Below are 72,089 nucleotides of genomic sequence, written 5' to 3'. Positions count from 1 at the left end.
AAAGTGGAGCCGTGGTGAAGTACAAAGCACGTCTTGTGGTGAAAGGCTACGCGTAGTGCCAGGGGATCGACTACGACGAGGTGTTCGCACCTGTGGCACGGCTCGACACGGCGCCTTCTCGCTCGCTCTCGCGGCGCCACGAGGTGGGAGGTGCATCACATGGACGTGAAGTCGGCATTCTTGAATGGCGATCTCCAAGAAGAGGTGTACGTGGAGCAACCTGCTGGTTTCATTATTGCCGGCAACAAACACAAGGTGCTCAAGCTGAAGAAGGCGCTCTACGGCTTGCATCAAGCGCCAAGGGCCTGGAACGCGAAGTTGGACAATATGCTAACGTCGTTCGATTCAGGAGGAGTCCCTTGGAGCATGCTATCTACACCAGCGGAGAGCAAATGCGCGATTGGTGGTGGGAGTATATGTTGACGACCTAGTCATCACCGACGCCAATTGCGGCGACATCAAGAAGTTCAAGAAGGAGATGGCTGGCGATTTCGATGAGCGACCTCGGCCTGCTTCGCTACTACCTCGGCATTGAAGTGAAGCAGAACACGAGGCATCTCGATCAGCCAAAGAGCCTCGCCGCCAAGATTTTGGAGAGGAGCGGCATGACAGGTTGTAATCCTTGTCAAGTACCAATGGCTACACGTCTGAAGCTAAGCAAGAGAAGCGAGGAACCACTAGTTGATGCTACAACGTACAGAAGCATCGTGGGAGTCTCAGGTATCTGGTCAATACTCATCCAGATCTTGCTTTTGCAGTTGGCTATGTTAGTCGGTTTTTGGAGGAGCCACGAAAGGATCACATGGCAGCTGTGAAGCAAATTCTCCGCTATGTAGCTGGAACCAAGAGCTGGGGTCTCATGTTCGAAAGAAAGAAGAAGAAGGAGGTCCAGCTGACAGGGTTCAGTGATAGTGACTTCGCCGGTGATGTTGATGCTCGAAAGAGCACAACTGGAGTCATTTTCTTCTTAGCCAGCAGCCCCATTACTTGGCAATCGATGAAGCAAAAGGTGGTGGCTCAGTCTAGTTGTGAGGCGGAGTACATTGCGGCTGCCAATGCTGTCTGTCAAGGCTTGTGGCTCGCGCGGATGCTAGCAGAAATGCAGGGCTCAACCCCAAGCGTACCAACACTGAGGGTGGACAACACATCTGCCATCGCACTGATCAAGAATCCAGTTCTCCATGGGCGCAGCAAACACATTGAAGTAAAGTATCATCTTGTCCGGGAATCAGCAGAGAAGGGACAGATTAGCGTGGATTTTATCAGAAGTGAAGAACAGTTAAGCGACATTTTGACGAAGCCGCTTGGAAAAGGCAAGTTCCATGAGTTTCGCATCATGATTGGCCTCGTCGATGTCCAACATGAGCACAGCAAAGCTCAGGAGGAGATTGTCAAGGTGACCTTTGCACGTGGAAACGTGGACGCATAACTCCACGGTTATGCGGGAATTTCTCCACGTCAACCCATGCGAGCAGAACGTGGGAAAGGAAGTTATTTTAACTTCCGCTTCTGCTCCTCTATTTAAGACGATGTAGTCAGTTCTTTTTACGATGTGTTTTCTGAGTTCCAAGAGCCTTTCTTCTTCTTGTGTCATTGGTGCTTGAAGGTGATATCGCCGGCGACGTCCAACCACGTCGTTTCTCCGACAAGTATCTAACATCTTCCCCCTCTCTCTTTCTCCTTCTCCCTCTCTCTCTCGCTCCCTCTCTCCTTCTCTCTTTCTCGTTCTCCCTCTCTCTCTCTCGCTCCCTCTCTCCCTCGCTCCCTCTCTTCCCCCTCTCTCTTTCTCCTTCTCCCTCTCTCTCTCGCTCCCTCTCTCCTTCTCTCTTTCTCGTTCTCCCTCTCTCTCTCTCGCTCCCTCTCTCCCTCGCTCCCTCTCTCCCTCGCTCCCTCTCTTCCCCTCTCTCTTTCTCCTTCTCTCTCTCGCTCCCTCTCTCCTTCTCTCTCTCTCGCTCCCTCTCTCCCTCTTTCTTTCTCGTTCTCCCTCTCTCTTTCACTCCCTCTCTTCCCCCTCTCTTTCTCCTTCTCCCTCTCTCTCTCGCTCCCTCTCTCCCCCCTCTCTCTTTCTCGCTCTCTCCCCCCCCCCCCCTCTCTCCCGTAGTTGGTCTCACTCTCCCTCTACCTCCATCCCCCTCCCTCTTTTCCTCTCTCCCTCTTTCTTTCTCGTTCTCCCTCTCTCTCTCCCTCCCCCTCTCTCTCTCTCTCTCCCCCTCTCTCTCTCTCTCTCTCTCTCTCTCTCTCTCTCTCTCTCTCTCTCTCTCTCTCTCTCTCTCTCTCTCTCTCTCTCTCTCTCTCTCTATCTCTCTCTCTCTCTCTCTCTCTCTCTCTCTCTCTCTCTCTCTCTCTCACTCTCTCTCTCTCTCTCTCTCTCTCTCTCTCTCTCTCTCTCTCTCTCTCTCTCTCTCTCTCTCGCTCTCTCTCTCTCTCTCTCTCTCTCTCTCTCTCTCTCTCTCTCTCTCTCTCTCTCTCTCTCTCTCTCTCTCTCTCTCTCTCTCTCTCTCTCTCTCTCTCTCTCTCTCTTTATCTCTCTCTCTTTCTCTCTCTCTCTCTCTGTCTCTCTCTCGCTATCTCTCTCCCTCGTTCCTGTTTGCTCTCCCGCCCTCCTTCCCTCTCGCCCTCCCTCCTTCTCGTTTTTTTTTCCTCTATCTCTCTCCCGCTCTCCCATTCCTCTTTCCCTCTCTCTCTCGCGGGCTCTCCCACTCCTTTCTCAAGGCCCTCTCTCTGACGCCCTCTCTCTAACCCTCTCTCACCCTCACGTTCTCTCTCCCTCTCTCTGTCAACCTCTCTCCCGCTTTCACTCTCCTCTCTTCCTCTCGTTCTATGTTTGCTCGCCCTCTCTTTCCCTCTCCTTCTCTCCCTCTGTCATTCTCTCTCTCATAGTCTGCCCCACTTGCCTGCTCCCTCTTCCTCTCGCACTCTCTCCCTACTGAACTCTCTCCCTCTCGGCAGTTCTCTCTCCCTCTCTCATTCTCACTTCCCCTCTCCCGCTCTCCTTATATCCCTCTCTCACTGTCTTCCTCTCTCCCTCTTGTACTATAAGTAACCACTCCCTCTCTCCCTCCATAACTCTCACACTCTCTCTTTCACTCTTGCCCTCGTACTCTCTCACTATCTTACTCTCTCCCTCTGGTATTCTCTCTCACTCTCTCCCTCTCACATTCTCACACTCTTTCACTCTCAAATTATATTCCTCTCTTTCTCTCTCCCTCTCTCTATCTCTCATTATCCAACTCTGCTTCCGCTCAAGAGGTGACATTAGATGCAGCAAGATGGCCAAGTCAACTTAAAATGTAATTGCACATTGACTAGACAACTTGACCGACCGAAAACTGGACCGGACGAGACCGAACCGAGACCGAGACCGGACCGAACTTCAGGTCTAGGTTTAGGTTTTCGGTAAAACCAGACCGAGACCGGACCGTGTCCTTCCCTACATTTACCCATGTTATGAAATTTCTTGTGTAGCTCCATAATTCATGACTTGTTCCTGCTTGCAAATGTGTTTTCCAATTTGTCTCACACTTGTCTTCAGGATTTTGCCTTGGTGACACATGGAATGATTAATTATGAATAATTGAGTGTAGAAACCAGAGAACTTGCTACTTGATTTCCCACCAGCTTTGAAATCAGGTATCTCCATTGTGTTTCCTTGTGGATCAAAAATAGATACAAGTGGTGGTGCTCCATCTATAAATTTATTTAAATCACACCCATTTATTAGAGGTAGGATGATTCTTTTCCATATTTGATAGTTCTGGGAATGTAGCTTTAAGGAGATAGATATTCCAGGCAGAATCACGCCTACCATTTGACCGAAGGTAGTCACGCTTATCATTCTTGAAGGAAGGGTTGCGACCTTCTCTTCAGTCATGCGCTAAGGAATAACTGGGTCGGATACCATGTAAACGCTTCTCCAAGTGATGGTCTTTCGTGAGAATGAGGATGGGGGTAGAAGAGAATGACAAAAGAGAGACAAAGAGAGAGAGAGACCTAGAGAGGTGGTTAAGAAGATCATTTTCTCAAAAATTTCCTGATACTATCACGTATTTTTTCATATTTATGTCACTATATCATGGTGTATAAAAATGCGTTTTAATCATTTTAATATATTTTTCAATTTAACAGTTGTAACAGATTATAACGGCTATATTGGATTAAATCTCAACTCTTGATGTGTTTTATATCTGAAGATCAATCCTGCCTTTATCTGTATACCTTGATTCAATATTATTTGTTATTACTCTTTACGAGTGGAGGCTATGTGGAGGATACATAGTTTTTACTCATTCATATTTTATTCACATGCCTATTGGTTGTTGTTGTTATTTTCATGGTTGGTGAGTTGTGATGGAGGCAAACTGCAACATAAATTTTATGTCGTTCTAAAGTTTATTTGGCTAAATCAAATACAATGTAGAATTATAGAAAACTCACTCAAATATGTATGGAAGTGAGGTTTTCTCCACAGGTACTGGCCTTTAGAGAGGATCTATAGTTGAGTTAAGGTAATCTAGAATATAGGATTATATCTAACCATAAGAAATAATATGTAGTGATAGTGAAATAAATTTACAATAAAGATCAATATTAAAATAGGTAATAGAAGAATTATTTTGGGAATTTTAATTAAGACGTAGAAGAAATAAGGTGAAGAGAGGTTAATAAGAGTACTATGATTAGGAAATCATATTCTTATAATGATTATATATTTTAATTAATAGTAGGATATACATAAGAAAGGAGATAGCTATAGTAATGATGGATTCTACGATTAAGCTAGATAAATAATAGTATTTTATTTTTTTAGATTTAATAAGAAGGGCAATTAGTGATATTAATTATAATGTATTATTTAATTCTATATATCATTGTGAAGTCAAGAAATATATATACAATAACAGTTTCAGACTAAAGGATATAGGGAGAAATATCAATTATTTTTTAAAAAACCATTTTTTAAATCAGATTGAGAAAGAGAGAGAAAGCAATAGAAGGTCATAGGAGGGATTGAGAGGTAAATAGTCATATTATTATATGGTTAATTTTTAATTTATAACTATAGAATGTGGTCTATATATTTATATACTTACTAAGTATTTTTATATATTTGTTAAAAGAGAAAATCTAGGTATATTTGTCGGTGGCCTCTAGGTGTTAATAAAATGCCTCAAAGCGGCCGAACTAGAAAAATGAGATTCAGCACCAGACTGCAGCATAGATTTCTACTAAATATTAGGAGTCCTTCTTATAAATGACATATCTACCCAATAAGTTTCAGGAGATCACTAGTAGTGCCCTGATTCAAGCGGCTGAGGATGGGGGCAATGTATGTCGCCTTTGACTTCAGCTTGCATCTCAACCGCCCTCCTCTATGCTGGCATGCTTCTGGTGTGTCTTGGACCTTCCTAGGTGCCTTCTTGAGTGAGCTCCAGCCCTTCCGGACGTGTCACACCCTCCACCTTGGCTGGAAAAGCTCAAGATGGACCTCGCGCCGCCGCTAAGAAAGTGGATCTGGTGTCCTTTAATTAGGGGGCCATCAAGCCCCTTTAAAGGCTTGTGAAGGATCTCCCATGGACATTGATGGAATTGGATGGGTTTGGGATCATCTCAGGACATCCATTTCCACATCAATCCCCCCTTGGCTAGAAACCAATGTCCGGTCAGAGGACTATGGCCAGGGTCAGGGATAGATGAAACTACTCATGGCCATGTGATCTTCTTTCACAAAGGGTTAACGCCTGCGATTAAATCACAGTCGTGGATCCTTGTTAAATTCCACTACACCTCTGCCACATCACTTCTATGTCAATGGCTTTGTCAGCCATTTTATCCATTCTGATTTGCATGTCGAGGGGCCCCCCATCTTTGTCTTCCACCACGGCCAATCACAGGCCTACTAGTCATCCTTTTTTTATTTTCTAAGGATGGTGGCATGTTGGGCCATGATACATGTTCTCCTTTGTCAGCTCAACCAGCATGAGCTGAAACTAAAGAAAAATATTGTTATGATGTGGGTTTCAGGCCGGGTTGGTTGGAAGCCCACTCATCCCTGTTTTTTTATTTTCTTAGGATACTTGCTTGTTGGGCCGTAATCCATGTTGTCCTCTATCATCCCAGCCCATGCAAGCTGAAACAAAGGGTGAAGACAATTAATCCCATGTTGAAGATTTTTAAATAAACTTTCATTATATAAATTATGCATCATCTTCAACAATGAATAGAAACTCCCTTCTCCCAATGGCACAAGCCCGCCCACTGCTCTGCTGCCTGCTAAAGTAGCAGGTATGCCTCACCTAGTTTGGCCCTTGTGTGCCATGTGGCAACGCTACTTGTGCACCTGTGCTCGCCGGTTGAGGGCGGCTCGAGTGCTATGTGCTCTCTGGCTTGAGTGTTCATGTGCCTTTGTGGCTCGTTATTGCTTTTAACCATTCTTTTTATTTACATCTTCTCGTTTCTCCTTATTTTTTATTTAATAATTTAAATCTCAATTTAGCCTTGCACATTATAAACTAACGTATTTAAGGCTAGACTTAAACTCATTAGACTTAATGTTTTTAAAACACATTTTGCATGAAAATAATTGTTGTTGTAAATTATGTAAACTTTAAGAATTTAAAAAGTGTTGTTTTAACCAAATGTTTCATTTAATACATGAAATGAGAATCCATAAAATAATGAAGATAATATCACTAAAGTAATCCAAAAACAGAGATTACTTATCTTGTAAGTTTTGATGACTCACTTTGGGTTTATCAAGTTTCTTACTCTGTTTTCTTGACTCTTCTTCCTCAATAGAGATACGACAGAGAGATATATATAGAAAAGAGAGAAGATGCATAGAGTGAAAAGAGGGAAGGAGATAAGAGAGATGAGGGAGAGAGAGAGAATGCAGAGATTAGATACAGATAGACACACAGAAGAGAGAAAAGAGAGTGACAGATAAAGATAGAGAGAAAAGAGAGAAGAGGCATAGAGTGAAAAGAGGGAAGGAGATAAGAGAGATGAGGGAGAGAGAGAGAATGCAGAGATTAGATAAAGATAGACACAGAGAAGAGAGAAAAGAGAGTGACATATAAAGATAGAGTGAAAAGAGAGAAGAGGCATAGAGTGAAAAGAGGGAAGGAGATAAGAGAGATGAGGGAGAGAGAGATAATGCAGAGATTAGTTACAGATAGACAAAGAGAAGAGAGAAAAGAGAGTGACAGATAAAGATAGAGTGAAAAGAGAGAAGATGCATAGAGTGAAAAGAGGGAAGGAGATAAGAGAGATGAGGGAGAGAGAGAGAATGCAGAGATTAGATAAAGATAGACACAGAGAAGAGAGAAAAGAGAGTGACAGATAAAGATAGAGTGAAAAGAGAGAAGATGCATAGAGTGAAAAGAGGGAAGGAGATAAGAGAGATGAGGGAGAGAGAGAGAATGCAGAGATTAGATAAAGATAGACACAGAGAAGAGAGAAAAGAGAGTGACATATAAAGATAGAGTGAAAAGAGAGAAGAGGCATAGAGTGAAAAGAGGGAAGGAGATAAGAGAGATGAGGGAGAGAGAGATAATGCAGAGATTAGTTACAGATATACAAAGAGAAGAGAGAAAAGAGAGTGACAGATAAAGATAGAGTGAAAAGAGAGAAGAGGGAGAGAGAGACGAGAAAGAAGAGAGGGAGAAAGAGAGAGAAGAGATAGAAAACGAAAGAGCAAGAAGAGATAAAAGAGTGAAGATGGAGAGACAGAAAGGAGGGATAGAGAGAGAAGAGAGAGAAAATAGGAGAAAAGAGAGAGAGAAGAAACAGAAGAGAGAGAAAGAGATAGAGCAAGAAGACAAAAGAGGGAGAGAGAAAAGACCAAAGATGGAGAGATATAAAAGAGGGATAGAGAGAGAAAAGAGAAAAAGAACACAGATGAGAGAAACAACAGATAACAGAGAGAATAGAGAAGAGGGAGAGAAGAAAAAGGATAGAGATAGAAAAGGGGAATAGAGAGAGAAAGAAGAGAGAAAAAGAACACAGATGAGAGAAACAACAGATAACAGAGAGAATGGAGAAGAGGGAGAGAAGAAAAAGGATAGAGATAGAAAAGGGGAATAGAGAGAGAAAGAAGAGAGAAAAAGAACACAGATGAGAGAAACAACAGATAACAGAGAGAATAGAGAAGAGGGAGAGAAGAAAAAGGATAGAGAGAAGAGAGAGAGAGAGAGAGATAAAGAAGAGATAGAAGAAAGAAAAACGAGGAGGGCAAAAGAGAGAAGTTGGGGAGAAAGAAGAGGGCGAGAGAGAATGAAAGAATAAAGAGAAGAGAGAAGAGAGAGAGAGAAAAGAAGAGACATAGAGATGAGAGAGAAAAGGGAGATAAGAGAGACAGAAAAGAGATAATAAGGAGAAAGAATGATCTCTAATCAATGGTGGACATACAAGAGATAGAGGGAGAGAGGGAGAAGAGAAAGACATTGTACTGATTGTGGTGAATGACATAGGAGAGAGAGAGAGAGAGAGCATTGTAGACTTTTATGGATAGATGGATGGTTGAGGTTTGAGAGGAGGAGAATTGCAGTCAACATAAGGACCAGTTTAAAAAATATGCACATTAGGTGGCGTCACACGTGCATCATTAGATGAGTAAAAGTTCAATTTTACGGTTACTTTTTGAGTTTTTACTTAAAATAAGATATCCCAAATATGTTGAGGATTTGTAAGAACACTCAGTAAAGATGAAAAAACTTGGGAAGGGCATGCATGAGGTCAGATGGTTCAGCAAGCAGGAATTGTTGACCTTAATTGACGGTAATAAATTAAAATGACAGGTGGTTGATTGTGACAGACACCATGGATCTTTGACTTATTTTGACGGGTAGGAATGGGCAGATGACCAATCATCATCTGTTTAGTCTTGATCCGTCATCTGTCATCTGCCTAAGGCAGCATGTGGCAGTCATCATCTTGACCATCTCAGCATTCTGGAACTTTAAATGCATCACACCCTTGTTCCCAAAAAACTGTGTGGAGTGAGAGAGGCATGTTTAAGTGCTAACATGCGTAGTCATTGTCTACAGTGCAGAGCTCCTACCACAATACTCGACAATGGCAATAATAGCATCCGCTTCACCTTCAACCACCAACTCTCACAAGGATGTGGATAATCTTCTAACATCTCAGCCATAGTAAGAGAATCGTAGAGGTATCATTGTTGTATGTGATAGAGGACCATCAAGAATCTCCTATTCAAGCCCGCCAGCAACCGCGAAGTGATGCCCGAGCCAACACGAAGAACCCGACCTTCAAGTACACGGCTTGATGATGGATCAGGTAACTTATGCAGTTTATTTTATGCATTTCTTTATGGTATGGACATTTACTGGGCCACCTGTTTAGGCCTAGTTTTATTTTATGTTGTAATTTGTTTAAGTTGTCCCATTAGGGGAAGGTCTCTCACTTTGACCATTCCCCTAATGATCCATTAAGACATCCACCTATATATAACAGGGGGGTATGCCTTAATGGAGAAAAAAAGAATTGCATTTGTGATTTACCGTCGACAGGAAGAAGGAAGATCGTTGATGTAGCAGAAGCTGGTTGAACTATTCCTGCCTTGATTATCCTCTTCGTGAATCTCCATTGGAACGCCAGCAGTGTTTGTCCATTTTTATCTCGATACCAGCAGTGTTTGTGCATAAATTTAGTTCGTTGGTGGACCTTCACCGCCGTTTCTTTTTTCTGCCATCTGATACTTTGATCGAGAAGGGAACTGGGAAATCTTTATTCCAGAGAGCTTCTTCTTCATTGTTTGGATTTCCCTTGGACTCATTCCACGAGACGACCTGATCCACGATATTGTTTTGGCGCTTGAATTTCATCACAAAAAAAGGCTTCTTCTCATCCAAGTAGACTCCTTTAACTTCCTGCAACGGGAGACATTTATCTCATACACATTGGTCTGCCTGCTGGACAGCGACAACTTGGTGAATTGCCATCAGAGAATTTTTGGAAAGCACGACATGACCTCACCAGGCTCAACACGGAGCAACGTTTCTTGTTTGGATCGTCTACAGTTCCACTCGTCGGTCTTCTCAAGCGATCCTTCTCATCCAGGAATTTACTTACAGGTCACTCGTCTTCCTCGGTTCCTCCTTATTTTTCTACCTTAATTATCTTTTCCAGTGCCAATTCTCATCGCCTTGCCAGAGAGTTATTTTATAGGATTAGCCACCATCATTTGTGAGAATAATAGCTTTTGTTCTTGGTGTCGGACTAGACTCGCCATGGACGAAGGTTAGAACACTTTCGGGCAGTAATTGCCTTCCTTGCTTTGTCGGTGTTTGAACCGAACTATCGGGTCATCAGGAGCTTTGTTCGGATCCAGACTTCTCGTGTCACTCTTCTAACCAACTTCCTAATCAGCATCAATTGAACTACTTCTCGTTATCTTAAAGTTGCATCGTTCAATCCGGCATCGCATACTTCTATTTACTGTGGTGTAAACCAATTCGACAACACCTTCCCGTTGTTTTACATCAGTATGTGTTTCATTTAAGTAGTGGGCGTGGACCAGTAAATTTGTGTGTAAATTATGATCTTTACTCACATTTCACACATGCAAACTTTATCAAACACAACTTTTACATGTATAAAATATTACGAGTTGGTGTCGGGTGCACGAGTGAATCAGTCTAAGAGCACAACCTTTGGGTCACTTCTACATGGCATCATCTTTCTTGCCAATAAAAAAGTAATGGATGGATGACTTGACAAAGCCATTTGTACCATTAGATCAGTCGTCCGTTCGAGATGAGACATGAGTAATGATGGAAAATGATAAACAAACTGATGGATAGAAAGTATTTATAGACCTTCCCAAGATTATTTGTTATCTTTTATTCTATGATGATTCAGCTTCAAAACCAGCAAGCTTCTAGGCTGAAAACGAAAATGATGAACATAGAGGGAGAGAGAGAGAGAGAGAGAGAGAGAGAATTCGGAGAGGGATAGACAAGGAGAGAAAGAGAGCAAGGTGGATGGAGGTAGAGGGTGAGAGAGAAAGAGAACAAGATCAAGAGAGATATAGGGTGAGCAATAGATTTAGAGAGGAGATAATAGTGAAAAAGAAGAGAGAGAGAGAGAGAGAGAGAGAGAGAGATGGAGAGAGGTGGTCAGTTGAGGTGGTAGCAACAACTGATGGGTGCCTGGATAGATGGGGAAGAAATTGAGAGGGAAAGATAGCAAGAGAGCTCCAGAGAGATTATCTTTCATTCATATGTTCTATTCATCTTTATGTATCAGTGTCTAAATAAGACATGATGGAATGATGGCAATGAAGAAACCCTTGACAGATAACTGATGAACCAAAATTGGGGCTCATGCTGTGGTTTAAGGTTTCTGATTTTTACCACAGTATTTATAATATTACTTCCAAGAACAAAGCGTGTATGGGTCGAATTCATAGGAGCAAGTATAGAATAACCAAATTTTAAATTTAATTTATATTTTTTAGAATTTTTAGATAGCTTTAACAATATAATATAATTTACCAAAATAGACTACTGAAAATGAATTCTAAATAATTACAAAATGATGAGGCAATCATTTTCATAATTAATTCAAAATTTATAATGGATCTTACTTTAAGAAAATTACTAATTAATTATAATTGAATACCTTCATTGGCACTAAAATTGAGCTTGGTGACAGCAAATGGTGGTTGTGTGATATTGGTTGCAATGGAGATGGATGTGCATATGCACCATCGCAGAGGCGGAGTAACATGCATCATGAAAATTTTATAATTAGTGGTGGCAGAGGAGTATTGGGTTCTTATGGTTTGATTGAATGCTTGAAGATACTTTTTTGTGCAGCAGAAGATGTAATTATCTTATGTTGCAGTAAATTTAATTTTCTTCAACTAAATAAAATGTAATTATTTGAACTCACTCAGGTATGTATAGTGGTGAATGAGGTGATCTCCATAGGAACATTACTTAGAGATATATCTACATTATGAGTTAAGAATAGGGGCAATATGGTGATAATATGGATAATAAGAGGATTTAGTCAAACAATATAATAGGATAATCAAAAATTAATAACAAAAGGTGAGAAGAAACAAGTACTGTGTATTGTAATTGGGAAATTTTGGGATTAAGATGATGTAATTATGAGGAATAATAGGTAGAGTAAAGGAGGGGAGAATAATGGGAATACTATTTATAGCATATAAGATATTTTTATGCTATTATCATGGTTTATATTTGAAAGAGATTAGAGGAAGTGAATAAATATGAAGATAAAGTCTTTTTATTTTGGTGTAATACAGATAGACATTTAGAGAGATAGTACAAAAGGGATATATAGTTTTTAAAATATATAATATTTAAAATAAATAAAGAGGGAGGGGTCATAGATATAATACTCTTAGTAGAGTGTATATTTTTGTATTATTTATTTTAATTCACTGATATGTTATATGTGTGAGTAGAGAGCTAATTGTATTAGTTAAAGGAAGGTAAAGATTTAGTAAGATAGTGAAAATTCTATTTTTAAATAAAATATAAGAGAAATTATATATATAGAGAGAGAGAGAGAGGAATGTATGATAAGAGAGAATAATATTTAATTATATATATTAGAATCAGTTGACGGAGGTATATTAGTTAGAGAAATGAGCTGCAGATAGTAGTATTAGGTAATAAGTCATTCATGGTATTTTTATAATATAAAAGAGAAGGAAAAATAAGCAAAAATTGACGGAAATTCATATGAGCAGAAGTTGTTCAAAGAAATGCCTCAATGAGATTTTTCAAAGAAATTATTTTTTAAAATCTGATTTCAGACTTGATTCGATTCAAATCTATGCTTCAATGTTAGATGAAAATGTAGAGATCTATCCAAACGAGTACAGGAAGAGACCAGATTTTCCCTGATTTAGACGAGTAAATGTTGGGGGTGACAATCTCCACCCCCTAACTTTAACGTGCATTATTGCTCATCTTCTTGAATGATGTTGGGATTTGGGTCCACTTGGGGCTTCTTTGGCACCTCCCCAAGCTTGTCGAGGCACCTTGGAGTTGTCCCTACTCCTGAACAGCTGGGAAAAATGCAGGAACGGTCTCTCACCATTCTACTTGTTCTCAATTGGAAGATAGCAACAACAGGGCAAGAAAAACCTTTTTAAGGAATGATGAGAGGCATCGGTCCATCATTGATAACATGATCCACCTGATGATGATCTTTTGAGAGCTATAGGACTGGGACTGGTAATCCCCTCTATCAAAAACCATCGTCTAGTGGGAGGAGTATTGGGTTTTGTGCCTTGATTCAACCATGGAAAACATGACTCCATGGATGCGGAAGCGTGTTAATCAATTCATAATCGATCTTTAAAAATATATATCAAATGTACCTTGTGGGGAACTTGTTCCACCTTTTGCTGCTCTGAGATCGTTCTGAAACCGTTCACGTGTCTACCCTCTAGAAGTATACATGCGATCTCTTGGCACTTAGATGTCCTCCTCTTCTTATTCAGCTCTCCTAGAAAATAATGAAGATCTTCTCACCATGAAGACACTATCCTTGGTTGAGTGGACAAGAGAGTAAAATGAAGAAAGGGGGTGGCTCTCAAATCCGACTGGCCTGGGTGCTTGAAATGAGTGGCCCTTCAATATTTATATTTTACTTCAAATTTTCTCAAAAACTCTACAAAGTAAAATATATCCACCAATGCCCTTATGACCTTATGCGTGTGACCCTCTAGGCCCATGTATCATTCTAGTTTATAGCTTTAGTATCACAATAACAATTATTGGCCAACCTCATTAACTAACTATATCAACATATAGATTAATTAACTAAGGATCGATTTAACCCAATCAATAGGTTAAGTTTCCAGCCCGTGGGTTGCCAAGCTGTATCTCGTGCTCTAGAAGATATCCAATAGTGTTTGAACCCTCATGTAACCTTTATCGTTGATAATATGCATTTTTAGTACCTTATATGATCATATGTACCTGTTTATTTGCATTAAGTTACTCATATTTGCATGTTATCAAGCTTAAATGATTAAATCTATTTTTAGAATGTATTTTTGAATTTTATAAATTTTCTGAATTTTTGGGTTTTTTCTAACAATAGATTCTAAAAGAATATAACTTTTGAGACAGAATATGATTCTTCTGGAATTTTCTGACATTAACTTTGGAAAGATATGATTTTCTTAAGTCAAAATATATATTTATATGTATTTTTTGAGATTTTATTTTAATTAATATGGATTTTTTAATATTTTAAGCCCTTTTATTTTGCGACGCCACGTGTCGTCGTTCAATTTGTCAAACGGCGATGAATTAGAAGTGATTGTGATGATTGGCGACAGCCAATTGTTAACGGATTTAATGATTGGTTTCACCCAATCATTCCATCACTTAATCATGGCTTCGCGATTCGTGAAGCCATGATTGCAATCATAACTCACAAATCATTTTTGAATTTCTTATGCAGGGGGCGACATGGATGAATGAAAAAAGAAGCCCTTTTTTGTAATAAATGCTACGAAGACCAAGGCGCAAAAGACAAAAAAGACTTTTCTCTCTCTCTCTTGATTTTGGCGCAAGGTGACGTGGTGCAATCTCGTCCAAGTATTTAAAACAGGAAAAAAAGAATATAGAGAAGAGGCTGGCGTGGCGCACGCTGATGCGCCGCCACGTCAGCCTAATGAAAAGCATGTTTTTAAGCATTTTTCTTCTTTCTTTTTTCTCTATTTTGTCTTTTTATTCTCTCTAAGTGCACGTAGCGCGGAATACGATGAGCGTCACTTGGAATACAAAAAGTGCGGAATGCGGAGCACTTTGCCTTCTCAACGAGCACAGAAAATGATGACGATGATGAGGAGAGAGAAACTTTCAAGGGCTAGGATTTCTTCAACTTCGTAAGTCCTGTATTGCCTATGCTTGCGCCCCAGTTGCTGACTTTGTACAACTCAGTGGGGAGCGCTACGGCAACACGACCTACGCTTGCTGCTTGCTGGTTTTTCCATCATCCAATTCACAACAAATCGAATGAAACTGGAACACAATTTTTCAATTCAAACTCCAATCCGCTCTCGCTCGCCGCTACTAACGAGGTCTTAGTTGATTTCCTTTCCTTTAACTACTCAGATATTTCAGTTCACTAAGTTTTGAAAGTCCAAAGAGCGTAGACTAACCACGGATCTTTTTGATATACAACTCTGATTGAGCAGAAATTTTCAGCACTATTTCATTCCTCCTCTTTCCATCCATACTCTTTGATCTATAAATAGAGGTCTGGATCATTGTGAAATTCATCTTGAACTTTCTTCCTACTTGTGTAGGCTGATTGAAAGATAGTGAGTTTTGAGATCCATCAAGAGTGTTCTTGGTGTCCTGGGTGTGTGGGAAGAAGCATGGGAGAAGAGGGGGAGCTTACTAGCACTCATAAATCATCGTGATCCTGGACGAACGTAAGGATCCAAGTTGACGTAATTAGCGTTTATCATCGCATCTTCACTCACATTGTACTCTTTTCTCTCACCTCTTTATCATCGCCATCGTACCACTCCACATCCAACCACTATCCTCTTTCATACCGTCGTTCATCATCATGTCAGTCACATTCATTTACTCTTTTCTTTAAGTTAAATTAACATATAACTTACATATTTTTTATCAATATCACTAGCTCATATCCTCGAATCTTTTCTTCATCTATCCTCTCGTTGATCGTCACTAGCATAAGAAATCGATTCCTTAATCATCGTTTCTTGTGGAGACAATCTGTACTCATCACTAACGAAGTATTCTTAAGTACGATTAAAAATATTTTTATTGAATAATCTCAATTACCAACGACTTAGTGGATTGTCCATCATCCGTCATCGGTTACTGTATATGTATAATCCATCATCTTTGCGAGACTCTCGAATGACTTAGTGGATGGTCAAACCTTAATCCACCATTTGATTAGTACAGATATGTAATGGGAATCATTGGAGAACTCCGTCTCTAATATCCTTCCTACCCTGGCAAGAGATTTTTTGCATCATCTTCCTTGAGTCAATCTCCTCATATACTGAGGGCGGATGATCCCGCCTTGACCACTCAATCATCTTCGTGAGCTTCTTATTACATCCGAAATATGACTTGTTTGAATCCCATGATTAGAGGCTCATAAGTCTGAGTCATAATGCAGTTGTCCATTCATGAAATGTCCTTGGTGTCTTAGGCTAGTGGATCACTGATACATCCATGACATGAATCAACCTGATTGAGGTTTAGGTATAATACCATTCAGGGATTCATACGGATCAATTCAGTGAACTCTTTCTCTAAACACCACCCACTTTATGTCCTTAATGGACTTCATTATAAACATCACATTGGAATAATAATGAACATAAGATTTTATTCAATGAACTTAAATAAACATGGTGGTATGATTCGCTTGATGGCAACATAATATCCATCAAGGAGGAGGGCAGCAAGGGGTAGAGATTGATGGATCAGCCCTTGGTCGTCAGATCTCTCTAAGAGGGGGATCAAAAGTTGCTATGAAATCACAGTAGCGGACCAAATTTTAGTTTTGTTCCCCTTTTGCCTTCTTAGCATTCATCATGTGGACGATGTTGCCCACTTCAACTGCTCTAACCAATCAAAACCTACAAAAAAGAAAAGAAAGGGTGAGGTTAGATATTTACATCGGATCATCTGATCTTCTTTTAGAAGATAGGACAATTGCGCTAATACCATCACTTAAATCCGAAGAATTATGATGGGATTTTTGGACCAGCTTTGCTCAAAGCCTAGTCGATCTTCATATCTATTTTTAATTAGATCACAGCCCATTGGGCTGCAATCACAAGTACTCATCTTCTTCGGCCTAGTTTGTGCTGCTCTTCAAAACATTGGTGAGTAGAGATACATCCAAAATAGAGATGACAATAAAGATACATATAGAAATAGAGATAGAGATACAGGTAGACATATATTTATAGAGATAGAGATAGGCATAGAGATTGAATAAAAAAACCTAGAGAACAAACATAGGGATAGATAGACATACAGATAGAGATCGAGATCAAGATAGAGAGAGAAGATTGAGAGAGAAAAGAGGGAGAAACAGAGATGGAGATAGAGGCCAAAGAGAGAAAAGAGGGAGAGATAGATATAGAGATAGAGGCCAACGAGAGAAGAGGGAGAGAGAAAAGAGAGAAGATGGAGAAAGAAAAGAGGGGAAAGGAAAACAGCAGATAGAAAGAGCCCGAGTGAAGAGAGACCAAATAAAGAGAAAGAAGAGAGAGAAGAAAACAAGATAGAGAAAGAGAGAAGATGGAGAGAAAAAAGAGGGAGATATAGGGATGGAGATAGAGGCCAAAGAGAGAAGATGGAGAGAGAAAAGAGGGGAAAGAGAAACAGCAGATGGAAAGAGCCCGAGTGAAGAGAGACCAAATAAAGAGAAAGAATAGAGAAAAGAAAACAAGATAAGAGAAAGAGAGAAGAGAGAGAAAATGAGAGAAAAAAAGATATAAAAGAGGAAGAGAGAGAGAGAGAAGAGAGAAAAGTGGGTGAGAGAGAGAGAAGAGAAAAAGAGGGAGACAGAGTTAAAGAAGAGATAAGAGAGATAGAGAGAGTATGAAGAGATAAGAGAGAGAGAGAGATAGAAATAAGAGAGAGAGAAAGACAGAAAAGAGGAAGAGAGAAAGGAAAAGGGGAGAGACAGGGAGAAGAGAAAAAGAGAGAGAGAGAGAGAGAGAGAGAGAGCGATAAAGAAGAGAAAAGAGAGAGAGAAGAGAGTGATAGAGAGAAGAGAGATAGAGAGAGAGAAGAGAGTGATAGCGAGAAGAGAGATAGAGAGAGAGAAGGGAGTGATATCGAGAAGAGAGATAGGGAGAGGATAAAGAAGAGAGAGAGAAGAGAGAAGAGAGTGATAGAGAGAGAATAGTAAAGAGGGAGAGATCGATGAGGGAGGAAAGGGAGATAAGAAAAAGATAGAAGAGAGATAATAAGGAGAAAGAATTATCTCTAACAGATGGTGGACATACAAGAGATAGGAGAGAAAGAGAGAGGAGAAACATAAAGAAATTGTACTGATTGATAGTGAAAGACATGGATGAGAGAGAGAGAGAGAGAAATTGTACTGATTGTACACTTGAATGATTGAGGATTGATAGGAGGAGAGTTACATTCAAAGAAAGGACCACTTTAAAAAATATAAATCTTAATGACACAGTGAGATGTGCCATCATCAGATAACTTTAATTTCAATTTTAAATCTATTTTCCCGTATGTTTACTTAAATAAGATATTTTAAAACTCTTGAGGCTTTGGAAGAAAATAGGATTCAGAAAACAAAAAAAAGTGGGAAGGGCATATCTGGGAACGACATATCTGCCATCAGATGAACATTGTATGGTGAGAAGTCTTGGTTTGGCATACATCAATTGTCACGTCAGCATCGTTGAACTTCATCGAGGCTATCAAATTTGGCTTTTACATTAAAGGGTAGAAATGAACTGACAACTGATCGTCATTCATTTCCTCCATATCCGTCATCAGTCATCTGCATATGGAAGCATGTGACAGTCATTATCTTAAACTCCACGGCGTTCTGGGACTTCCAACACGCTCCCTCATCGCTACGGAGCTCACGAGTGACACATTTGTAGAGCAAGAGAGGCGTGCGCCAACAAGGATTCCCATTAGGAGTTGTCTACGTCATACAGCTACAAAAACACTCGACAATGGCTATGATAGTCCATAGTAGGAGGACCATCTCCTAACAACTACGGCATATGAAGCGACCTGTGATGGTATAACTGTTATATGAATTTCCTTTTAGCAGTGGGCATGGACAAGTGGGCTACGTGAGAAAATTGGGATATTTACACTCATTCCCCACATGCAAACTCTATCGAACACTAATCTTTTACATGAATAAAATCTTCCTTGTCGGCGTCCAGTGCATGGCTGGATCAGTCTAGAAGCACAACCTCTGGGTCAGTTGTACCCGGCATGGTGTTTCTTGATGATAAAAAAATGGTGGATGGATGATGGTTGATGGTGATGGACTGAGGCAACCATTTGAGATGCAACCATCAATAGGGATGCAGAACGGATGACGATCTACACCCGCGTTGACGTCATCTACCCTCGACATTATCATTGTCGTCATCTGACATGGCAAGAAGGTAATAACATCAACTAAATGGACATTTTCACAAGGCAACCCATGGGGCCGACAACCTACCAAGTTGTCAGATTTTCTCCTTTTCCCGTGCATCGTCTTTCCCTGTGGAAGTAATCCGCATGCAATGGTAGAAGACTCGACAGGTACTATACGGCTTTAAGAAAAACCGTTATTGAGATTGAAAATACCCAATCAGCTGATCTTCACTGCTGCGGCAGATCTCTCCAGTAGCTCCTCCTCGAGCTGATGCGCCTCCAGAGCCTCGATCTCGTAACGGACATCTTCGAGGAGGTCATTTATGCAGGTCACGGCCTCCTGAACGCCTCTAATGGCGTTGTTGAGGGCCTCGTCATACGCCGCATCAGCCTCCGCATCCTCGACGCCATCTGCCTCCGTCAGCTGCCGGATGTGGATGCATTCATGGCCATCTGAGACTCCCCTTGGGCAGCTCTCATGGCTCACTGGCTGTTCTGACGGCCGCCCAGCCTTCTTCAGCATCTGGATCTGAACCGTCTGTGAATTTAAGTCGTAAGTTTATTTCCGAATCATGAGATTGTCGGCAATCTCAAGAGATCACCGAATAAATGTCAAGAGATCGCACAGGTAAATCAAGGAAATTATTTGAATCGGAGCCATTGATTGACAAGGAATTCTTGATCTGTTCAGGAAATTGTTCGAATCATGAGATTGCAAGCTATCAACTGGTGAAAGTAGGAATAAAAATTAAGATCTTCCGCATATAGTTCATAGAAAATGTTTAAATCGACAGGGTATTTTTCATTTTCTTTGAAAATGTTTGGACTCATGAGATTGTCAGTAACAGAAATAAAAATTATTCCAATCTGAGAATTTGTTCCACAGGGAATTTTCATTTCTTTTGGAAAGTATTCAAATCAGGAGATTACCCGTGATCTATGGTTTGATGACAGAAAGATAAATTTAAGGGCTCATGCGGATAATCCAAAGAAACTACTTTAATGAGACCCTTTGATCGACAGCGATATTTCAATTATCTTGAATCAGAGTCTTCTCTTCAACAAATGATGATGGCAGTGGTCGTAAAACAATTACGACGTCGGAAAATTATTGCACATATTATAAGATGAAAAACCAACCATTTGTAACTTCTGTTTCTCCCGTTCTTGAACAACCTTCAAAATGGCAGCCAGATCGGCCCGGCACAAATCTGAGTTGGCAAGCAGCGATTCCATTTCAAGAACCTGCAGTAAGCAATCTTTCAAAAGTACTATCTTGAGAGTAATGATAAAAACCTAAAACTAGGGTAATGTTTGACTCACTTTTTGGGAGCAATCGCTGAACTCTGCCGTGATTTCTGCGCATAGTTTTTGGTAAGCCAACTCTCCACTGCTGACCATGTACTCAGAAAACCCCCTGTGACAACAATTAATAATGAACAATTCATACATTAACAACATAAATGTTGGAGAGCATATGAACATAAGAAGAACCTTGATTTAGGTTTGTGTCAAGAAGGGGATTAGAAGGGAAGGGTAGATGTTCCTGAGGTTGGAGAACAGAAAGGAATGATTGGAGGGGGAGATCAAATGGTGGCAGGGATCGACCGGGGACAAGCTGGCTGACGGTAGAGTGTAGGGTTGACGATCGAAGGAATAGGCTGATAAAATTCCTTTGAGAGAGATACTGGCATTTGAAAGTATCGACTTAGACACTTCCTCTATTTGTCCTCTATGGGACTCTAACACGTCACCATCAGTGAAGTACCAAAGAAAGAAAGAAAGAAACCTGTCAATTACGACGCTGTCATTAGTTCTAAGCCATGAAGTCCAACAATGTCACAAGACATGGTTGTCAAGGTATAATAAAACACGTGAGGTTTCATGAACGAAGATGTTAGGTTCTAGGCCAGGATAAATCACTAGCGATAGGACAAAAATCAGTACCTTCGTAGTTTTGAGTATGCTTCTGCTCTTCTTCGCTGAACTCCAAGGAATTTTTTCAGGACATCGACCAAATTCATAGATCTCCAACCGGCATCAACATCCATCCCCTTCCTCTCCATTTGGCCATCCTCTTCACTTTCATCAAAAGTTTTCATGCTTGATCCTTGGCTTCTAATAAAACGCTAGAAATAAAAAAACAAAGAATACTTTCAAGATGTGTAAAAATTTTCTCATGATCACAGAGAGCTATAAAGTTTTTGAAAACAAATAAGCAGGGCCCTCAGAAATTGAACACATTCAGTTCTGAAAACGTTTTGCCTATTATTGAGGCAACTTCGCACCCAGATTAGAACTGTCGGGCAATTACTTCTCCAGCTTTTCTCATCAATGTTATGATGGCATCTTTCAAAAAAGAATCAAACTTGTAATGGCACATCAGTTGGTAGGGGGTTCTTTATGGATGACTTCTCTGTATTTAGAGAAGATTCAGAAGAATATAGAGTATAAAACATGAGTTTGGATTGTGCAAGGCAAGGAATTTGGTTTTAAGATCCCATTTTATGGCAAGGAGTTGTTTAGGGTAATATTGCAACAGAACGGGCTCTAGAAATAGACAACTCTAGAGTTTTTTGGGGTAATATCTAATTCGCAGCCACAAAAGCTAGAGTAGATTCTTATTAAGGTGAAAAATTCTCATAAATATGACTGTTTTCAGTTGTTCTCATTATTAACTATTTCCTCAATTTCAAAAAAAAAATTATTAACTATCTCCTAACAATTCAGCAACCAACTAGGCTCTTAGGATCATCTTCTTAAAAACGAGAAAGTTAAAAATGAAAATGTCAATGTGACCCGAGTAGTGTTTTCAAAGGATCATCATCCCCGTTGTTATCATCCATAGATTGGTGAAAATGATGATTTAACATACTCATCGTCGTCCCGCCACAGAAGAATGATGATGACGATAATGATTTCGTCATCCTCTCCGGTCATCTGAGTGAGTTTAACAGAGAAAGGATGTTGATAGGTCATGACAGGCCAAAATTGTCATTGTCATCCTACCTTCGGATGAGAGGCTGATGATTTTATCATCTAAACCCATAAAAGGAATAGAATAAATTTTCATTTAGAGCCTCTCCTCACATCACAACTACCTTTTTCAATCTTAGATACAACATAGGGAATGGAATCATGCTTGTCAGCCACAAACTATGATCTGCCTTCCAACATAATTTAGTTTTACCAAAGAACGTGTCAAGAAAGGAAAAGTGACTAGATTCTCATCCTTGAACATTGAAACAGATAACTCGTAAACCCCACTTGAAACCCAAAGATTAAGATTCATGGGAGGATTTCCCAAATCAATCCGCACGAACACAGCTTAAGGAAGATCCCCGCTTCATTTATCAGGCATCTCCATTTTCATTTCAAATTAAAATTTCAAGACGAATTCCCGATTCATAGCAGCAAGGAAACGGGGCCGTTTCTTCCAATACATCACACGTTTGTCATCACATGCAATAACTCGTTCCATATTCCCTATTTCCCGATTTGTTGAGGGAATTTCCCTCCGCGAACAATCAAAGAATATAGAAATTACTACATGGTGCAATAACAGACAAGAAGATGCAGCAAAACCTAGATGCATGCACCGATCGATGGAGAATTAGAACAAAAACAAGGTAAGGAGACCAAGAACAACCACCAAAATCGATTGGTTACCGAATTTGCGCACTGCAAGTGCTCAATCGATCACAAGAACAGGTCGTCTTTCTAGCGCCTCTGCTCTCTCTCCGCCCAACTGTTCAATATTTCAAAAAATTGTATATATATTTCTAATTGTTATTGTATATCTTAGTTTAAATATAAAAATATATATATGATATTTTCAATTAAAATTGTTCTGTTTGAGTATGTTATAAAACTGGTTTTGGATACTGAATATTAGCAGAGATAATTTTGATACAGTAGTAGTTGTTAGTGATTCTTAACAGAATAATCAAGGATATTTGACATTATAAATGATTTTGACATCTTGAACTTACTAAATTTTGATTTTGACATTGTATTTTCATAATTTGGGCATCAAATATCTGAAATGGTATTTGATATTTTAAATCAATTAATAAATAAGATAATAATTGTATCCGATTATTTTAAGCCAAATTTAAGACGTAATATGAGATAATTACAAATTTATAAAATAATTTAAATTGTGTTTAGAGTTTCGATGGATTTATTCGGTTGTTTTGAAATGAACTTAAGGTAAATGATATTTCAAATGAAATCTGATTGTTTAGTTTGGCGGGCATGCAACACGAATTTAAATCACTAGTTCTAAAATTATACTAGTTTAATATGGTATTTAAAAATGGACATTAGAGATTTAAGTACGACTTGATATTTCTTGTCACATGTCTACATCAGTTTTTTCCTTGGGTGACAATTAAATAGTAATGTTGTCTAAATATTCAAATTAAATTCACAATTATTTGTCCACCTGATGTAACCTAAAAAGCCTGCTTATTTTGGCCCATTAGAAACTGGTGGCCGAGGAAGGAGATCCTTCTAAAAGCTGACAAGATCTACAAAAAAGTACACAGAGACTTGCAAAGTCTTTTGACAAATTTTTGTTTGACAAATTCTTCTCTGACAGAATCCTCTGACAGACTCTTCTACGAAAAAATCCTTTGATTATTCTTCTCTGATTAAATCCGCTAACAAATTATTGTCTAACAAAATCCTCCAATAGATTCTTCTCTAACAGAATATTACAAAGTATATATGCTACATCCTGTCAAAGGTGTAGATCTTCTGTTTTGTGTTGCCAAGATCTTCTTGAGCCACACAGTATCTTCTGACATATTCAACAGGCTGTAGAATCTGCATAATATATCTACTCCGTCATGTAAAGTTGTTGATCATCTATTTTTGTCGTAGTTGTCTTTCTCAATGTTTTCAGTTTTCTTTTTGTGGGTACTGTCACTACGGACGACATGAACCTTGAAGGAGCACTATTGAAGAATAGTGTTTTGTTGAAATTTCTGCTTCTCCTTTTGAGCGTTATCTTTGTTAGAGAGTACTTGAATGCTTGTGGACTCAAGCACAACTCCCGTGCAGGCTCAAGAGTTGGAGAACCCAGTTCCATGGATTTAGGACTTAGCTGCTTCAAGTGGAGTAAGGCTTGTGGATTCAAGTCCTTTTCCTACATTTTTGATAAAATAAAGTTGTGGCAGCACCCCTATCCCTTGTCCTTGCATAAATGTTTTTCCATTTTCTTAGCCTTGTCTTGATGTTAAGCCATCTAACTCTACAACATTATTACCATCTTGATGTTGTCTATATTGTGTGATGACCTTTAATACAATACTATCCCAAAATCATGTGTGGAATAATATATTTAAGGATGCACCACTTTTACTCAAAATATGTCAGGAGCATTTAATCTTAAATGAGCAAATATAGTGAAGACGCATGTGGAGTAGAGTTGTGCCATCATTGCTAGTCAAAGAAACTCTCACAGATGTAGTGAGCAAGTCTCGTCAACGGTTTCATTTAAAACTGTGGTGACCTTGCCAGTTCATTTTAATTTGGAGCTACATTAAATAGACGTGAAAATGAATTCCTAAACTGTGCTCAATTAGTCACATTGGGAGCCGTAAATTCCATAAAGAAACTCATAAAAAGGTTTATTGTGAATGAAGCAGCCTTAAGGTTCTCATTGCCAAGAATTCAAGCACATGAAGAATCATGGAGGTGTAATGAATGTTTGCTAATGATATTATCAGATATGGATTATGTTATCGAACACATTGGGACATATAGAATGCTTGTGCAGCTGGATACAAAGTCATTCACACCTGGCATCTATTATAGGCATGTCTTAATTAGGGTGTTGACTAAATCCTCTTGATATTATTAGATTCAAGGGCTTTGATTTGGATGAAAGCATTGATTGATTTGTCGTGGAAGACTTTGAATGGAATCTTAACAACTTCAACAAAACTATGAACCAAATTGCCACGGGACAAATCACATCTGTAATTTCTTGGATCCTTGAGTGAGACAAGTCGAGCTGCTCATGTGTGCAGCCTTTAGACATATCCAAGTGGTCCACAACACGTTGAATCCCCTCCACTTTGACAAACTTTTTTTTACGCTCGGTCATCATTGTTATGTCATCTCAATTGCATTGGTAGTGGAGAGGAACTAAGGGGCGAAGGGAGAACAAGGGGAAAGCCCTGAACAAGTATGTGTTAGTGAATTTTGTTCAAGGCATTCCCCTATTAATATTTAGTGTATATTTTTCATAAAATCCCCAAACTTTAAGCATATCTTCCGATGTTGAAAAAACTTTGTGTGTGACCTTATAGGTCCATGCATCAGTTTATTTAACCTTTATTGCCAAACTAATTTAATTAATTATATCATCTTATAGATTAATAAATGTGGGATCAATTTAACACAATCGATAGGTCGAGTCTTGAGCACGTGAGGTGCCAAGCTACACCTCATGCTCTAGAAGATACAAATGAGTGCGTACCAAATCACTTACGGAACATGTTTGTCATCAATTACCCTGGACTAGTCCCTCATCCACTTGACACTCCTACGATGACTTAGGGTACAGCCAATTGTCAAACCCCAATGACTCATCCTTAATACTAAAGCATTTGAAATTCATCAAAGAACTCTTTTATGATATTTCACTACCATAGCCAAGGACTTCATTGCATTCATCTTCCATGAGTTATCTTCTCTTATTTTAACCTGATATTGAATGTTTAGGTTATTTATTAATTATAATTTTGAATTAAAATTAACATCAGCCTATTCATAAAATAATAACGACCTTTTGAATTTTGTTTCAAATGAAGAGGGCCAACGAAGCCATCTTGATGGCTCAATCACCTTTGTAGAGTTTTTACATAATGTGAACTAAGATTTCTTAGAATCCACCGATTAGGAACTTACAGATCATTTTCAACACACAATCCTCCATCAACAAGATTTATTTGATGTCACAAGGATAAGAACCACTTAAACATCCATAATATGAGTCAACCTAATTAACAATTTAGTATAATATCATTTAGGGATTCCTACGGATAATTCAGTGAACTCTTTCCAATAAATAACACCCACTATCTATCCTTAGTGTCTTACACTAAGGGCTATGGGTCCAGCCATACTCATCATATTAGTGAGGTAAGATAGTGGTATTCTATCTAGATATGTTGATGTCCTCCTCGAGTATCCTTCAAATAAGAATATTTAGAACAGCTGCTTAAATACTAATGATCTTTGTATTACGATGTCATCATAATTTATGAAGCCCGATCATGTGTTCATTGACTTCATTATAAGTATCACATGCGCACTATAATGAATACGTTGTATTAGTGAACATAAACGAGATATGCAATGTGTTATTGGCTTGCCGTCCACATATATTTCAATCAGATTTATTCAAGGTGGTTTTCATTGAAACCTAAATACATTTGCAGCATTACTTTGAATATCTCTGATTGATTATTTGGTGTTCTCTTTGTTAGAAGAAATAATGACCCATATTAATAAAAATAAAAAAATAAGTGGATGATAAGAGACTAATATGGATAGTTATGGAACATACATTATCATGTTTATTGGTTTTTGCATGCATCAAGTCATCAACTTATGTCTCTTGGTTGGGATCTCTCTCAAGAAGAGTGGAGGCATGTTTTGTTGTGATTGTACGTGCCTTGATAGTAAGACTTGTCCAGCACTAGTCTTTGAAGTAGTTACCTTTAAGTTATTTTGCATTCATTGTGCCCCACATTATTTTTAGACATATATATTATCACAATCACTTGTGGAGTACAGGAGAGATCAAATAAGGATTATACATTAAGATAAAAAATAGGGTCCATTATTGGCCCTCTTGTGGACATTTATAGGTCATATGTATTTGTGAATGTATCGTTGCTCTTGAGAATTATTGTGTGCTTTGGCAATGATATCCTCATAGTATTCCATGTTGAGTGGATCTATGTGCATTATGTTATGCTAGTGTAGTTGTCAAAATGTATTGAATATTCTTCATTGACTATGTCTCCTCTCATACTGAAGGTGGAGAATTCAATCTTTACAACACAAGAAACTTGGTGGACTTTTTGTAACATTTGACTCGATACAATTTGTAATCATGTGACTCGGGACTCACACGTCATTATCAGTACACAACCACCCACTCATCATATTTCCTTGGCATCTCAAGAACAAGAACCACTTACATAGAGCGACATGAATGGCATGGTAGATAATTACAAACCACGCATGGATTCATATTGATCAACTTGATGAACTCTTTTCCTAAATATCACTGATTATCTCTCCCCAGTGTTTTCACACACAATGACTCCATGATTAAACATTCCCATAGTACAAGTAGATGTAGATAGCACTATTATATCCAAATATTTTGATGCTCTTCTTGAATGTCCTATGAATATGAATTTTAATGATAAATGATAATGCAGTATCATATCACCATTATTAACTTGTCATCACGCATATCATTGAACTTAGGAATAAACATCACACACAAATGATAACTTATGTGATTTTCATAAATGAATTGTAACAAGACATGGATGTGCTATTAGCTTGCAGAGAAGATAATTTCATTAGATATCAGGCCCGTAAATCTTGTTCACTAATTTACCTGTGATGTCTTATATAGCATTTTTGACTCAGGAAATTATGGGATGGTATAACTCTTCATCTAGACATGGATGGAGATTTCAATGATCAAGGATTCCCATACTTCATCTCCTATTTCAAATATACATTATTATACCACTGTTTTTTGCCAGTACATTTTTATGCATTTTGTATGAAACTAGTTGCTCTTGTGGTTCTAACCATAAATAATACAAAAAGCAAGTGGTCAGCAGTATGTCACTTATGTTCAACCGTGAATGGCTATCTATGGGTTTCTGAAAGACAGAGAGTATCTCATCAAATTTCACTAGATGTCAGTCCAAGTCGTGGTGATACCCAAAAGGAAAAAAAATGTTATTTTTTATCCACTCATCCAAAATAAGCAAAACTTTCTAGACTTCAGTTCATTTCAGTCCCTACTTCACTCTCATTTTTAATAAATCTTCCAAATGGCTTGTCTCACCACCTTTGACCTCAACATATTGATGTCATTTTGAGATAGATACTCTGACCATCAAATGAAATGGCTTTCGAGATAAGATGCTACATATCTAGTTGCTAAGGCATACGAAACAAGAAATTTCCTATTTTACCCTTTGATGGTTGATGTTTATGTAGTAAATCTTATTCAATGAGGCATTCATTACTATGTTAAGAATTGACCTCTAATTCATACTCACAACCTTAAGTTCATCATAAAAGTTGTGATGGATCCAAAAGTACACACGACTGTTCAGATTAGTCCTTATGAAACCAAAAATTGGTTTAGTGGCCGTTCACAAGGGGGATGGTTGAATACCACATGGATGGAAGGGAAAACAATGTCCCCTCTTTGGTCTACAAACAAGGAATTATAGTAACTAAGATCAGTGGGCCGAACTTGAAGAGTGACAAGATAGAGTTACTCAATCATCATTAACTCTTTGTTTACTTATGTGTGGACTTAGGAGTCTTAATTGGCCTTTTTATTGACCCAGCAATTTGACCTCCTATTTTATAACAATATTGATCATATGATCTGGCCCTTTGTGGTGTTATTGCACCACCTGACACAACATCTAGAACCTCCTAATAACATCCGATGTTTCCAACAAAGTTCAACTTCATCTTATCTGTAATAAAAAGTGTAGAGGTCTGAGAGCAAACGTTGAGATAGAGGCATTGAACGAGACATAGAGAATGAGAGAGGCTGAGATTCAGAGAGGAAAGTAAGATAGAGACTAGCAGATAGAAACATTAAAGATGATAGAGTTAGAGATGAAGGGGTAGAGAGAGGGGTTTTTTGTATTGACTTGAATTTTTTAATTTATCCAAAATGATCAAGTGGGCCAATTAACTAAGTTGAAGTGGATCAGATCAACACTTGATAGAATGCACCCCACGTCGACACATTGTAATACTTGATCGGATCAAATCTAGATAGGATCAAATTTTGATCTGATTAAATCATGGCGAAATAAATCAGTCATACTTATCAATCAATTCAGTTCAGTACGGTACACAGTTCAAGGGCAAAAGCGGGAAATGTTGGACAACGGACCACTAGTAAAGCTCTTACGTCGAGCGCGTGATCATGACTGGACTCGAGGAAGAAGCCCCGGCCAACTCCGTGCGTTATCCGGAATGACCGGGCATAAAAGACACGTAAGCCGTGAATCGGGTCAAAAGTGAAAGTCGCAAGACCACTCCAAACTCAGATTTTTCTCCCCCCTCCCCAAATTTAAAAATGCCCATTTAAAAGACCACAAGTGGCAAATAAACAAACACAAGATATCATTATGTACAGAAAGACCAAAGTTAGCAGCCTTATTTATTAGTCAGGATAAGCCCAACACGTCATAGGGATACAAACACAATAACCAGGAGAGAAGGGGGGGGGGATTAAGGAGGCGAATCCGGGGGCTGAATCTCAGTGGGCCCGAGAAGGCGCAATCTGAACCGTCCGATCAAGATCGGACGGACAGCGTGGGCAGCGCAACGGCATTATAAATAGTTCAAAAAGATCGCACACAGAGAAGGAGTTCTTTTTCGTTTTTTTTTTCTTTTTCTCGGCTTCGTCTTCGCCGGTTCTCCGCGAGCTCGGGGGCGATGGTGGGGAGCATCGTGGCCGATCCAATGGGCGGGGGCGAGGCGGAGATCGCGAAGACGGAGCCATTACCGCAGGAGATCGACCTGGTGGAGGCGGATCTGGTTGAAATGAGGTCGATCGAGGCGGAGATGAACGGGAAGAAGGAGATCTCGCTCGGGAGGAACGTTCATTCCTCTTGCTTTGCGGTGACGGAGCCGGACACGGACGGCGAGGAGGCCGGAGATCGGGAGGCGCATATGGCCAGCGTTTTGGCGCGGTATCGCCGCGGTCTCGTTGAAAGAACGACGCATCATCTCGGTAGTTTTCTCCGCCCATGAGTTTTTCTTTTTTGGATGAGTTCTGTTTCTTCTTTGCTTTGATTTTCCTCGATAAGTTCTTGTTTTCGGCCTATTAAATTTTGGCACCAGTCGGTGCGTACTCTTTTCGCTGAATTTATGCTTTCTTCGGTGCAATGCATGCCAATTCACCACTTTCTTCTTCTTTCTGGAATTAGTAATAATTTTTTATAAAAAAAAATTTATTGAGAGGAACTTTTTTTGGAGATCCGTTGATGAATTTAGGGAAATATAATCGTCTGGAGTGCAATTCCTGCCAATTCATCGTGCTCTTCCTTTTCCATTAAAAAATATTGTTTTCACTGAATTTCGGCGCGGTATCGCTGCGGTCCCGTTGGAAGAACGACGCATCATCTCGGTAGTTTTCTCCGCGCTTTAGTTTTTTTTGTTTTGGATGAGTTATGTTTCGTCTTGGCTTTGATTTTCCTGGATAAGTTCTCGTTCGTTCTCTTTTCGGTTAATGCCTGCCAATTCACTTACGTTCTCTTTATTTCTTGAATACATAGCTGTTTTTGCTGAGTTTTTTTTATACAGAGGGCCGTTTTTTGCGAGATCCGTGGATGAATTTGGGGAATTATAATTGTCCGGTGTGCAATTCCTGCCAATTCACCGTGTTCTTCTTATTTCCTGAAAAAAAAATGTTTTTACTGATTTTTCTCCGCGTTTGATTTTTTTTTTCTTCTTTTTAGACGAGTTCTGCTTCGTCTTTGCTTTGATTTTCCTTCAAGTTTGGCGCCAGTCGGTGCGACTTTCGTGTCAGGGGATGCTTGCATCCTGATTCATACTCTTTTCGTACTATGCCTGCCAATTCACCACGTTCTCCTTCTTTGTTTATTGAATTGTTGTTTTTGCTGAGTTTTTTTCTTGAAAAGTCCGCGTTTTTGGAGATCCGTGGTTGAATTTGGAGAAATATAATTATCTGGTCTGCAATGCTTGCCGATTCACCGCGTTCTTGTTCATTCATGAAAAAAAGATTGTTTTTACTGAATTTTTTTTTGGAGATCAGTGGCTGAATCTGGGGGAATATGATTGTCTGTTGCTTATCTGATCTCTACAGTGACAGGGGAAGCCTACCAACGAATTCTTTAGTTTCCTGTGTTTTTTTTTCTCGAACTCTCTGTTTCTTGGAGATCTGTGGCTAAATTTGGGAGACGAGAGCGTTTCAATCTGCTTCGGCACAATATCATCGTCTGGAGCCTTCGATCTGACAACCTGGAACTTATATTACCGTATATTTGGACGATTTTCTAGTGATTTTCCTTGAAAGTATGTGAAGATTCGTGTTCTGTTTAATCTCTTCTATGATCAATGACAAACATTGGCCAAATATCCGCAGGGTACCCCTACAATCTGGACTTTGACTACGGGGAATTGGCTCAGCTGCAACACTTCTCCATTAACAACCTCGGTGACCCCTTCATAGAGAGCAATTATGGAGTTCATTCCCGCCAGTTTGAGGTAGGAGTTTTGGATTGGTTTGCTCGGCTGTGGGAAATCGAGAAGGATCAGTATTGGGGCTACATCACCAACTGTGGAACAGAGGGCAACCTCCACGGCATTCTAGTCGGGTTTGTTCTGATCGAGTTCTTCCTGTTCTTGAGCAATTTCTTCGGATTACCTCATGTTTTTCCTGATCTTGAGAAATTTCTTAAAGTCAACTGATTGTCATGGCTTTCTAATCGGGTTTGTTCTGATCGAGTACTTCCTGATCGTGAGGCATTTCTTTAATTGCCTCTTGTTCTTTACGCTTCTGAGAAATTTCTGATAGGCACCTGAGCCAAATGGTTTTGTAGTTTTTCTGGTCATCCTGTTCCTGATATTGAGAAATTCCTAAAAATCACCTGTTCCGAACGGTATTTTTCTCCCCCAGATCTATAGACATTCTTCAAAGTCACCTGAAGTTTGCAGCACACATTTCGGGTTTGGTCTGATCGAGCTCTTCCTGATCTTATGAAATTTCTTATGTTCACCGCAATTTCTTCCTGATCTTGAGAAATTTCTTATAATCACCTGATCGCCATGGGTTTCTAGTCGGCTTTATTCTGATCATTTTCTTCCTGATCTTTGAAAATGCCTCATAATAACCTAAGGCCCTCGTCTCCCTATCTGGGTATTCAATTTTTTCTGGTCAAGTTCTTCCTGATTTAGAGAACTTCATCGTAATAACCTGACATTTGATGATCCTCTTCGTTTTTTCTCTTCTGTTTTGCGTGACGAGTTCTTCCTGATCTCAACAAATCCCTCACAATAACCTGAAAACCTTGAGTTCCTCAAAATAACCTGAAAGTCCGATGATCCTCCTCTGAGTTTCCTTGTTTTATAAATTTGTTCTTTTAGATCTCAAGGAATTCCTCATAGCTGCCTGAAAACCAATGATCTTCTTGGGGTTTTCTTTTCTTTTTTGAATGAAAAAGAAAGTTCACCCGAGATCAGCAATCAACCCGATACTAAAAAGTTATGAACAAGAATTTTAAGGGCCAAACTGATCCCCCCAACGCTTCATACCCTTCGAAATCAGCATGAATCCATCCTCCCCTGACACAATCTCATTACGATCTAGCCAGATTGCCTATAGCACCGCAAATAGCCATCCTCACTCTGCCTCTCTCGTGAATATTCCACCTCTGGAGGGTTTCTTTTAATTTTTTTTTCTCCTGAATCAAGTTTTCCCTGATCTTGATAATTTCCGCGTCATCAGCTCATTCCCATGAACTCGCAGGAGGGAGGTTTTCCCAGAGGGAGTTCTCTACGCGTCGAAAGAATCCCACTACTCCGTCTTCAAGGCTGCTCGCATGTACCGGATGGAGTGTGTGAAGGTGGAGACCCTCGTCACGGGCGAGATCGATGTCGCTGACTTTAAGAAGAAGCTTCTCCTCAACAAGGACAAGCCCGCCATCATCAACGTCAACATAGGTCTCTTCTTTTTTCCTTGTTAATTATTTATTTAATTTTAGTTTTTATTTTTTATTTATGCGGTTGGTGCAGGGACCACGGTCAAGGGCGCGGTAGATGATCTGGACATGGTCATCGAGACGCTGGAGATGAGCGGGTTCAAGGACAGGTTCTACATCCACTGTGATGGCGCCTTGTTTGGGCTCATGATGCCCTTCGTCAAACGCGTAAGTCTCACTTGTTCTTAGAGAAAGAGAGATAGAATGGGGGGGGGATAGAGAGATGTATAAATGTAGATGGTGACATGGAGAAAGAGAGATACATAAGTATGGAGAGAGACGGCGAGGCAGAATGATGTACAAGGGGATAGAGGATGGTCAGCGCGGATAGAGAAATCTATGGATGGACACAGAGAAAGAGAAAATAGAGATGGACATAAATGTACATAAAGAGATAGAGAGAAAAAAGAGAGGTTGTGAGAGACAGACAGAGAGAGATGTATAGAGCGCTGGGAGAAAGCGATGTAAAGAGTTATACATCAAAAGAGATTAGTTGGGAGAGAGATATACATGAATAAAGCGGCAGATCTGTGTACGAGGGAGACACGGAGATTAAGAGAATGGTCCAAGGAAGACATTTACACATCTAGAGAGAGATAGAGTGAGAGTCAGAGAGAGAGAGATCTGAGAGCTTTTTTTGAATGATGCAGGCGCCGAAGGTGACGTTCAAGAAGGCAATCGGGAGCGTGAGCGTGTCGGGACACAAGTTCGTGGGGTGCCCAATGCCGTGCGGGGTGCAAATAACCCGCCTGGAGCACATCAACATGCTGTCCCGCAACGTGGAGTACTTGGCCTCACGGGACGCAACCATCATGGGTAGCCGCAACGGGCACGCGCCCATCTTCCTTTGGTACACCCTTAACCGCAAGGGCTACGTCGGCTTCCGCAAGGAGGTGCAGCGCTGCCTCCGCAACGCCCACTACCTCCGCGACAGGCTCCGAGATGCCGGCGTCGGCGCCATGCTCAACGAGCTAAGCAGCACTGTCGTGTTTGAGCGGCCCCAGGACGAGGAATTCGTGCGGCGCTGGCAGCTAGCCTGCCAGGGGACCATTGCCCACGTCGTCGTCATGCCCAACGTCACCGTGGAGAAGCTCGACCGCTTCTTGGATGAGCTGCTCGTGCTGCGCGCCGCCTGGTTTCCCGGCGGTCTCGCCCAGGTCCCCTGCATCGCCGCCGACATCGGCCCCGACAATTGCGCCTGCGCCGTCCACCGGTATGCCTGCTCTTTTCTCACCCAAGTTTTCTTTCGGATTTCGTGATGATGATGCCTGATATGTATTGCATCAGACTCCCGCGCGTCACTCGTTTTATTATGCATCATAGTCATGATGCATGGCGATGATGATGATGATGATGATGGCTAGAATGTGTCTCATGTTTGAATGATTATAGTTCCGGATCGTCCCGGACGTGGACGATGGACGCGACGGGACGAATTCCGACATCCGGATGCAGTGTAGGGACGAAGGACGGGACGAATTTTCGTCCGACGGTACAAAAACCGTCCCGTCCAGTCCCCCCGGGACAAATTTTCGTCCTGTCCGGGAAACAAACCGTCCCGTCCCTCGTCCCGGATGAAAAAAAATCGTTTGATATTTTTAATATATTGATATAGATTTTTCTATGTTTTTTAGGGAAATATGGAGGAGAGAGAATCCAAATGGACATATGTACCATTATTTCTGAGCGGAGTCAGTTTGCATGCTCGAAAAAATACAGGGATTTTGATGCAAATTGTCATAGCGAGGCCACGTGGCTACATCTTAACCGTCGGATGTGAATCCGGCGGTTTTTCGTCCACATTCGTCCGTCCACCGTCCGAGACCTCCGGACGGACGGTTTTTCGTCCCATGGGACGAAAACCATCCTGTCCAGTGGTCCCCGGGACGAATTTTCGTCCCGTCGGCGTCCCTGAACTATTTGAGTGATTTATGGGCATGTTGAGGGTGATCATCATGCGATCAAGAAGATGATGATGGCCTGGATGCGTTGCGTTGTGAGTCACGCAGGGGCATCGTCATTTGATCATGATGATGGTGATGATGGCTGACATCTTTTATATCAAACCATTCATCGTATCATCATCTTTACCTGTCATGACAACAATGACAATGATGAAAGCTTGAATTCATTGCACTATGATTGATTTATGGGCATGTTGAGGGCAATCAACATGCGATGAAGAAGGATGACGATGATGATGGGTTGGATGTGTTGCTATGTGAGTGATTCATGGGTTTGTTGAGGGTGCTCATCATTTGATTATGATGATGATGTTGATGATGGCTGACATTTTTGCATCAATCTCTCACTCGTGTCTTCATTATCCATCTAGTCGATGATGATGATGATGATGATCACGACTCGTGTCTTCAAAAATAAATCTATCGCGTCAAACGTCTTCTCTATCTATCCCTACGATGATGATGATAATGACAAGAATGGGATGCACCATGAGTGACTCTCGAGTCTGTTGAATGGGGATCATAATGCGATGATGATGGCCATGATGATCATGTATATCTATCTATATGTCACTTCCATTTTATAATGATGGATGTGAAACAAACTCTGGACAGAATTAAACCGATGATGATGATGATGATGGGGTCGATTATGGTGTTTTGCAGTTGATGCTGGGAATTACATGCCAACCTTGCTTGACGCCTTCGAGTGCTGGAAGGGAGCTGCTGCTTTAAGAGTAGAGCTTCGATTTTGATTATATTTTGTAAACATAACCTGATGTTTCTTTCGGAACCTTATTTTTTTGTGCTTACGATGATGGTGATCATAATGATGATGATGATGATGATGATGATGATTATCATAAGCCATTATCATCATTTTGATCTATCGCTGCCCTTTTATGATGTCTGTTGGTTTTCTTCTGCTTATCATGACGATGTTCCAAATCCATTTCATCATTGTCCTTCTGTCATCATATAGATTTTAATCATTATTATATAATGATGATGATTACCATCATCAACCACATGCCTTTCTTCTGCTCATGACGACGATGGCCCGAATCTATTTCATCATAATGAATCACGATGATGTAGAAATCCATGTGATGAATCTCTAGCTGGCATCATATAATCGAATTTTAGCATCTTATTCCCCATTACTTCATATTATTGAAACAGTGTTGCAAGATATGGGATGGTAAAAAAAAGTTAAATGTTATTTATGAAACTAACATTAGAATTGCAGACAAAGAGGAAGAATGAAACAGAGATTAAAAATGAATATCTAAAAAAAATTTCGGTCCCCGAGCTCAGACAGTACGTATAACATACTGTGCTAGTACATTTATTCTTTTATGTTTTATGCTCCAACCCTGTAATGAATTCTAACCAAATTGTCAAATGTTGAATTAGAAATGTATTTAATTGGTCATTGGGCCAGCCTTTCCTTAATAATTGATAAAAATATAAAAAACTATTCAAATTGTCAACGTTTATAAGTCAATAACTCGATTTCCTTCTTTAGGGGTTTTAAATGTTAAAATTAGTAAGTAATTTATGAGATTAATTTGGTACGGTTCTGGCACCACCCAGCACGGCTTTTGCACTCAAATGTCAACATCAATGAATATTTATATTTATAATGATTAAAGAACAGTCAAAGTTTGTAAGTAAATAAAACCTTGATTTCATTTATTCAGAGTCATTTGATATAAAAAACAGAAAAAAAAGTTTCTAAGATTAGCCTCCACTTGCACTCACATGTCAACACCAGTCAATATTTACATTTATGGTAACTAAACAACAAACGGAGTCAGCGAGTAAATAAAACCTCGATTTCCTTTTTTAGGGGTATTAAATAAAAAGCAGAAAACAAAGTTTATAAGATTAATTTGGGGCGGTTCCTGTACTCACCGGTGAATGTACTGACAAGTCAATAACGATGAATATTTATTTATGCTATAATTAAATAACAATAGAAGTCTGCGAGTAAATAAAACATCAAGTTCTTTTTTTCAGGGGAATTAAATGATAAATTCAGAAAAATATTTATAAGACTAATTGGGGACAGTTCTGGCACTAACCGTTCGCTTTTAAGGTGAAGACACAGTAAATAAAACCTCAATTTCCATATTGAGGGCTATTAAATATTGAAATCAGAGAAAAATTAGAAGATTAATTGGGTGCTGTTCTGGCACTAACCGTTAAATTTAATGGCAAGGCAACACCAAAAAACTTTTATATTTATTATGATCAAATAAAAATCGAAGTCTGAGAACAAATAAAACCTCAAGTTCTTATTTTGAGGGCAATTTAATGTTAAAATCAGAAAACAAAATCTATAATTGGGGGCGGTTCTGGCACTAACGGGCTATGAACATTTATATTTAATATAATTAAGTATCAACCAAAGGTCGTGACTGAATAAAGCCTCAATTTCCTATTATCAGAGGTATTTAATGTTAAAATCATAAACCCAATTTATTAGACTAACCGGGGATGGTTCCGGCAGTAACTGACGATGAATATTACTACTTATTATGATTATCTATCAATCAAAGTCTGAGAGCAAACAAAATATCAATTTCCTATTTTCTGGTGTTTTAAATGTTAACACCAGAAAACAAGATTTAGAATATTAATTGACCACGGTTATGGCAATAACAGGCAATGAACATTTACATTCAATATAACTAAATATCAATCAAAGTCTGTGCATAAATAAAAAATCAAATTTCAGACAACAGTCTGAAATTTGAGGGCTATTCAATTTTCAAATCAGACAACAGTCTATAAGATTAATTGGTGGAGGTTCTGGCACTAACATGCAATGAAAATTTATATTTATTATGATTAAATGTCAATCAAAGCCCGTGATCAATTTCTTTTTTTCAGGGTTATTAAATGTTAAAATCAGAAACCAGAATGTATTACATTAATTTTGGGGGGGGGGGACTAATGAACATTTATATTCAATACAATTAAATATCAATCAAAATAAGTAAATCAAAACCTCAAATTTCCTATTTTCAGGGCATTTAAACCTTAAAAATTAGAAACCAGAGACTAAAATATTAATCAGGAACAGTTGTAGCGCTAGTGTTCTGTGCCACCTGAGTTTCTTTCTTTGAGGGCAATTAGATGTTAAAATCAATAAAAAAGTCTATGAGAATAATTGGGGGCTGGTTCTGGCACCAACAATCAATAAACACTTATGTTTAATATAATTAATATCAATCCGAATCTCTTACTCACTCAAAACCTCCAGTTTTCTATTTTCAGGGCCATTAAAATCAAAAATCAAAAAAATATATATATATACAAAATAAAAAACAAAATAAGAAAAAAAAAAAAAAACAAACTAATAAAACAAAATAAAAAATAAAAAAAAATAAAACAAAAAATAAAGCAAAAAAAAAATAATAAAGCAAAAAAAAATAAAATAAGAAAACAAAAAAACAAAATAAAAAAGTCAAAAAATAAATTCTGAGCGGTGCGGGCACTGCGGTCATTTTCTCTCCCCCACTTCGGTGCGGGCACTGTTACCGCCGAGTCAACACTGACAAGCCAAGGTCATTTTCTCTGTCTACTTCAAGAGCAAATCCCATTTCCTCATTGTCATTCTCTCTCCCCCACTTCTCTCTCTAGTTTCTCTCTCTAATTTTTTAGGGCACTTTTATGTTAAAATCAATGAAACAAAATCTATGAGAATAATTGGGGGGTAGTTTCTGGGCCCAATAATAAATAAACATTTATATTTAATATAATTTCTGTTAGTCATTATAAACCTCCCATTTCCTATTTTTAGGGCCAGTAAACTCTAAAATCAAATAACAAAATGAAAAAACACAATAAAAACAAAATAAAAAAATAAATTCCGAGCGGTGTGGACGCCGCGGCGGTAATGTTACCGCCGAGTCAACACTGACAAGGGAAGGTCATTTTCTCTGTCTACTTCAAGAGCAAATCCCATTTTATTATTGTGTTTTTTATTTTATTTTTTTTAGGGCAATTCAATGTTAAAATCAATAAAAAAATCTATGAGAATAATTGGGGGGGGGGGGTAGTTCTGGCACCAACAATCAATAAACATTTATGTTTAATATAATTTCTGCTAGTCATCCTAAACCTCCAATTTCCTATTTTCAGGGCCATTAAACTTTAAAACCAAATAACAAAATAAAAAACACAATAAAAAAACAAAATAAAAAACAGAATAATAAAAAAGTAAAAAAAATAAATTCTGAGCGGTGCGGGCACCGCGGCGGTAACATTACCGCCGAGTCAACACCGACAAGCAAAGGTCATTTTCTCCGTCTACTTCAAGAGCGAATCCCATTTCCTCACTGTCATTCTCTCTCCCTCGCTTCTCTCTCTAGTTTCTCTCTCCTCTCTACTCTCTCTCTCTCTCTCTCTCTCCTGCGCTGTGCCAGTCTCTCTCCTAGGCGGCGCCTTTCTCTCTCTAGAGATGGAGGAGGTGGCGGAGGGGAATGGGGATTGAAGGTGGGGAAATGGGGAAGGCGGAGAGAGAGCGGCCCCCTTCTGCCAGTTTGGGAGGGGAGGAGGGCAGGAGGGGGCAGGAGAGGCGCGCTTGTTCTATAATAGGGTGGGGGAGGGCTCGGATCGGGAGAAGAATCAACGGTAGATGCGTTGCAGCTCTGCTCCTGGGCTTTGCTGTGATCTTGTCTGCCGGGTTTGGCTTGCCGTCCTTCAATGGGGGGCCGCATCGGGGGCGCCGGCATGATCGGGGGGGATGTAAGGATTCGAGATTTGGTTATTGTGTTTTTTTTTATAGTTTTTTTTGGATTGTTATTGGTTTTTTGTCTGTGGGTTTTGAATGTGGGGAGATTTTGGGACGACATTATTTATCACATTTGCTGTTCTTCGTGGGAGCGTGATTTTTTTTTGGATTTTTCTTTTTGGGTTGGAGATTTTTTTAATGCGTCTCCAGGTTCCTCATTTTGAATTTTTTTTGAATGTGGGGGGATTTTGGTATGTTTACTGCGTTTAGGATTTTGCAGTTTCTTTCACATTTGCTGTTTTCGAGGGAACATTGTTATTTTTTGGATTTTCTCTTTTCGGTTGGAGATTTGTTTAATGCGTTTCCTGGTTCTTCTTTTTTGAATTTTTAATTTTTTTTGTTTGTTTACTGTCTCCCAGATTTTCTCTGTGGGTTTGTGTGTGCTTCGCTGCTCTTGCTTTTTTAACTTCTAATTTTTTGTTTCTTTGTGGGTTTTGAATGTGGGGGGATTTTGGTATGTTTAGTGCGCTTTAGATTTCGCTGTTTCTATCTCATGTGCTGTTCTCCGCAGAAGGAAAATTATTTTTGAGATTTCTCTTTTGGGTCTGTGGGTGTTTCATTGCTCTGGATTTTTTGAAATTTTAATTTATTTGTTTGTGGGTTTTGAATGTGGGCGTTTTGGGTTTTGTTTACTGCGTTGTTGATGTTGCAGTTTCTATCGCATTTGCTGTTCTCAGCAGAAGGGAAAATTATCTTTGAGTTTTTCTCTCTTTTGGGTCTGTGGGTGTTTTATTCCTCTTTATTTTTTAACTTTTCATTTTTTTGTTTGTTTGTGGGTTTTAAATGTGGGGGATTTTGGTTTGTCTACTGCCTTTGGGATGTCGCTACTTCTTTCACATTTGCTGTTCTCCGAGGGAACAATATTATTTTTTAGATTTTCTCTTTTTGGGTTTGTGGATGTTTCATGGTTTCTGATTTTCTCTCTTCTTTTGTTTGTTTGTGGGTGTTTCATGGTTCCTGATTTTCTCTCTTCTTTTGTTTGTTTGTGGGTGTTTCATGGTTCCTGATTTTCTCTCTTCTTTTGTTTGTTTGTGGGTGTTTCATGGTTCCTGATTTTCTCTCTTCTTTTGTTTGTTTGTGGGTGTTTAATGTAGGGGATTTGTGTTTGTTTGCTGCATTTGTTTTGCAGTTTCTTTTCCATTTACTTTCCTCCAAAAGAACAAAATTATCTTTGACATTTCCACCTTTGTGTTTGTGGTTGTTCAATGAGTTTCATGATAATTGACTTCCTCTTTTCTTATTTAGTTGTGGTTGTTTAATGTCTAGGATTTTGGTTTGGTCTCTGCGTTTGATTTTGCTATTTCTTTTCCATTTACTGTCCTCCGAAGAAAAAAATATTATCTTTGAGATTTTCTGTTTTTGGGTGTTTAATTGGGGGCATTTTTAATTTATCATCTGCACTTGATTTTCTCGGCGGATTTTCAATGTGGTTGTTTTTTTGGGCTTTTACTTCGTTGTTGTAGATGGCCACTTTGAAGTTTTCTAGTTTCTTTTCCATTTTCTAACGTCCCTTCTGCTTCACATTTGTTATGCTTTTTGGTTGTGAATTTCCTGTTTTTTATTTGTGGGTGCTTGATGTGGGGTATTTGGTTTATTGTCTGTATTTAATTTTCTAGGCATTTTGTAATGTGATAGCTTTTTGTAGCGAATCTTTTTGATCTTTTACTTATTCATTGTAGAGGAGATCTTTGAATCTTTCAGTTTCTTTTACTCTTATAACCTTTGGAAATAATCCTCTTTGAGATTTTCTCCTTTTCTGTGCTGGTTCAGTGTGGGGGATTTTGGATCATTATCTGCTTTTGATTTTCTCTAAGATACAGAATGTTGTAGTTTTAATAGACGAGTATTGGTTTCTTTCCCTTGTACATCTTCATTGTGGATGGTATCTTTGAATATTTCCAGAAAAAAATTTGTTTCACTCTGTTAAGTCACTTATGTGTAATTTTTTTTGGTTTTATTTCTTATTGTAATACATTTGATTGAACTACGTCCGAAAGTAACTTTTATTTGCTTGTTTTGTATATGTTCTGTCTCGAAAATATAACTGTTTATTATTCGTGTCCTGATATGCTAAAACAGAGAACGGTATGATTGATTGTACTTGAAAATATGGCATATACGAAAAAAATCTGCTGGATTCTGAAGATTAATTGTTTTGCAGCTGACATAGTGGCGAGTTTTCAGCTCCAAAGGCCTCGTTCACTGCTGGAAGCAAATGTATCTCAGCTTCGGCATGATATATTTGAAGAGATCGGTGTCCCTAATTCTTCGGTAACTCAAATGAGTACATTTCGTTTGTTCCTGATCATCATACAAGTGTTTATTTATTATTTTTCTTCTCCAGGTGAACATAATTTCTTTGGACCCCTTGGCGGCATCAAATTGGACAAATGTCGTTTTTGGGATTTGGCCATACCCTCGGAATTCAAACATATCCTCTGTTGGGCTCAGCATCCTGAGGTCAACCTTTGTTGCGCTGTTCACTGAGCAGTCAACGCTTTGGTTGACTCGGTCGTTGTTCGGGAACCCATTATTTTTCCAGGTGTTAGAATTTCCGGGAGGGATTGCCGTTGTCCCTCCGCAAGGGGGATTTCCACTTGAGGAGCCACGCATGCTTTTTAATTTCACGCTTAATTTTTCCATTAATCAAGTTTATGGAAAGATGGGCGAGTTGAAGAATCAGCTTTCGTCTGGGCTACATCTTACTGATTTTGAGGTTTTTTTCTCATACCCTCCTGTTGATCTCCAGGTTCTTCATTTTCTGTTCTTCTATTGCTTCTGTTTCTTCATTTGTCTTGAAGTCTCACCTTCAACTGACCCAAATTTTATGCATTCACCTTTACGAGGAAGAAAAAGGAAAACTCACTAACTGTATGTTTTCAGTATTTTATTCGGATGGGAAATGAGAGATGATTGATATTGAGTTCAGATTTATTCTTTGATATAAAGTTCATTGGTCAAATTCTTTTATTTTTGATTTTTTAATCGCTCAATCCCGTTAATTGATTATCTCATCAGCAAAGAAGCCAGTCAATTACCCTTTTTCTCCGTCCTTCTAGAAATATATCTGCTGTTTCAATTTTTTTTCAAGAAAAGTTTTTATAATAGTTTCAAAATCTTTGAAAATTTTATTTCCTATTCTTTTTCGAATATGAAGGGCCATTTGATTAATACTTCAGGAACAAGTCTGTAGAATCTTTGGAAATTTGCGTTTGATTGAGATCTAACTTCCGTGCACTTGTTCGTAAAATTTTCAATATTTATGTTTTTTAGACATTTTATTTTACTCTTCTAGGAACAACTCTTGAATATTTTTGAATCTTCGTTTGGTTGACTCTTATTTCCATGCATATTGTCGAATGTACTCATCTCTTGGAGGAGAGGAGACTTAGAGATTGAGTAAGAAGAATGTAAGCCAAAAAACATCAATTTCACTTATGCGATATGAGTAGATTTAAATAGCCTTACCTATAACGGCTAGTTTTACTAGCCGTTACTTACCCGATCTGCTATCTGAACAGATAGGGTAATGGGCTTGCTGGCCCAATACCACATGGACTTTTTTCAGGCCTGTAAATACCAGGCTTTACATATATATATTTTACATATATCCAGAAGATTTCAAAATATTTAGAAAAATTCAGTCATTGATTTGCTGTTTCTATGTTAAGAATGTTTGAACGGTCTGTCGTTGTAATATTCTAAGAAAAACTCTTGAAGGTTTTTTTGAAAACTTTTGTTTGGTTGGCTCTTGTTTCCGTGCACATATCTAGATAATTTCCAATCTTTAGGAAATTTCTTTGGATTCATTTTCTGTTTTCCCGTCAGGAGCATTTTAAAGATATTTCGCTTTACCATTTGAGGAACAAACTCTCGAAAATTTTTTGTTTCAAATATTTATATTTTGGTGCACATTTCTCGAAACTTCACAAAATCTCTGGGGAATTTTTTTTCGAGATTTCAGGTCGTTTTATGAAAATATTCCTGACACAATCAACTTTTCAGTTCATTGTTTTTTTATTTTGGTTGAAAATTTTCTTTTGATTATTCTAACATCTTTTGATTATTTTGTTTGGACATTACCCCAAAAAAATTCAAAATCATTGGAAATTATATGTTTGAAGGAAATTTCATTTTAATGTCTTAGGATCAACTGTACAAAATTTTAATTTTTTTGTTTTCACTGATTCTCACTTCCCTACTTGTTTTGTCCATTTTCTATTTCGTAATATCGGGGCCTTGGTGAATAGTATTTTGGAACACTTTTGTTTGAAACTGTGTAAGAACACACAAAACTAAAGTGAATGCGCTTTTCAGAACACCTGATAAATATCTATTTCTGAATTCACCTGCAGAATTTGTATTTCATATTGACAAATGCACTCGGATCAACTATGAGCCCTCCAACAGTCGTGCAGACGTCAATCCTTCTGGCAGTTGGCAACCATCCTCCTTCCAAATCAAGACTGAAGGAATTAGCTGAATCCATAAACCCTGAGAGGAACCTTGGCCTCAATCACACCGTGTTTGGCCGGGTGAAGCAAATTCGCCTCTCCGCGTTTTTCCGACACACCATCAATAGCTCATGTCCCCCAACTCCCCCCCAACCCAGTCCAACCAACCTTCATCATCATCATCCTCATCACCATCACCATCGTCGCCATCATCATGACCGCCATCATCATGACCGCCATCATCGTGTCCATCATCATCATCATCATCATCATCGCCAACACCATCGTCGTGGCCAACATGACCATGATGTGGGACAGAGCCGCCACCATCACCCCCACCATCAGCAACAACCCAGTTATCTTCCATCTCCTGCACCTGCTCCTTCTCCAAAGGGGAGGGCAGCTCTGGCTCCAACCAGCCATCTATCTGGGCCTTCAAAGAAGCCCAAAACTGGTAATGGGCCCATGGTAGATTCCCTTCCTCCCCTCTCTTCACCTTCATCTTCTCCTGTTCCATATGTAATCATCTCTCAAGTTCATCCCCCTGATGGCTCATTTCCTGCAAAATCTCTGGATAAAAGGCCATCTTCAGGTGAGTATTCTTCTTTCCTTTGTCATCAATGTCAAACTTTTCCCCCTAAGTTTTATTCTTTCATCTTCCATGATTTGATCTCTCTCATCAGTTAAATCATCTGTTTTGTTTTTACAGGTACCGCAGCTCAGCTCAATTTTGTTCTCTCAGCCTTTGTGTCTGCGCTTTCCTTGTTCTTGTTCTTATGAAGAGGGAATGGGAAGCAAAGGCTTCTCTTCCTTTGTTCCTCTGTATTTTTCACCTCCAATGGCTGGCGATCTCCAACTTAGTCGCCGGCCTCAACTTTATTCAGATAAGTCAGATTCCTCCTGTATCTCAAAGTCCTTGTTTTGTATATATGTTGGGGTTAGGAAATAAGCCATGGGTGGGGACCAGTACCTTATTTTTCTTTGTTATTAGTTTGCCCAATTGGAAAAATGAACACGAGGGAAGAAAACTTATGTTCAAAATGAGCATGGAAACATTCAAAATGGGTGGGATGTTGGGTTTGGATTGAGTGTGGAAAAATAGCTAGAAAATAGATGACTAAAGGTACTCCTCCATAGTCAATGCTTTTGCAGTTATTATCTTCATACCTGGGCAAATATGGAAGCTTGTGGGGGGGCTCAGGGATGGAGCTGTGGCCTGACTTTTTTAGTCATTAGAAAAACAGGTAAGAAGGTACAATTTAAGTAAACCAAGAACACGAGGAAAGCATCGTGTGAGTGTTTAGTTAAATCTAGAATGAATTTTAACTATTTGTGACGAACTGATTCTTGTTATGTCAGGCTAGCAATGATAGACTTATTCTTAAGGTTCTTAGAAAAATTATTAAATCAAAATCTACAGATTTACTCCGATTGGGAACCAAAATAAAGCGTTTGACCTAAGAAATTTATCTGTTTAAGGTTCAATATTTTTCGACAGCGATGATGAAGGAACTCTTGAATGGAACCTAGAAAAATATAGACACAGAGAAAGATAACCACAAGATGGAGACATTTTTCAATTTGGGTATTTTCATTTGCATCTAGATTCTAAGAGATCTTACTGGATTTCTGTGGTGATAATATGATGAGATTAAAGCTCATCCATCTTAAGTTTACCTTCTTGAAATCATTGCGTTGTAGTAAGATTCAATTTGCATGGCAGTCGTGGACCAATTTATTTCCTGAAGTAAGCCTATGATCTTATGACAAGCAGAGGAAAACATCATTAAAAAGTGCTAGACTTGTTTAAATTTGTCTATCTTCACTCTGGATCCAATTTATCAGAGATTTGCCCTGATCTCTGGGTGAAATAAAGAAATGAGATTGAGCCTTACTCACTTTTAGTTTACCTTCTTTCAAGATCTTCTAATCCTACTATTTTATTGAAACCATAGAGCGCCAATGTATTATTTATTTCATGGCATAGCTTTTAAAATAAAAAGGTGAGAATACGGCACTGGATTGATATTTGGAGTAGACTGAACCATTGATCAGATGTTTTGAATGTCCTAAGCCTTCTGATCTGGCCACCACGATTCTAATCTTATGGCTTTTCTTATGTTAGGGTATGATTTTTTTATATAATGCCTACAAAATGTTGCCATTGTTGAGACTACTAGTTGATGGAGCTTGTGCCATGGCCAGGTTAAAACTGTTTGTGGGAAAACCTAAGCGTTTAGGTGTTTTAAAATTTCAAGTAAGAAATAAGGGCTTAGATCCTATATGAATATCTTCTATATGTTCATATGATATCATAAAAAAAAATCATCATAGAAATGATGCGAAAGAGATGGAATGACATTGTTCATCGGAGTTGAGGTTATTCCTATTTTCTGTGCTATGTAGAATTTTTTCCCAGAGTCTTACTGTCACTTTGTCTATATAAATATTCAAGGCATTCATAGCTTATGAGTAAGAGAAAAATACAAATTATAAATATTCAATGCATTCATGGCATATTGTTTCACCAATGAATATTCATCTCCTAGCAAATCCCACCTAGGCTTCCAGAGCAAGCTGAAGGCAATATTTTCCCCTATTTTTACCACAAATGCTGGCCTTGGATGCTCCACTTCTATGGAGCTTTTTTATGTTCGTCTATTTAGAAATACTAGAATTTTGAACCTGTTCTTCGAATTTTGTTATCTGTTTAGAAATACTAGAATAAGTTAAAAAAACTCTTCTAGTCTCTTCTGCTTCTCAGTCAGTTATAGAGGGTGAGATTGTATGTGATTGAGATAGTTCAGTTAGTACATTTTCCACTTCAATCCACTTCTCCAAAATTATTCTTCAATTCAGGTCAATCAAGATCTTTTAACCTCTCACGATCTCTTTATCTCTCTCAAAAAAAATTCTCAAATTAAAATCTATTTCAAAAATATCTGATCGAATTATCCAAATATTTTTTTACTTTTTGCCGCTACATACAATCTCAATTCAGTCTTATTTCACTCACACTCTGTTCTTCTCTATCTCAATTACAGCTCGAGCTATAACTTTCTCAATATCACTTTCTGTAATTTATTATTCATATCTTTAATCCCAATATCATGTCATGAATATATTGTTTTCTTATCTCTTTCTTTAAACTTGCTCAAAATCCATAAGTATACTTTGCCGATAGTTTTAAATCAGATGTCACTCCATATTTTCATTTTTTTAATGAGAACGCTCCATATTTTCAGAGTATTGATAATTTATGTGCTTATTAAATCTCACTATCTCAAAATGAAAATTTTGTTATACATGTGATTTAATAAAACATATATAAAAAACAAACCTACAAATATCCTGGATTAGATTGAATAAATTCAATTTCAATTTTTTAATTCCCAAATCTATACTTCTTCTTGGAAAATATTTTCAATCTTTCTATATCTTCAGCCTTTCAAAATTTATTGAACTTATTTTTACATATTAATCTAGTTCTCTCAAATAAGGGCAGAGACCTAAATTTATTATATCCCTACTGACACTGCTAATACTTGAAAACTAGTAGAACACATCTGTCAAATAAGATAAATGTATACATATTATACTTTTAAATTTCTCTGACAGAAATCCATTTTACTTGTATATTTTCTTACCTCCCCTCATTGTGTTAAGGTTTGAACATTATCTCTTGATAAAAAAAATCTCAAAAGAAGTTTAGCACATAACTTCTTACTTAACTAAGGAAATCAAACCGCAGTAACAATGTAGGCTTATCTCTCACTATCACTAAATCAAATAAAGCCCTTTTTGTAGCAATCCAATTTTTACATAGTACTTAGTAACACATTCTACATGATGCTGTGTATTTGAGTGTGATTTCTATATTCCATGGTTGGTAATATTGAAATATTACATGATTATAAGGTTTTTATTACGTTAACTACTATATATACACATATTATGCCTTGTGAGAATGCCTGGAGCTAAACGGGTCCATATGGGATATTTTCTGGCTGAATGATTTCAATTTTGAAAGGGCCCATATAGGAAAAAGAAAATAATATTGTGATTCCTTCTCACCCACAAAAATAAAGCTGGACCATATCTTAACTGAAACTCAGGTTAAGTTGTCTCTTCATTCCTATAAACGACCAAGGTGGTGCCAGCCTTTCCTTCACCCTTACAACTCACACCATTCAAAGGTGGAACAGGTGACAGTTACAAGAATGGATGGGAATGGACTGATTCAGACCCATTTTAGAATCCTACTCGACCGTTGAAGTTGGAAAAGGTTCAGCAGCATATCACGAATGCCCATCAAACCAGGGTCAATTGTTTAGCATTTAAGTCATAACATTTACCAACAACAAAAACCTTAAGTCCCAAAGGTGCTTGAATCATATACACCACAGAGTCACACAACAAAAGGATGGTGATAATTCTAAGGAAAGGTCCAAAAGACAGCTTCTATTTTATTTCTAAAAATGGATAATTCTACCATTCTACCAAATATATTATGTTTTTCGGTTGTGATATTTCAAATTGTCAGTTGATACAGACACAAAAATGAATACCACACAAAAGAGTAAAGACCAAACTTTCTAATGGAATGTTTAACTGATTAGAATTTTTGTGACCCTGATTCACCTCAATTTTTATCACCAGAGCCTACTTTGTTCTTCTTCTCTGCTAAATTTATGACCACATGAGACAGAGCGAAGTTACATTTGAAAGGAGCAAGGAGCAGGTGTGGAATCCATTGCACCAGCCTGGGATCATAGTTTCTCATCATGAAAGAGAGTGTATAATCCTTTTGTACCACTTGTAAACCTGCGCCTTTGGTATTATAACATTCAGAATTATGCTTTTGTCGGTGAGTAGGAAATCATGATGCTATTTTCTTGTTCACGATGCTATTTTGTCAGTGAGTATGAAATCACGATGCTATTTTCCTTAATGGGAAATTTTAAAAGTTAAATTCATTCTAGAGATGCAATTGATAAATCACTAGGATGCATCAACAAATCCATGAAGGTGATTATTGATGGATATGATGTGGTCGTTAAGCTAATCACACTTCCATGTCATTTTTCACTTAATTTAAATTAATACATATTCTCTATTGCTCTTCTGTGATATTTATGATGATAAATTTTTTGATTGCATGAAATGAGAAAGTTACATATGATGTGATCATAATATATAGATCAGTAGTATTTAAACATGAATCCCAGATATTTGTATTTGATGGATACTCAAGATGGACATAAAACTATCCATAAAGAATATCAGTATTTGACCTTACTTATATGGTTATTTTTATAATATGTGGCCATTAGTGTTGAGACACTATTGTTAGACAGTGGGTGTATTTAGGGGAAAGAGCACATTGAATTGATCTGTATGAATTTCTGAATGGCACTATACCAGAATGGAAAAAAAATTGATTCATGTCATGGTTAAATAAGTTTTCCTATGATTTAAGACACCAAATATAATTATGTTTTGACAATGGCATTCAAGTCCCTAATTTCATGATTCAAATTTGTCTTTGCTTTCATATAGCAAGAACTACACAAAGGTGATATATCAGTTAAGATTGGATTGTCTATTGATAACACCCTAATTTCTATCTTTATTTCATGTTATTAGCATGATTTTATGCATTTAAAGAGCTTAAAATGGGGTTGTTATCATATATTTACATGAAAATAGTGTTTTCTAGTGATTTCTGATTTTTCCCTAATTTTCTGTTAATTCTATGAATTTTAAAGGATTTATTGAGGCTTAAAATAATTATTTTTGAATGAAAATGGCATATTTAATATTTTATTTCGACATTTATCAGCATGGGAATGAATCAGTGAATTTTCTAGAATTTTCTGGAATTTTTTACCGATTTTAAGGATTTTTCTGAGATTTATTTGAAGAGGAAATGTATTTATTTCAAGGAAAAAGTATATTTATAATAGAAAAAGAAGTATTTTTATTATTTTCAAACTTTCAAGGGCCTTTTTGCAAACTTTTGTTGCAAAAAGACCCTGAAAACAGCTCTCGGTCGCCATTGCAGGCGTAAAGATCCAATTTAAAATTTTACAGGGTTTTATTGCAATTTTTAATATATATTTTTAATGTTTTTAGGAGAGATCGGAGGAGAGAGAGTGCGCCAGGGGCATATAAGCAATTACTTTTGGGCGGCATCTAAAAGTAATTCCAGACTTTTTAAGGACTTTTCTGCAAAAAGGAGGATTCAAAATGCGCCAGCCAATGAGAGAACGACACGTCATTGCGTGTTTAAAAACGAAATTAATAAATAAATCAATTTTAAATCCAATGGATTAAATTGGTTTAAAATTGATTTATTAATAACTTTTGATCCTGAAGTCCGATTGAGATGATTTTTTATGGATTTGTTCGTCTTAATCCCCTCTTTCTATCTGTACGGTTGGATCATTCAGATCCAGCTTACATTGATAGATAAATATTAAGTACTAAATGGGGGTAAAATGGTGATTTTTACCATATAACCTAAGTATAAAAGCTAAATTTCGAGAGGGGGAGCTCATTCTTGATGGTTCTCTATCACAGCTGCAAGACAGAGAGGAGTCCCACCCTAGATCAAGTTATCTGGTACTTTTTCCTTGATTGTATTAGGATTTGTGCATTTTGAATGAGATTAGTTCAATTTCTTGTTTCTTCTTCTTGGTTTTGATCTGAAATTCTAAATCGCTTGGCTTGAGCGGCATGTACAAGCCCTGATTAGGATTGAGAGGAGAATTTGAGGGATTCAACTAAGCATTCAACTGCATTCCAAAGAAAAACTCTAAAAAAAAATTAGTTTAAATTCTTAGGAGATTAAATTACCCCCATTTCAGTTCTGAATTATCAAAGTTGCAAAAACAAACCAAACTCAAATTAAACATTCCCTTTTAACCTCTCTAATTGACCTCTTGGATCCTTTTATTAGGATCAAAGAAGCCAATTTAGAGCTCCATATTTCTTCTATTCATCTCAACTCTTCTACCCCCCTTTCTAAATTCTCATCTAATTAGGGTGACTTGATCCTCATTGAATATCAAATTCAGTTTAATCAGAGTGAAACGACCAATACAATCACCAAATCGAATTCCTTACTAGCTTCCCTTGGAAGACACTCGTACTTATCACTATACGTCTAAGTGGAGTTCTTATAAATTTTATTGCATAAGCCAAAATCCACAACGACAAGGGCTAAAAATTGCAAAGTTTTTACCCCTATTTTCGACTTATCATCTACCATTTGGGTTGGAGGTGATTTACTTGAGGGAGAAGATGCATTTAACTCCTGGCCAGGGTAGCGGATGTACTAGAGAACATGTACTTCAATGATCCCCGTTTTGCATAGTACAGGCTCCAATGACAGGTCATGATAGACAATCATTTGTGAGTCACAAATGAGCGAAGGGTTATACATGAATGGAAGTAAAGGCTCATTGAACACTTTATATTATCTGAAGAAAGAGGTGTAGCTTGACACTCCAAGGGTGGAAACTTAACCTATGGACTGAGATTAGTATATACATAGTTAATTAATCAATTTTCCGATATTGTAAATTAATAAGCTTAGAGAATAAGTTGACTAATGGAAGTGCTTGTTGAATAATAAGCAGTATTGCATGATAAAAATAAAGTTAGACATTTTTGTTATTAGGCCATAAGGGTTATTAACTTGATTGATACATTGGCTTAGAGGAATACACACATATGATCTATAGACATTGGTGGATATACTCAATGATGGAAATATATGTGGTAGACAAGCCAATCACACAGTCCATGTCTCGTTCCATGTTCATTAATAGAACATATTCATTATAGTGCATATGTGATGCTTATAATGAAGTCCATGAATATATGATCGTACTAAGTGAATTAAGATGGGATTGTAATACGGAGAGAACTAGTATTTAAGCATGTGTTCCAAATATTCATATTCGAAGGAAACAAGAGAAGGAGATCAAAGTATCCGGATAGAATAACACTATTTAGCCTCACTCATATGGTGAGTATGGCCGTTCCCGTAGCCATTAGTGTAAAGACACTAAGGATAGATAGTGGGTACTTTTTAGTTGAAAGAGTTCACTGAATTGATCTATACGAATCCCCTGAATGGTATTATACCGAACTGTCAATCAGGTTGATTTACGTCATGGTTGTGTAAGTGGTCCTAGACATGAGACACCAAAGACATCTTGTGGAAGGATGGTTGTTCTTTGACTTTTTGACCTACGTGCCGCTAATCATGGAATTCTAAACGGTCTTAGTTCGGGTGCATCAAGAAGTTCATGAAGACGATTGAGTGGTCAAAGATGGGATTGTCCACCGCTGGTATAAGAGGTGACAACTTAAGGAAGACAAAGTCCTTGGCCAAGACAGTGAAATATGATTTTCGGACGCATCAGTTCTAACTTGGATGACCGATTAGGGTTTGACAATTCAACATATCCTAAGTCATCCTAGGAGCGTCAAGTGGATGAGAGATCATACGTACACGGTAACCGATGATGAACAGGTTCCATGAGTGAGTCTATACACACTCCTTTGTATCTTCTAGACCAGGAGGTGTAGCTTGGCACCCAGTGTAGACTCAACTTATCGATTGGGTTAAATCAATCCAACATTAGTTTATCTATATGTTGATATAGTTAATTAATTTGGAAGGCCAATAAAGGTTATTGGGCCACTGGAGTCATTAACTAGACTGATACATGGGCCAAGAGGGTCATATGCAAATGGTCTTTTGGATGTCGGAAGATATACTTAAGTTTTGGGGATTTTAATGAAAAATAGCCACTTAGTATAAATAGTGAAAGGCCTTGAACTAAATTCACCCAGGCCAGAATTTTTTAGGAGACGTTTCCAATCTTCTCTCTTCCCCCCACACCTCCTCTCCACTCCCAATGTGATCAGGATGATGTAACAATGACGATGGAGTGTGAACAGGGATCGTCAACGAGGAGGAGATCCGACATGCCTAGGACTATCATGGATACATCTGGAGGCTGCACACTTGAGAAGATTGACTCATCTTGCTCCGGGATCCAAGAAATCATAGATGCGATCCGTGCAAAGGTACTTCATTTCAATGATTTTATCAATGTCGTATGATTCTGTTTAAGTCTTTCGTTGCGGAATGTTTTGATTTGTTCATCCATATCTAGGCATATAGGACCCAACAATGATAGCAGAGCCACGTTCTGCCTTGATTTGGATGAAGAACAAAATCAAAATTGTCCAATCGGAGTTCAAAAAGTTGGTTTTCACATTATTTTTCTTCATTCGCGTTCGGACACCCTCTAGTTCCGTTCTGGGATCTCTAGAGCTTGAATGGACCCCATTCAATGATTGAATTGAGTGTATTCAGGGCAGAACGGGTTCCCATTCAGCTTGAATGGGACTTGTGGCTTCCCCATGGAGGAATGAGGCCCTGTTCCATTTGAACGGGGCCTCCTCATGGTGGAATGGGCCCCCTGCAGCTTGAACAGGCCCCACTCAGCGGCGGCGGCCGCGACGACTCACTAGCGCCGACCCAACACCGGTTTGACTCGGCCCATACCCGTGCTTAGTGGATTGGGTTTGATCTGGTCCACTAACGATAGGGCCTCCAACTGGTAGTCCGGGTCAGCCCGATCCACTATCACCGGGCCCCACGTTCAAACGTGGGAGTAGGTGGTGACACCACAAAGGCGAAAATCCTATGAGGAAGGCACCACCTAGGCAGGCAACCAGTGGGGCCCACGTCAGCTAGGCGGCCAGCTAACGGGGCTCGTGCCAGCTAGGCCGGCGTCCCACATGGAGGGCACCAACTAGACATATATCCATTGATAAGTCCAAATTTAGGGGTTTTATGTCGTTGTTTTGATTAAGACTTAACCAACAATTTTTAATGAAAAATTTACTCTTAAATACTCTATAATTAATATAGGGCAAGTAATGGGTCGATCCATAAAGAAGTAAAAATTTAATTTCAGAATTTTTCTCAAACTTGAAATGAAGGAAGGGAGTTTAAAAGTGAGATATATAATTTCTGATATTTTAATGGATATTTAGTCAATTTATATAAATTCCTATGATCTAAATTAAATCAGAATTACAAATAAAAACACTAAAAATATTTTAGGCTAATTTTTAAAATTTTAATTAACACTAGAAATAAGAAATAAATATTTTTTGAATTTTCTTGATTTTAATTAGCACCAAAAATACTATAAATATTAAAAAACGAGAGTTAAATATTTTTTGGAATTTTTTATACGTTAAAAATAATGAATATTTATTATATTAATTTTAGCAATTTTTCTGCTTTTTTTGGAATTTTAAATATATAAAATAAGAAAAATACCTTTTCCGGCTATCGCCGGTGGCGGCGGCGGCGGAGCGGTGCAGATGGCCATGGGGACTGGATGAGCCGGGGGTCCTTGTGTGGCCCGTATAGGGCTGACCTTAGTTGGTTAGCCCACTAAGGTTCAGCCCAATTTGGCTAAGTCAAGACTTAGCCAATGGGCTAAGTCCTAATGGGCTTGACCCAATATGGTTAGGACTTAGTCAATTTGACTAAGTCCTCCTTTCTCCACTTTTATTTTGAAGTATTTTTCAGCAGAAGCAACTCAATATGTAAAAATAAAGATCATCAAATACAAAAAATGCCTTCATCGAGACAACCAATATCCTTCATCACAAATACAGAAAGTTTAACTACCAATGAAGCTTGGTATCCAGATAGTGGAGCTAGTCAAATGGGCTAAGTCCTAATGCCCTAAATGATAGAATTCAAACAAAAATTGTTTTTTAAAATTTGAAAGGAAGAGTTAAGGATGATCTAGTGAGAGACTGGAATGGATTTTAGAGAGATAAATAAATGGTTTTAGAGAGAGAAAATGACTGAAATGAAGAGATAGAGAGAGAAAATGAAGAGAGAGTGTAGAAGAAGTTTGAGATGGAAATTGAAGGTAAAAATGAAGGATATTTTTTATGAAAATTTGAGAGGATGAAATAGGGATATGTATGAAGATCTATATTGAGAATGAAAAAATTCTAGAGAGAGAAAGTAGGGAAAATTGAATATTTAGAGTTAGAAAATGATGGATTTTAAGGGTGAATGGATGGATGATGATGTGAAAATGGAAACCTAGGTTCCTAAAACCTCAATGCAAGCCTGATGAGCCCTCAATGCTTCCTCTTAAGTCTGGATCCTTATATTTTTCCAGGGTCAGGTGTTTTTGAATGCAAACAAGAGATGAGGTTGAATGAAAACTTCAACAAACTTACATGAAGCAGGTTGAACAACCTGGTTCCTGAAATATGCCTTGTCCTGCTGGCCAGAAACTCTCTAGAGCACTTCCAGAATTACTAAAATAAATACCCCTTTAGTATTTTCTATTTTCTTTTCTTGCCATTTTTGCCTCTTTTTCTCCATGGGTTGAGAGTTTCCCCTTGTAATCTTCAACTTCTTTCTTTGGAAGGCTTTTGAGATCCCAATGGACAGGTCAGGTAGTGGGCCATCTTCCTCTTATTTCTCATTTGAAGGCCCCAAACACCCTTTTTCTCCTTTCAAGCCCCCTTTTGAGAATCACTAAACTCTCAAAAATTCTCCAACTCTTGAAGAATTTAATCTTCTCATTCCTATGAATTTCTGCACATGTGAAACTATAGAATACTCATCAGTACTAAAACTACTTGACTTCAAATAAGTCAAGGAGTTTAGTAAAAAATAACCATAATGTGCAAAAATTAGAGTTTATAGCTCATGCATAAATATTAAGTTGATTCAAATAATAACATGATAAGTTCTGAATTAATAATACCATTATCATTTAAATTATATCTAAACATCCATTAAGTTATCATGTTATCATCCAGCGGGGCCCATGTCACGTAGGTGGGCGTCCCACTTGGTAGGCGCCAGCTAGGCATCCAGCTAGTGGTCCCCCCCACATAAGCATGAGTCCTGCGTGGCGTGCCAGCTAAGCTGGCATCCCGTGGGGCTTTCACCACAACGGCGCATAAATATTCCTAAATATATTTGGCTCCGCTCGGTTTGAACTCAAGACCTCTCCGTTGAGAGGGAAGCCCATTACCAACGGGCCACTCAAAATTTCATGAAATAGAATATAGTATGACTATATTGATTTCCATGAATAGCGGAATCTACATTTTACTCTAAAATAATTTAGAAATAAATCATTTTAGACATGAAATAAATTTGGAAAAATTCTAGAAAATCAGGGAAATTATATTATTGATTTCTGGACACGAAAAAAATTAAAAATTTAAATTTTAATGTCAAACAAATCATAAATATAATTTGGAAATGTATATTTCCCTTTATTTGAGTTGAACTATTTAAAATTTAAATTATTTAATGCCAAATAAATTCCAAAAATTAAACTTTTTCATAATTTTTTCATAATGTGCAAGTAGAATAGCTAGATCGATTTAATAATCTCTCCTCTCAATCCTATTAAGAGCTTGTACATGTCGCTGAAACCAAGCAATTTAAAGTTTTGAACTAAGATAAAGAAGCACAATCACAAATTTCACAAACACGTAGTCCAAATTACACTAAAATTCAAATAAAATGTAGTAAAACGTACCAAATACAGTTGATACAGGCTGGCTCTTCTCTATGTCTTACAATTGTAGAAGAGGCCCTCATAGAGTGACCTCCTCATTTCAAATTCTTATTGTTATATTTAGGTTAAATGGTGAAAATTACCAATTTACCCCAATAAGTATTTAATTTTTATCCATCTATGTTGGCTTGATCTGAATGATCCAACTGTCCAGATATAAAGAGCAGGTAGAGACGAGAAATTGATAATTTTTCAATTCAACTCCAGGGTCAAAACTTATTCATAATTAAAAATTGGCCAATCTGAGCCGTTGGATCAATTTCTATTTATTTAATTTAATTTTTGTAATACTCCCAATTGCGTGTCAATTGCTGATTGGTCTGGGAATTTCAAACTTATTTTGGTGCATCCTCTCTCGGCGTGCCACGTGATGGATATTATGCGGCCGTCAAGTCAATCACACATGCCATGTTTATTTAAGTTCATTGAATAAAATATTTACGTTCATTATTATTCCGTGTGATGTTTATGATGAAGTCCATGAATGCATGCAATGACTGAGTGAATTATGATGACATCATAATACAGTGATCACTAGTCTTTAAACATGTATTCTAAATATTCCTATTCGATGGATAGTTGAGACATACATCGAAATATCCAGATAGAATAGCACTAGCTGATCCTACTAATACGACAAGTATAACGATCTTGTAGTTATTAGTGTGGTGACACTAAGGACAGATAGTGGGTGCTCTTTGGAGAAAGAGTTCACCGAATTGATCCATATGAATCCCAGAATGGTATTATACCTAAACATCAATCCATTTTATTCAAGTCACAGTTGTATAAGTGATCCACTGACCTGAGACACCAAAGACATCTCGTGAGTAGATGACTATGTTTTGACTATGACTTACGAGCCTCTAATCAAGGGATTCAAATAAGTTTTAGATCGGATGTAGTAAGATGCTAATGAAGATGATTGAATGGTCACGATGGGATCATCCGCCCTCGGTACAAGAGGAGATTGACTCGGGGAAGACGATGCAGAAAAAATCCCCAGCCAGGGTAGTGAGGATATTGGAGAAGGCGTTCTCCAATGATCCCCGTTATGCATCATTACTAATTGAATGACGGATTAGGGTTTGATGATAAACCATACTCTAAGTCATTCGAGAGTCTCGCGTGGATGATGTATTATACATATACGGTAACTGATGACGGTAAAGGTTCCATGAGAGAGTTTGAGACTACTCTGTATCTTCTAGAACAAGAGGTGTATCTTGGCACCCCACGGGCTGGAAACTTAACCTATCGATTGGCTTAAATCGATCCTTATTTAATTAATCTATATGTTGATATAGTTAATTAATAAGGCTGGTCAAGAAATGTTATTGGGACATTAAAAAGTTATTAACTAGAATGATACATGGGCCTAGAGGGTTGCACTCACAAGGTCATAAGGGCATTGGTGGATATATTTTACTTTGGAGGGTTTTTGAGAAAAATCTTAAGTGAAATATAAATAGGGAAACAGGTCTCATTTTAAGCACCCATGCAAGCCTGATTTGAGAAGCCCCTCCCCTTTTCCACTCTCTTCTCCACTCATCCAAGGAAGAGTGTCTTCATGATGAGGAGATCTTCTAGATTTTTAAGAAAAGTTGAAGAAGAAAACGTGGAGATCCAAGTGCCGAGTGATCACGTGGATACTTCTAGAGGCAGGACGCGTGAACGGCTTCAGAGCGATCTCAGAGTGGCAAAGTCAAGGGTGGAATGTGTTCCTCAAAAGGTACACTCAGTATGTTGATTGTAAAGATCGACTGTGAATCGATCGACAACGCTTTTGCATCCATGAAAACGTGATTTCCATGGACGAACTAAAGCATCGAACCCAACAGGATTAATATGATTAACATGATTAATTGATGAATTTTACAGTACATTTATGTGCTTTTATGATCATATTTGCATGTTATCATATAAAAATAAAGATAAACGACTTATATTTTGATTTTATTATTATTTCTAATTTTTTATCATTTTTGACATGGTATTTAACCTCATTTCATTGAAGAAATATTTTTTACAGGGCCTTAACTGCTTGGCTAAAGGTTGGTAAGGGCTTTCTTAATTTTTCTGGAATTTTTTCATATTTTTAATATAATTTCTGACCAATATTTAGTTAAGAATTATTTAAATAACACATATTATATTTATTTGGCATTTTATAATATATTTTTATATATATTAAGGGGCATCCACGTCATTTGCCCGAAATTCGGGGGGATAAATGGATGTATATTATTTTAATTCAGTAATTCATCACTACATTACTTAACATTAAAATTAATTTTTAAACCTTTTATTCAAATAGAGTTAATCTAAGCTTAAATAAATTCCATAAAAGTCATAGATTAACAGAAAGTTAGGAAAAAAAATTTAATTCACTTGGAATAATAATTAATGTGTAGTATATGATAAAAACTCTATTTAAACTCTTTTAAATGAATTAAAATGTGCTTATAACTCAAATTAAACATCAAATTTAGGCTGCTATAAAAAAGATGCAACATAAGTGTAAATATAAGGGGGCATGCATTTTGGGCTGGTTGTGTAGATCGCGATGACTTTAGTATAACACATTTTTGTAAACCATATATCTTTCAATCAGCCTACTTGTGTGGGCTGATAAAAAAATAGTGAGTTTTGAGATCCATCAAGTGTGTTCTTGGTGTCTTGGGTGTGTGGGAAGAAGCATAAGAGAAGAGGGGGAGCTTACTGGCACTAACAAATCGCCGTAAGCATGGTGGAACTTAAGGACCTAAGGTAAGTGTCCTCGCTGTACGTTGTTTCTCTCCCGACATCATCGTTATGAGAATTATATTAATTATAATCTTTTCATTTATCATTTTACTTACGTCCCATTATCTCGTCTCTATCTTTACAATTATACCGTTCACGCATTTGATCACTATCGTATCCGTCACGGCCTCTACCTTATTCTCCTAACACTTCGCATAATTCTACTTATATTTCCTCGATATCACTATCTCGCCTATTTTATTATTGTATTTCTCTCTTCTCGTACCGATAATCACTATAGTAAGAAAATTAAATCCTTAATCATCGTTCCTTGTGGAAACGATCCGTACTCATCACTAACAAACTACTCTTAAGTAAGTACGGTTAAATATATTTTTATTGAATAATCTCATTTACCACGATGAATTAAAACCCCTAAATTTGAGATTATCATATATATATATATATATCAGACGCCTGCATATTCAATTAAACATGTCCGTCAATGCAAACCCAAAAGTAATTAATGATAATACTTCCTTGCATGGCCATGCAGGTGCCTGATGTGCATCTCTTGACCACCCTTGAGGCACCCCTTATCCATGTGTGCCACATAAGCATGTCACATCAGTCACACGTAAAGGATAATTTGCAAATTTTGGTCTAACAAAAAATCTAAACAATTCTAATCAAACCAGAAAAATTCAAACTTAATTCAAACTTCCGTAGCTTGCAACTGAAAACTCATTCTTGTATGAAAAAAATTCCATTTAAAATTTTTCTCCTTCTGCTCGTAAAAAAAAACTTAATTTTTCATCAAAATATCATTAACTCATTTCAAAATGATTGTAGGATTAACTAACACAATATGACTATGCCTTGAAAACACTTGTAATGATCCTGAATTTACGTGCACATAATGCATGTTATCTGTGGTCCCGCTCTAGTACTGGTTTTTTAAAAGACCTAGAACTAAATTTCAGTCCCAATCTTTGCCAATATTATCTAGTAAGGATCCACTCAGATTAACTTGTCATTCTTCTGGTATCGGTTCAGTTTGAACCTACGGCTTAATCTGGTCAACCAATCGATTCGCCCAAAAATGGCAGCTAGAGGTCATGTTTTCAGCCTGATCCTAAATGTCCAACCCAGTGTGACATAAATATTTATGTATGTAGGAAAATATAGGATGACAAGACAAGGTCACTTGAAGGATAAGAAGTGATAGAATGTTAGGATGTGATGTAAGTCAAGAAAATTAACCTTAGGTCCTTATGTTCCACCATGACCAGAGTGATCTATGGCTTCTTGTAAGCTTCTCCCCTTATATGTTTCTTGATCTCAATCAACAGGACATCAAGAACATGTTTGACATCTCTCTCTCTCCCTCCCTCTCTCTCTCTCTCTCTCTCTCTCTCTCTCTCTCTCTCTCTCTCTCTCTCTCTCTCTCTCTCTTCCACTTACAGATCCTACAGAATGGATGGAAATAGGGAAAAAGAAAAGGCTCTCCTTGAATTTATATTTAACTGGCCTTTTGGATCTTTATATATAAAAGTTTCAATAGGGATACACATCAATTTGATTAAATAATCTATCCCTTTTAGCACCATTACAGCTTTCCCTTTTTGTGGACTAGAGCAGATGAAATAAATACTACCGCTGATTTCAGGGGATACACATTATTATTGGTGGAGATGGAGATGGAGGCATATATGCATCAACGAGTGGCAAGGATGGAAGTGGTGTGTGTGATGGTGAAAACTCAGGCAATAGGCCAAAGTGGCAAGGATGGAAGGATGGAAGGACGAAGATGTAAATTGAAAATGAACAAAGATTACACTAACCTCGTTGCTCCGCACCCAATAAGCCAAGTTGTGTTTTGTCTTCACGAGTCTAAATTTTAATGTCACCCCTTCAATCCTTTACTTTTGGAATGCAAAAACTGGCCAGAACGAGATTTTGAATCAGCAAATTAGTCCACTAATTATAATTAGGAATAAAATCCAAGGGTGCCCATTTTGGAAGGATGGGGAGGTCCTTTTATAGATCCAAGATAATGGATGGATAGAGGGATAAAATACAAAGCTACCATACAAATTTTCAGCCCCAAATTCTGTGTAAATCATTAGATATCCCAATTTGAATCGTGAGCAACTTGAGTCCATTTTTATCTCTCCTATTCTCTGATCGCTAACATGGTGCAAAATCATCAGTTTTCCCAAAGATTTCACGTCATAATCTGCATTTTAGATGAATTTAAATCATTCTCAAATACATGTCCTTGATTTTGATGAAAACCAGCAAAGATTGCCGTAAACGAATGTTTTGAAGCATCACATCCAATCAGATTGTGTCCCGTGTACCTAAAAACTTTTGGTATGAGGTAAATACAGTAACAAGCTTTTGTATTCATCCTGGTACTCTTTCTCTAAGCATGTTTGGTGAATATCAAAAAACTCATGCAGGATATTATCAGACAAACCCTCTTCAAAATGTTGTCCTACCTAAATCCTCAAGAAGACATTTCAATCTTCAAATACGTCTGTCTTCAACTCAAATGTATCATTAAAGAAATCCCACCCCTTCCAAACAATGTATCACTTCATCAAGAAAGAACTTATGCATTCAGAAGTATTTTTCAGTTCCTCTTAACCACCCTCTTATATCTTCTCCCCTGAAGGTTTGAGCTTCAAATTCGTTGATTATTATTGCTGAAGCGCTTACAACTTCACACACAGGTTCCTCATTCTTTTACGCATCTTCATTGTCGGCGCCCTTAACTCCTTATCAGTCTTCGTCCTGTCCATATTTGATGACATCTTTCTCCTGTGTTCACTGAAATTTTGCCTTCCCCTTCACTTCTCTTTATGCGTTGATTTCTGAGAGTTGTGCCAAACAAATGTTCTACTGTTGCTTGTTTCTCGTCACCTGCCTTCTGTATCTTCACTTCAATCTTTTCCTCAAACCCTTAAATTCCTTGTTTCATCCATACAATTTAATCCTCCATGAGTTCCAGCCGCACTTCGACTCTTGATCGTCATTGAGTGCCAGAATTGGAGTTCTAATACCAATGAAAGGATCCCCAAATCCAAAGAAATACTTCAATAATGAATTTCTTACTTGAGTAGTTGACATCCTGAAATCCAAAGAAATACTTAGTCATGGACATCCTTCACCATCTACGAATATCCTCTACCTCCCTTGATCACTATGGAATCTCTCCAGAGTCGCCACCCTTCGAGCTCTCGCTGAATACACCCTTGATCGTGCACGTTCTCCTCTTGAAAAGCTAGAAATCCCCCTTATTCCTCAGCCCTTAATTTAAACTTCCTGTCCACAGTGGGAAGTTAGTTACCGCTTTCTTTAATTGTCATCTGCCTCTGTAGATGATGCTCCCCTTTCTTCTTCAGCTAAGACCATTATTCCTTTATTTATACCAGATGACACAGATATAATAACTGTCTTGTACTAACTTTTTGAGATAGATTATTTTAGCCTTTTATCAGTGAATTTTGACGGCATGTGTGAGAAACCATAGTGCATGAAAAAGTGCCTAAAGAGCATCAATGACAAGATCAATGACATGGTGGCTAAATATTAGTGTTCGCCCGTCCCGATACCGGTACCGGATGACGGTATCGGGACGGATGCTGTATCGGATACCGGAAAGGCATTTTCCGGTATCCATTTTTTTCGATATCCGGATATCGGTATCGGTTGCTACAGTGCCGAAATCCGATACCGATATCCATTTCGATGTCGGCATCCGTCTCAACGGGGCAGATGACGATATCGGATATCGGATGCGGATATCGAAAACTGATATCCGCATCGAATTATAATAAAAGTAATTTTATTTTCTAGGTATCCCGCATTTCGCATAGATAACATGGGCACGGGTGAACCGGAAGAGCTTTCTATTTGGTCATACATCTCAACTATTATATACAGTTGCGGATTTTTAATTTTTTCCATATGGGATAGAAGGATTTGGGTTTTGTGTTAAACTCGGAATCCCTTTATCCCATATGGAAAGATATAGAAATTTTTGTTTCTATTTATTGGACGGTGTACTCATTAATTAAATAATTTATATATATAACGCTCCTAAAATATAGCAATAATAGATATAAACATTATTTTAATATTAAATAATTTATCGGCCTCATTTAATTTATACAGAGAAAATTTTCTAATATCTTCCATGTGGGATAACGGGATTCAGAGTTTACATTAACTTTGAATCCTGTTATCCCATATGGAAGAAAAAATAAAAAAATTGCTCACTTTATATTAATGGGCATTGATCATAAATCAAAAACCATACAATGCGTTTAGAACTTACAGGTAGAATGTGAAATATAGTTTATTTTTATCGGTCGATACCGGTTCCGAGAACCGGATATCGAAAACCGATGTCCGGCATCCGGCATCCGTCTCCGAAATCCGGATATCAGAAAACCAATATCCGCTATCCGACACCCTATTCGTCCTCACCCCCCGATATCCGATACGGATATCCGTTTAACCCTTTCTAGACGGATATCGACCGATATTCGATATCCGACACCCTCCCATTTTTTCCCGGATACCGGATATCCGTTGTCCGATACTGGATGACGGACGGATATCTGTTGGGCGAACACTAGACTGGCTATATAGACAATTCAGGGGGTGATTTGTATCATACCTATAAATCTCCTCTATTTCCTGGGTGTAATCCATGGTGGTGCACCTCATATAACTGATGATAAACTTATCCAAGTGGGAATAAAAACTAATGATCAGCCTTTAGAGGGGGTGATCAATAAACTCTTCTTTCTTATAAAAACCCTATCACTTTTCAGCTTTGCATCATGAAACATCTCAAGAAAATCAGGTCCTTAGGAGTATGACACCGCAGACAAAAGGAATAAAAAAGTCATCAAGTACATTTTTGGTTCAATGCCAACAGTTACAATCCAAATCTCTTTCCAAGCAAAGCAGCATAACGTGCTGCAAGAAAAGCTAAGATGAGAAAAATGAAGCTTGGTATGAGATGGTTTACACAAAAATCTGAGATTCTTAGGGAGGAGGATGTTACTATAGAATTAATTTAAATATCAAGATTCAGAAAGGAAAAGCTGTACAGTGGCCCATTTAGATGTCCAGATATTTTCAAGGAACTGAAAGATACCTGGAAATGTAGGTGTAAAGCTGAAATTACTTCAACTAAAAGGCTAACGGGAAAGGTGGAAATAACTTTCTTTGGTTGGGTATCTAAGAATTAACTAGAATCAGTACGCATGCAAATTTAGATTCTAAACCCGACTAGAAAGGCAAACATTAGGAAATTAATACACTGAAAATAAAAGCCCAGAGATCTCTTAAACTTCACCAGCTGGCTGCATTCGCATAAGATCATGATGCTTTTTCTACACATGATTTTTTTGTCATTAATAACGGTAACCAAGAACAGAGTCTATTCTCATTGCGGTTTAAGCTTCTTTATACTGTACATCAGTGACTGTAATGCATCTTGTAATCATTTATTGGTGTTGCTCTTAGTAACCTGCAGCGATGCATCGTGAAGGCTTTGAAGGCCTCGTCCCAATGAGGCAACCATAGGAGCTGAGGGCGCCAACTCGGCGGCGCACTCAATCCCATCCCCATAAGCCAACAGCCCTGTACATGTCACCATGCTGCATCCCAGAGTGAACCATGGAGAAACCCTGCCCTGCCTGACCTTCCCCTTCCTCATGATCTCATAGAAAGACGTGTGCATCGCCAACAAGCTAGTTCTCTCTCCCGACACTATGATGCTGTGGGTTAATGCCCGAATCTTCCCAGTAGAAGCCGTGACCTTCAAAGCTGAAGCCTTTCCTGTGCTGCCTGCAACTCCAGACGCTAGAATCTTGGAGGGCCCAACAAGCTTAGCCAGCCCAATGGCAGTCATCCTTTGAAACGCTGCAACACTCATCTTAAGTGAAATGGGAAGTTTGTAGGCAATGATCTTGACTAAATTAGAAGCATGAATGGCCTTTGAGAAGGAGGTTGCACTGATGAATGCCGTCGCACCAGCTCCTACGGCGACAACCGGTTTTCCAGATAGAAGCTTCTTCTTCTCCTCGTGCTCACTGATGTATTCCTCCATCTCATCATCATAATACCTTGTTATACCCTCCGCCGCCAGCTCCATGACTTCAGGGGGAAGGTCTGTGTTCCAGTGCCGACGAATAGCCGACAAACAACCGGCATCTATGATAGCTACAACAGTTTTGAACTTCTTTGTCTGGTGCTTGAGGCCCTGGGTTAAGAGCACATGGCACTTTTCCTCTTGAGAAAGTTCATCAAACTCGGGCGCGCGGTTATTCACCTGCATTTTGTCATGAGGAGCACGGGCAGCACTGTTCAAGGCTATTCTTAGACCTTCAACCGCAATCCGAAAGTTTTGTACTTCAGAAATGTACTCGGTATCCACATTTTCCCCGTTATCGACATCTGCGAGCATCTTCTGTGCATAGACCAGTGCATTATCAATAGCTGGGTGGTCAGCAAAGATACCATGCAAATCTGCAAGCAGAGAGTAAACTGTCCTAGCAAACCAAGGAGCTTGGTAGGCGTATATGCTCTTGGAAATAGATCTGGAAGAGCTCACAGAAGAAGATAATGATCTGACAGTCCCCAACTGCGACAGATCATCTAAGCGATATCTTCTTGGAGCCAAAGAACAAACCAAAAGAGGGTTTTGGTCTTGGAGACGAGCATCGCCTATGGAATCTACATTGCGGATATTTTCGTAAGGAGAATTGAGCAACAAGAAGTGAGAATTGACTGTCTCAGCCGCCCTCTTCGCAGCCAACAGGTGCCCGTAAAATCCGACGCCAAATATTTCCTTCAGAATCAGATTCCCAGCGACATTCTCATACTCTCGCTTGTTGATTTTATCTAGGAAGCTTTTCTTGAGAACTCCAAGGGTTGATGTTGGCACTCTGTAATCTGAAATTCTCTCCTCTGCCTTAATTTCAGGAATCGCCGAGGGGGCAATTTGAAGGACGACTGCGTCAGGCTGGACTGACTTTATGAGGGACTCAGCATCGAGGGAGGATTGTTCAGACAAATTCTGAACGGCCAATATAAATACCACTGATTTTGAAGATGGGTCTTGGATGGCAAAGGTAAATTGCTTTGTTGAATCCGGTATTGGAAGCTTCTGTACTATTCTGTTTGATACATGAAGATCATCGCCTTTCAATAGAGAAAAAGGCCAGACAGCCTGAAGGCAAGAAACCAGCGTCTTTGCCATGCAAACAATAACACCAGAGAGAATATACCAAAGCTTTTCATTGCGTTAAAGATGAAGTTTCTTCCACATTATGGCTCTGAAAAACCAAAAGAATTGTGTATTAATCTTCAATATTAGTGATGCGGACCAAAAAAGAAAATTTAATATAACTTAATTGAATCACAACGTTTGGCTATATCATATTTTATAAGGCGAGGTAATGCAAGGAGCCCCCAAGAATTTTAGGCCTTCCCTATGCTAAACCCTAGTAAATGAAGAAAATTTTAGAGAACCAGATTAAAGTTTCTTGCTGGGCGTCACTAAAACCATGCTCAATACACAAACCCAAATGGAAAAATCGTATACCCAGTTTGGCATTATCTTCTTTCCATTATCAGTTCTTCGAATCTGATTTATCTTCTCCAGAAGATAAAACTGGAGATGAAAATTTCATTTCCAGCAGTGCGGCGGAACATATGCAAATATGGATTTAGGGTAAGGCTTGAAAACGAGTTTAATAGAAACTCCCAAGGGGCAAACAAGAACGATTTAAACACGATACAGATTAGTCCGGCGACAGAAAATTGGGGAAAACGAGAGTTCAACGAATACCCACATAGTCGAACGTAAATCTTCAGCGGAGAAATGAGGATGAAACTTTCTGGAGATGCTGTGCAGCTGGATTTCTCGTGGGAGGTTCTTCTAAACGCAATCCTTCCTTGATTGTGATGGGTAAAATTCAGAACTCCAACCTTCGTTAAGAATCATCAGCCCCGACAAAAAAGAAAATTTCTTGCATATGACTCGACTATCTTTACATCAAGAAAACGTTTGAGAATATAATACCATGGATGATTGTTGTCTGCAAAAAAAAAATAGTGTAGATGAAATGTTTGGTAGATCCTTCTCTTCTCTTAAAAAACAATTACCTTTAGATTTTATTAACCAGATATGGTTTGAAAAACAGACTTTCTTTCATGCCTCCATCAAAGAAAACAAGTGATTTGAGTTGTGGAATGAGTAAATTGGAGAGGCTTTGATGCTTTTGTGAGAATTCATTCAACTGCTATTGAAACAATTGATTTGAAAAAAATTCTCATACATACATGTTGAAATTCCCAATGGAAAAACAAAATCTTAATTGATGAAACCACATTTTGGGTAGAAAAGAAAGTATTTTTTAATGAAAATGAGAAATAAATGATACCTTCATTCATCAAGTGTTGGTGTTTGATGATCATCAGATGATGCTAAACATGGGTTCAGTAGAATGGCTCCATTCATGTTTAAGATAGTTGATATTATCTCCATGGGTATGATTAGGGGACAAAAAAGGGATTAACACTAGAAAATAATTTGCAAATCAACTTACACATTTTTGTTTAGTTTTTTTTTTGCCTAGATATTTCTTTGCACCAAAATCATACATAGGAACGCATGTGCACACAACAAAAATATTAACTTACATGTTAAGATATATATCCAAATTGTGACCACATGTGGAAAAAAAAATTTCATGATTAGAGTACGCAAAAAATGTTATGGATTATGATCTTGTACACTACGAGATAACTTCTTCATGGATGTGTCTTAACTGTCAGTTCATTATATCATGTATTTATTTGGAGGACTTCCCTTTTCCTTACCTGAATATGATTCTATATCCTAGATGACAGATTTTAAAACATTTTTGACAAATTTGATGTACTGGGTATCAGAGATACAAGCCTTTTCCTTGCTGCTAGCCCTAACAATTTCAGGTTCAAAACCGACATTCCTTATATTATTTTACAACTTTAATTTCATTTAATGAAAAAATACATAAAAATGTAACAGATAAACAAGCCTTGAAATTTTAATCCCCAACCTTCCCCCATATAACCTGTATTAAAGGGTCCTTTGGTGGTTCTTGCTGCTAGGGAAAATCTAAGAGGGATGAGTTAAATAATTAAAATTAGTTGTTAGTGAAAACCTGCATTAGATAATTTTTAACTAAGTGTATATATGATTATATCTAGAGAATAGGATAAAGAAAGACACATTAATTTATAAAGGTTTGGCAAAATCTATAATCTTGCCCAGGGTGCCTGCTTCTTCTTGGATCCCCACTCTCATAAAACCCATATAGGTAGAGCATACCAAGCCCTTAATCCATATATACAAATTCACTACATGTTGCCCTTACAGGATGAGGATTTAACTCCTTTGCCTCTACTGCCTGGGCTTCTCCTTGAATATTTTCTAAAAGAATTGTCCTCTGGTAGAAAATTTAGATGCGCTTATAAGGTTCTAAGTTGTTCCCTAAAAATTGAGCGATCAAGTTTTATTTCAATTCATCTACAATTTTCAATATCAATATCGATCTCAAATTTTCAAATAATGTATAGTTCATTGTCGCAATATAGATCTCAACTAAATTATTTATCTTTCTCTTTTTTCATCACAACTACTTTATAAACACAGTTGTTTTCTGAGTTTCTCTTTCTTATAATACTCATCCATGTGTATCTCAATATATCTATCTTCCACAGAAAATTATGAAAACAAATTCCATCTCAACATTGAACTCTCTTAGTCAAGCTCTCTTACCAATCCAATTCCGCCTCATTCTGTTATTATATCCTTCTTAAAGTATTACAAATTCTTATCCCATTCCAACGTTATAAATTTATATTTATTTAAGTGTTAGGCAATATTACTCACTTTACTTTCAATTATCTTATCTTAAGATCTCAGATTACTCCAGAATAAATATAATTTGACAATTTTTATCATAAGAAAAAATCAGATATTCTCTGAATCTACAAGTATTATAGTATGCTAAAGAATCATAGACACAAGGAATTATCAATTTACTTTTCATCTACCTTTATCTTTATTTCTGATTTTGATCATTTTAGGTGGTGTTCTCCCATGGAAGTACATAATCAACAAATGAAACCTAAGTAAATCAACCCAAATTTTAATGCCATTTTTTAATATTAAATAATTCATTTTTCTCCTTTTCTATCCTTATACTTTTATGAGTTTCATTACTGGTTCTTACTTCAACTTAAAATTTTAACAAAATACAATTTAATGACATTTCTGATGGAGTATATGTGGCCAGAAAGCCAATCACACATTTCATATCTCGTTCCAAGTTCATTAGTACAATGTAGTCATTACAGTGCACACGTGATGATTATAATGAATTCTATGAATACCTGATCTGACTTAGTGAATTATGACGAGATCATAATACGGAGATCACTAATCTCTAAGCATGTGTTCTAAATATTCCTATTCAAAGGATACTTGAGACCAACATCAAAAAATCTGGATGAAATAGAATTTTCTATTCTCAATCATATGATGACTATGCCCGGTCCCAGAGGATAGTGTGGAGACGCTAAAGATAGACTGCCAGCGCTCTTTAGTGGAAAGAGTTCACTGAATTGATCTGTACGAATTCCTTAATGGTATTCTCAATCATTTTGATTCAAATCAGGACTGTGTAATTGGATCTTATCCTTGGGACACCAAAAAAATCAGGGGCAAGGGTGATTGTGTTTTCACTATGATTTATGAGTTCCTAATCATGGTGATCTAATAAATCTTAGGTTAGATTCAGCAAGAACTTCATGGAGCCGTTTGATCTGTCAAAGTAGCATCGTTGGGCCTCATTGTCCGAAACAAAATTCAAAAAGCCATTATATTATATTGGGTATACTGAGATTCATTTTGGTTAAAACTTATAATTTATAGATAATCTTAGCCTTCAATATTCTGTTAAAACAAGTGAAGAAAGTTCATGGAAGACGAATGTGATTAAGTCCTGGCCCAATGCAGTAGAATATTAGAGAAGAGTTCTGTAATGATTTTTCAATTCATTAGTAGTTACTGGGATGACTGATTAGGATTTCAAAGTTGAAGAAATAATAAATTCATCCTAGAATCATCAAGTAGACAAGGGATTTTGCATACACGGTAATTGATGACATGAAATCTTCCATAAGAGAGTTCATATATGTATATGCATCTTCTAGGCAAAGAGTAATATCTTGGCATTCCATCAGCTAAACAACAACAAATTGATTGGATTAAAAGGATCTTTGATTTATTTGTAAAAGTCATGGTGTAGTTAATTAAAAATCATGGCTGGCCAATGAAGATTATTCGTCCATTGTAGTTCTTAATGACACTGGTATATGGACCTAGAAGGTACACACATATGATGTGTTTAACATCACAAAAAATAATTAGATTGTATTTTTTATGAAACATATCGCGTTAATTATAATTAGAAGAAAGCCTAGAAAACAATTCAGCCAGTAAAGAGTTATTCAGTTGCCCACCCTCCTCCTCTCTTCACTTCTTGGGTCCCTTATCCTTGATATGATCAAAACAGCAAAATGACGATCGTGGATTAATAATAGGGTACAACGAGATGATGGTGGATGTTTGATAGGGATCATACTAATACAGCCTCAGAACCCGAACATATCAACTCATATTCAATGAAATTTGGTTAATGCATTTTTTATGTGAGCAAATGCTTTGAATTTCCTCAGATAGTATTCCAATTTTTTATTTTGTAGGAGAAACATATTAGGACAATAAATTAATAGATATGTCAAGACATTACCCAGCTCATTTAAGTAATTATTATTTGTTGGGATATAGGATTATATTTAACTATGGCCTATACATTTGTGAATTCCTAATTAAAATAATTTTTTTGATTTGATAAATTTTTTTTGACTCATTGGACATTTTCAACCATATTTTTGGAGATTGACAGTTGAAGTTGAATTGAATCAAACATCAAGTATGAATATTTTATTAAGAGTTAATTTTCATAATATTAATATTTAATGTTCATCACTCTATTCAGAGACTTGACTTTAACTTTTGGTTCCTATCGAAAAGTTATCTTAAAATTTAACTGAGTAATTTATCCAGTAACATCAAGATATCGCATTGAACTGAGTTCTGAATCTTCTGATTGATCTAAGAGTGTTTGAAGTCAA

At 37.9% G+C, this 72,089-nt stretch overlaps 4 protein-coding genes across 7 annotated transcripts; 2 read left to right on the top strand and 2 right to left on the bottom strand.

The window, feature by feature from the left end:
* Positions 1-19,165: 19,165 nt before the first annotated feature.
* On the bottom strand, positions 19,166-22,925 carry LOC144712562 (DNA repair REX1-B protein). Of its 3 annotated transcripts, none has more exons than XM_078586843.1 (5): positions 22,824-22,925; positions 21,102-21,283; positions 20,478-20,571; positions 20,295-20,399; positions 19,166-19,692 (listed from the first exon to the last, which is right to left on the bottom strand). In XM_078586843.1, the coding sequence occupies exons 2-5, from the start codon at positions 21,254-21,256 to the stop codon at positions 19,372-19,374; spliced, it is 675 nt and encodes a 224-aa protein (XP_078442969.1). In that variant the 5' UTR covers positions 21,257-21,283; positions 22,824-22,925; the 3' UTR covers positions 19,166-19,371. The 3 variants fall into 3 exon arrangements, with proteins under 3 accessions (XP_078442969.1, XP_078442970.1, XP_078442972.1); XM_078586844.1 differs by having other exon boundaries at positions 22,804-22,913; XM_078586846.1 differs by having other exon boundaries at positions 22,807-22,899.
* A 6,914-nt stretch (positions 22,926-29,839) lies between these two features.
* On the top strand, positions 29,840-36,051 carry LOC144712536 (serine decarboxylase 1-like). 2 transcript variants are annotated; one of them, XM_078586841.1, is made up of 6 exons: positions 29,840-30,192; positions 31,567-31,798; positions 32,950-33,143; positions 33,216-33,349; positions 33,832-34,394; positions 34,816-35,093. In XM_078586841.1, the coding sequence occupies exons 1-6, from the start codon at positions 29,895-29,897 to the stop codon at positions 34,865-34,867; spliced, it is 1,473 nt and encodes a 490-aa protein (XP_078442967.1). In that variant the 5' UTR covers positions 29,840-29,894; the 3' UTR covers positions 34,868-35,093. The 2 variants fall into 2 exon arrangements, with proteins under 2 accessions (XP_078442967.1, XP_078442968.1); XM_078586842.1 differs by lacking the exon at positions 34,816-35,093 and adding an exon at positions 35,812-36,051 and having other exon boundaries at positions 29,841-30,192.
* A 3,444-nt stretch (positions 36,052-39,495) lies between these two features.
* LOC144712527 (uncharacterized) lies at positions 39,496-45,352 on the top strand. The gene is made up of 5 exons (XM_078586837.1): positions 39,496-39,903; positions 42,111-42,220; positions 42,294-42,665; positions 44,305-44,995; positions 45,113-45,352. The coding sequence occupies exons 1-5, from the start codon at positions 39,639-39,641 to the stop codon at positions 45,181-45,183; spliced, it is 1,509 nt and encodes a 502-aa protein (XP_078442963.1). The 5' UTR covers positions 39,496-39,638; the 3' UTR covers positions 45,184-45,352.
* A 19,803-nt stretch (positions 45,353-65,155) lies between these two features.
* LOC144712523 (uncharacterized) lies at positions 65,156-67,936 on the bottom strand. Its single transcript, XM_078586821.1, has 2 exons — positions 67,694-67,936; positions 65,156-67,174 (listed from the first exon to the last, which is right to left on the bottom strand). Exon 2 carries the CDS (start codon positions 67,096-67,098, stop codon positions 65,338-65,340), a length of 1,761 nt encoding a protein of 586 aa, XP_078442947.1. The 5' UTR covers positions 67,099-67,174; positions 67,694-67,936; the 3' UTR covers positions 65,156-65,337.
* Between the last annotated feature and the right edge of the window lie 4,153 nt (positions 67,937-72,089).

This window comes from Wolffia australiana, chromosome 1 (genome assembly GCF_029677425.1).
Source record: "Wolffia australiana isolate 7733 chromosome 1, ASM2967742v1".
Classification (NCBI taxonomy): domain Eukaryota; kingdom Viridiplantae; phylum Streptophyta; class Magnoliopsida; order Alismatales; family Araceae; genus Wolffia; species Wolffia australiana.
The sequence above is the reverse complement of the archived record's forward strand: the minus strand, read 5'-3'. Positions and strand labels throughout refer to the sequence as shown.

What these genes read in the sequence shown, in the direction of transcription:
- LOC144712527 (XM_078586837.1), top strand. Translation starts at nt 39,639, where the DNA reads ATGGGGATTGAAGGTGGGGAAATGGGGAAGGCGGAGAGAGAGCGGCCC. An exon ending in TCGGTGTCCCTAATTCTTCG is followed by an intron (nt 42,221 to 42,293) that starts GTAACTCAAATG and finishes TTTCTTCTCCAG; the next exon opens with GTGAACATAATTTCTTTGGA. An exon ending in GGATAAAAGGCCATCTTCAG is followed by an intron (nt 44,996 to 45,112) that starts GTGAGTATTCTT and finishes TTGTTTTTACAG; the next exon opens with GTACCGCAGCTCAGCTCAAT.
- LOC144712523 (XM_078586821.1), bottom strand. Translation starts at nt 67,098, where the DNA reads ATGGCAAAGACGCTGGTTTCTTGCCTTCAGGCTGTCTGGCCTTTTTCT.
- LOC144712536 (XM_078586841.1), top strand. Translation starts at nt 29,895, where the DNA reads ATGGTGGGGAGCATCGTGGCCGATCCAATGGGCGGGGGCGAGGCGGAG. An exon ending in CTCCACGGCATTCTAGTCGG is followed by an intron (nt 31,799 to 32,949) that starts GTTTGTTCTGAT and finishes ATGAACTCGCAG; the next exon opens with GAGGGAGGTTTTCCCAGAGG. An exon ending in CATCATCAACGTCAACATAG is followed by an intron (nt 33,144 to 33,215) that starts GTCTCTTCTTTT and finishes CGGTTGGTGCAG; the next exon opens with GGACCACGGTCAAGGGCGCG.
- LOC144712562 (XM_078586843.1), bottom strand. Translation starts at nt 21,256, where the DNA reads ATGAAAACTTTTGATGAAAGTGAAGAGGATGGCCAAATGGAGAGGAAG. An exon ending in GCATACTCAAAACTACGAAG is followed by an intron (nt 20,572 to 21,101) that starts GTACTGATTTTT and finishes TTGTTGTCACAG; the next exon opens with GGGGTTTTCTGAGTACATGG. An exon ending in TCAGCGATTGCTCCCAAAAA is followed by an intron (nt 20,400 to 20,477) that starts GTGAGTCAAACA and finishes TGCTTACTGCAG; the next exon opens with GTTCTTGAAATGGAATCGCT.